Source organism: Centroberyx affinis, unplaced genomic scaffold (assembly GCF_046629955.1).
Source record: "Centroberyx affinis isolate AG114_WGS23_722 - 3 ecotype Tasmania unplaced genomic scaffold, CSIRO-AGI_Caff_v1 ptg001949l_1, whole genome shotgun sequence".
In the NCBI taxonomy this organism is placed as follows: Eukaryota; Metazoa; Chordata; class Actinopteri; order Beryciformes; family Berycidae; genus Centroberyx; species Centroberyx affinis.
The window spans coordinates 1-71,142 of record NW_027280306.1 but is presented as its reverse complement, the minus strand read 5'-3'; the positions used below and the strand labels follow the sequence as shown (position 1 = coordinate 71,142).

The following is a 71,142-nucleotide window of genomic DNA, read 5'->3' as shown; positions in this document are numbered from 1 at the left end:
TAGAAGAGGAGTAGCAATAATAGTAGAGGTGGTAGTAGTAAGAGTAGCTTTTTCCATTCTCACCCATTTCAGGTCCTCATATTTGATCATATGGAACTGGATATGATTGAATTTGTTCCTTTCAGGTGTTGGGGATCCTTCAGTTTCTACAGAACTGCTGTTGCGTATAATGATCAGATTTGTGACCTCTGCAGGAACAGGAGGGAGCATGTTCATTGTGAGGAATCATGTAAGACAAAAAGAGGTAGGCAGGCTACAAATAAGAAGACAAATATCTCAACTCATTGTTCAAATGAGAAAAGTGTGAATAGCGTTGAGTTGATATGATTATTATGGGTGCGTGGTAATATTGCCTGAATATGGGTAGGTTTGGACTTTGTGATTATTTCTGTAAATGAGAATGTGCTTTTAGTCAACTTGCCTGTTTAAATATAACAAATACCCAAGTGAGTGTGCTTTACTGTGACTATGGGTTATGACAAGAAAAGGCATACTATTACTATATTTACTATCAATAAAGCGCTTTGAGTACCTAGAAAAGCGCTATATAAAAGTAATCAATTATTATTATTATTATTAAAGCATGGCTAGCCAAGGTTTGATCAGCATTGTTTGAGCATTTCTTTGACTAATCAGATTGCTTGGATAAAACTACCCATTCTATAATAAGGGTTCAATCACACATATACTGTATGTCTTGTAAGATAAATTACAAAGTTACTGCTGTATATTTCTATGGGTTTCATATGACCGTACTATACCTTTGGGTCGTGGTGGACAGCAACGGCCCAACTTGACAGGTATCTCAGCAAGGAGCAGCTTGTTGTGTTGGTAAAATTTTGTGAGCTCTCTCAAGCTGAGAAACGATTTGTGGACACCAGGGAGACTGTAGTGCTCATTCTTAATAATGAGACAGTCCTTATAATCAAGTCCGAGTGTGGTCTGCAGAAATGAAATTGTTACATGTAATTTTCACAGTATTGAAGTGGCTGTTGTTGTAATATTATTGTTCAGAGAGATGAGTACATCATCTGCATAGTGATAAATCTTTTTATGAAAATACTCTATTAGTGGAATGGCCCAAGTGCATAAAAATATCTGCCACCTGACATGACTTCACACAGTCTTCTAGTTAGGAATGTCCAAGTCGCTATGTGTAACTAAAGGTCACAATTTTAGTTTCCACAATCAATTGCTGTGAAATGTTGGCCTATACGCAATATTTAAACATTTCCTTTCATTTAGAATGTTCACTGATGAAAAATGTCAGATATTGATAAGATGCAAAAATCTTCCTCAAATCAAAACTAATAACCGTGATTAATAATTGTGATAAATATCTAGCAAAATAATTGGGATTAGCCATAATGGCACCACTGACATGCCCTTGAGCAAGGCACTTGACCCCCCAGTTGCTCCAGTGGAGCTGCTTAGTGGCCAACAACAGAAGCCTGTGGTTGTACGCGGCAGCTCCCAGGGGTGAATGTGTCCAGCTGTATCAGTGTGAACCTGGGCAGTGATGAAAAAGAGCATCCTACCCTTCCCTTGATAATGGTTAAAAATATTGCAACAATGGGGGAGATATGATATAAGATAAAAGATTAAGCTGTAAAGCTAGGCTGCCATGCAGATGTTTAGCTTCACTTCTAGTTCAAAGGGAGTTCATCAATGTCAAGAATCTTGAAAGTTTCCGATGCCATTGTTTTAAAGATAGATGTTCATTATATCAATTGGATTTGTGGCACATATTGTTATTGAATGCAGCATTTTCAATGTTAGCGAAAACAGGGCGTCACAGACTAAGGATGTCAAATCGGGCAGGAAATATCTTTTTTCCATCAGGTCCATAATACACAAAAATATATATAAGTACATAATAAGTACATAAAAATGCTGTCCAGCCATCAGACATTCTTTACCTGAACACAAACGGTGAGGAAGAAGTTGTCATAGTTCTTCGGACTCTGTCGGAGCAGGAATGTGCCACCTTTAAATCCTGACTTTCTCAGCTTGTTGACTGCAAACTCTGATCTGATCAAACAAGATTTAAAAGAACTTAAGATCTAAAACAGATACATTTGAATGGTTGCAATTGGTTTCAATAGATTTGAAAATGGCTCACGTGATTGGGCCATGACAGTGGTTTTGGATGCCCTCCAGAAGACTTGGTGGGGCAATGTCCTGGCAGAAGTAGTGGCTGGAGTCTGTGGTCAGTCTGAAGTAACCATCAACAAGTGACACAAATGAAAGTGCCTCCTTCAGACTCTGGAACCTGGCTTCCTGTTGTGCAGATAAAGGACAATTAAATGTGTTTTCTTCTGCACCAAAGCAAAACCATAAAATATTCAAAGCTACACCTAAGAGAAAATTCTGATTGGGAATGCTTTGAATGCTAAATATGTCCTTATGTCCTTCACCAAGCATCTGTCGTCTTTGCGGGTCACTGTCACCATCCTGCTGTCCTGGGGAACCTGCTCATGGCACACCCTCTTTATACTGATGTCAATGATTTCTTGGAAATCGCAGAAGGTCTGCCACTCCTAAAAAATAATATTTGTGAAGAGGCTGATTATTCCCTTTATGGCTGAAGATCTTTGACTGGAACATGCATGTCCAACAAAAACTAAAAGACAAAATCCACTGGACTTAAAATGAAGAGTTGAAGGTAGATGAATCCAGGAAAGACGTTTCGCCAGCCTCAGATGAGTGGTAAAACATCTTACTAGCTGGATGACTGAAATTAATCTACACAGACTTAACAACATGCACTTTGAACTATTTGTTCTTACCAGGGCACTATCAGGATGACCATTTCCACTGGTTTGAATTCCAGCTTCCCCAGAGATTCGGATGACGGTGAAAGCCGGCTCCTTGGTTGATTGGGAGGCTGAATGTTTCACTTGAAAGGTCTCGCTTCCAAGAGAAGGCTCGACGCCGGCCAGTTCAATCAGGTACTTGAGTTTCAGGTTGCACTCATCCACCGAGCAGCAGCCAAGCTTCTTTAGGAAACACTTGAGGGTGTTTCGGATTCGATAACGATCCAGGCGGTTTCGCTTTTGGATGTCATGGCGATGTATCTTAGGAAGGCATGATTTGTAGCTGGGAAGAAGGGCATATGATTTGGTGTAATGACTACAAACTGGAATTAATGAAGAATTTTGTTACAAAATTAGATGTCCAATCACTGATAGCACAAAATTTAATCAAATCATGCTACTTCTGAAAGGAAAAGTCAATTTTAAGAAGTTCTTCTTTGTCAAAATGATCACACTTTATAGACTTTCTATATTTTAGTGATACTGAATGATGAACTTAGGGTGTTTGATTTTCTTCTTTTTGACGAAAATGGCTACATGGCAATTTAGTGTACAACTTTTGAAATATTGATATCCTGTGTAAGGAATCCAAACTGTTGTTTACACCCTGAAGCAAAACAGTATTTTATAAACTCATACTATTTTTCCCCTCCAGCAAAAACACATATTATGTTATCCAAATCTATATACCTGACTGTCTTGCAGAGCTCTCTTACACTCTGGTGGCGTTCTTTAGCCATTCTCCATAAGTCCAGCACTGCAAGGCCAAGGCAATCCTCTTGGGCACTCAACGGCGGAGATACACCTGCCTCACCAGCCACAAAGTCATTACGTGACTATGTGCCGAAAGAAATCAAAGTCAAATAACATGGTCATTAATATATGGACAACGCATGCAACTGCATTGTCATATTGCATGACATTGTACAATATTAAAGGTGCTATGTGAGGCATTTTAACATCAATAAATCACATACATTTTTAGACAGATATATACAGATTTTTAGTGTAATCACTATAAACAAAGGAGACCATGGTCGAGACAATTGGTAGCCTCTTTCTCATGCTAATGGGATTATTACTGCTATAGTGCTTCTTAAAATGAAAACTACGTTTCCCATAAACATTGTTGATTCCATGTGATTTTGTGGATGACTTTTATCCAAACAGCCTCTCAGTGCTATGAGACATATTCTCCCCACTGAGCCATGCAGGACCAGAATCACTTCAGGGTTATATTTAACAATACACAGAATTTGATGTAACCATCTCTTGTGTTATTAAACTAGCATACAATTATGTAGCAGAATGAGTCTTTGCATAGTAATGTTTTTTTTTTTTTTATATATATATTTTGCACTTTACCTGAGCAAAGACATAATCAATGACACAGTAGTCAAGCACTGGACTGATTCTGTCTCTCGTCAGACTGTAACGGTAGGATGTTCTTGGCCCTTGCCCGAACCAGTTTCCAAAGAAAAACCTTCACACCGATAAGAAATCCATTAATCATCATGACATGAGATCATTACAAACCACTGATGTCAATGTTGTGAAAAAGCAAATTCACTTCTTGACTCATAAAGGGCATTATGTAATTGTACTTCTGTGGTACTGAACATAATGCCATATAATATAATGCCATAATGTCAGTATGCTAGACTGGGTTTGACTTTTCTCTGCTGAATCTTATCTAATTTTTTTATCTTGCTATAATGTCACTCCATGTTGTAAATCTGTCATACTATTTTTGAGTTCCTCATTGAAATCGGATGGAAGACTCACTATTGATCAGTCTCCATCTGTTGGTTAGTTCTGTCATCCGTCTGTCACACACAATATCTCGCTGATCAAATGTTGATAAAACTTGGGGAAATGATGCATCTCACCACTGCGTTCCAGCAATTTCAAAATGACACTGATCGGCCCAGCGGTGCGCTACAACATTTGTTTCTTCATCTACATATTGCGCAGAATATCGCAGATGTCACTGATAGGATTTTGATGAAATATGGCAAAATGATACATTTCACAACTGTGTCAGCATGCTACATCGTTTGTGTCTTCATCTAGTATCACGTGATATCCCAGGCACAGCTATCTACAGTATATAGTTGTTATTTTTATTATTTTTAATCGATCTGACTGGATCCATATAGAATAAAACAATATTATATATAACACAGTCTGACACTGCAGGTTCTGCAGATTGAACTTGTGACAGCTTCTCCCATCTTCAGTTACCTTCACTAGATACATTTTACAACAATGCCTATCATTTCCACTATATTTTGCACCAGAAATCTTGCCTTTCACACAATAGCAACTTTCTGATATTATGATTAAATTAATCTGATTATTTCTACTGTTAGAAATATAGAAATAATTCTATACCTTCTCTTCCTGTCTAGCAGTCATCCCTATTAATGGTGCAGCCTACATCTGACAAAATCAGAATTAATCCTAAATATCCCTTCTTTAAAGCATGTTGATACAGTGTAATGTACTGTTTTTTCTGTAGAAAATGAAATGTGTGATTCCTCAATTATTTTTCACCCACCTGACTCTGAAGTGGACTTGAATGTTTTCATCGGTGTTGAAGACGTGTGTCGGGGCGTACCAGAACGACAGGTCGCCAGATGCCAAAGCAAACAGACTTTGGTACACTGGTAGGATTCCTGAGAAAAGATCAACATCCCAACATGACTGACCTGGTAGGGCAACCAGCTCCTGTCTTTGAAAAAAAAAAATGAAATCTTTGCCTTGCACTTCCAGGGACATGGAAATGTCCTAACTATTAATGTCCTTCCTATTGTCTGTTTGTAATTTTGGTGATCTAGGAATTTCATTTCATTTCATTGTTGCACTCACTGTTAGTTGCTCTGGATAATCAACTAAATGCCCCAAAATGTAAATGTAATATTAGAAAAGTTTTAGTATTCTAGTATTAAAAAAGATTAAAGTAGATCATAAATTCCAATGAACCAACTTTACTTTACTTTTTCTTTGTGAAATTCTCTAGATGAGTGCAGCTAGGGTTAGATATGATATTGGTCTTTTATTAAATATCAGATATCAGCCAGTCAGTGTCTCCACCTCCGATATGACGGAGCTTCCTCCTGACCACAGCTACAGAAAAACAGACTGGAAACCCTGACATGAATGTTTTTTCTTTGCATATTTTAGTTTTTCATTTAACTGATCAGTAATGGTTTTGGAAAATTCATTATTTTTTTAAAGGCAGTAATGTCTCCCAGAGTTTCTCTACCATTGAATAGGTGTGGTGGGTCACTCTGCCTTAAAGAGCTGCTGACACCAAAAGAATTTCATCAGTCTGGGTTTCATTGGAGAGTTTTAGTGTCCCATGATGGTCTAAAGGCTTTTTCACCCTGACAAGAAGAAAACTCTGGGGGAAACACTGAATAATTGAAATTTCTGGGGGCATAAATATATTGAATATCAGCAGCTTCTACAAAACAAATTGGTATATCAGTATTACCGCATTTTTGGGCTGCTTGGATGCAGACATTCTCAGCAGAGATTTGGCCGGAGGATATGTGTATAGTCGTGTCATCCTTCGTCACAGGGAAGAAGTAGAGGTGGACTTGTAAACCGGGACCAGAACTGGAGCTGGACCGCAGGCTGCCCCCCCGGTCCCTGTTCACCAGAGGGGCCGACTCTTCCTCACTGAGATCCATTGGCACTTCTGAGGACAAAAACAACAGACTTACATCTTAAATTAATCTTGTATAGAGACTTCATATCCTATCTTTCATGAAACAACTGTACAAAATATTATCAAAACAAGTGACACTGCATTGGAAATTTGCTCACTCCATTGCCATATTTTTTTCATTAATTTCAAGAAAAATAAGATAAAATAAGATGCAGTTATGGGATGGATTATACCACTGTTATGTTGCATTATACCACTGTTATGTTGCATTATGTCACTTGGAGTATACCACTGTTATGTTGCATTATGTCACTGTCACATGGAGGGAGAATTCCCATCATGACTCAGAATGACGATTTGAAATGTCAGACATAAACCAATGGGAGTTTCCCGTCAGCAAGGTTTCCAAAAATGTGAGACAAGGCTGTTCAAACTCTACTGTGACTGAATCAGGAGCAGAGGATATTATATAATATATAATATTATCTTACATTAACATAATAGGTTTTCAGATAGCTTACAAGTACATTTTCACTTACTCAAGCTGTAGTAGTAGTAGCTGTAGTAGTAGTAGCAGCTGTAGTAGTAGAAGTAGCTGTACTAGTAGCAGTAGCTGTAGTAGTAGCAGTAGTAGCAGTAGAAGTATTAGTATAAAGTCTCCCAACAACATGAGAGAGAAAGAAAGAGAGACACAGAGACAGAGAGAGAGAGGTAGTGGAGCCAGTGTAAGCAGCTGATCAGCAGGAAGAAAATATTTAGGAAGGCTTATGTGTAAAAGCATGAAGGTATAGGGAGTACAAATGTTGAGTATAAGGTATATTTTGAGTAGAATAAAACTGAAAGTAAGGAAGTGACAAGTATGAAAATATGTAAAGGACATGTTAAAATGGAGAAGAGTGAAAAAAGGAGAAGTGGAGAAGAGCTGCCTGTGTGACTTCAGCAGTGGAACAGAAAGTAGTGTGACAGAGTGGAGCCCTAGTGTCGAATAAACGTTAATAACTCAAAAACTATACATCATATTGCTTATATATTTACAATGTGAGTGAGAGCAGTAGCTGAAGAGTTTAATATATAACATATGTATGTAATGTTAAAGTTGTGGAAGTGATTGAAGTTTAAAAGCAAAAACCTGTTCAAAATAGACACGGTATAGCACTGGTGTCGAACAAACATTCATATCTCAAAAAGTACAAATCCCATCACTTAGCTATTTTCACTGTGAGAGACAGAATACGTATGTGAAGAGTTTGATATATATGTATGTAGTGTGAAAATTGTGGGAAGTACTACAGTTTAAATACTGCAAGTGTAAAAAGAAAAAGCCGTTTAAAGTAGGGAAAATTACTGTAAAGCAGTAGTGTTGAACAACTCAACAACTCAAAAACTACAAGTGCTATTACTTAGATATTTACACTGTGAGTGACAGAAGAAATAGCCAAAGAGTTTGATGTAAAATATATGTATGTAGTGTGAAAATTGTGGGAATAGTGACAGTTTAAAAATATGTCAAAGACAAGGCTGTTCAAAGGAGAGAAAATTACTGTAAAACACAGTTTGTTGAACAAACGTCCCTAACTCAAAAGGTATAAAAGCTATGACTTAGAGTTGTGGGAGGCATGACAGTTTAAGAAAATGTAATATTTAGTGAAAATTACAGCCTCTACAGTCTGTAGAGTCTGCGAGAGTGAGTAATGACATCACATGCTCTAGCGTAGCTCCATAGAGTCTCATTATAAATGTTGAAAAAAGTATAAAACATAAACTGTGACTACTCAAAAACTACAGAAGATATCAAAAAGCTGAATTAAAGTGATAAACTACTAAAAGTGGTGACCCGTTTAAAGTTTGAATGGAGTTTCTTGCTTAAAGTATGAAGGAGTAGAGTTCAAAGAGGGCATGGTTTGAACATTCCGCCCATAGACTTCCATTATAAAAAAAAGTTTTATAATGAAAAAAGTAGAATATCTTAAAAAGTAAATCAGATCACTGAGAAAATTAATAGCAATCGATTCCTAATGAAGCTGAACAGTTGAAAGTTTGAACGGAGTCTCTAAGTGAGTAAGTATGGGGGAGTTGAAAAGTGCCAAAAAACGTACTGAATAAGAATATTATACCTGTGATTGCTGTTGACTCAGCAATCACACAATAAAAACATATGAAATAATTTTGTTTACTGTGATAGCATAAATCTATCATAAATACAATATGACGAAGCTTGTTAACATTCTTTGAAAGCATCCAGTCTTGTCATTATTTGACATATCAAATTTAAACACAGATGAATAGTAGTTATAGACAGAATTAAACCATAAACCATGCCTATATATCATCTATTGTGACTCTTTTTGACAGAATTTGGTAAATAAAGTATAAACACAACTGAATAATGGGAATACATATAGCTATAAATGATATATCTAATCTAATGTGACAATTTCTTACATTCTTTAAGATGTAACAAATGTGTTATCTATTGCACTGGACGTACCTTTACTTTTGTGTGGCAGAAGTCCTCATCTTGATCATTTATTCCTATAAACCAGGTCTTTGTTCTGTAACTTTTGCGTTCATGCTTTGTGTGAGCAGGAAGTGAGGGCGCTGATTTCCTGGTGATCGCATCACCACTAACTCACTTCCTTTAGTGAGTATAGTTAGTATCACTCTGTGAAACTCACTCTGTGAAACTCACTCAACTCACTCACACTTATATCAACACTGAGAAAAAATAACTACTAAATACACTACCAGTCAAAAGTTTGGACACATGCATTCTTCTTCTTTATTGTTACTATTTTACACAGTTTAGAATAATAGTAAAGACATCAAAACTATGAAATAACACAAATGGAATTATGCAGTGACCAAAAAAGTGTTAAACAAATCAAAACTCTCATATTTTAGATTATTTAAAGTAGCCTTCCTTTGCCTTGATGGAAAGGCAAAGGCTTTGGAAAGAAATTCATACATAGGATCAAGTTCACTCTTTATATTTCTCTAAGAAACAAATTTCAAGCATTTTAGCATAAGGCTTTAGATCAAAATGGCTTTAAGAGAATGAAAAACATAGAAGAACATAGTAGTGTATGTCACCCTAAAGATGATACAAATCCATCATGAGAAAAATGATGTCACCTGAAATTTACAATTCTTAAAAGGCCTCTTGAGGGGGAATTGGGGGAAAGGGGACAAAAAAAACCAACAGAAAACAGGGAGAAAAGGCAAGTAGTCTAGCAGTTCACAGAAGGCAACAGAAAACACATTAAAGACAGTAATGTTCAGTAATATTGAAGAAGAGACAGTAGGACAGGCTCAAGCTGGACGAACACACATAAGGACTTGGAGACAGAAATCCGCATAACAAATAACAAGGACACCAATAAAAGCAATTGATGGGGACTCGAGTTTGCGACTTGGACTCGAGTCCAAGTCTTAAGTCGCACACACAGTGACTTGAGACTCGTCCTCAAAAGACTTCAGACTCGACTCGGACTCGAGATTTGGGACTCATGAACAATCTTTATTTTTTTATTATCATTATTTATTTATTTATTTTTTTGGTGCATTAACATTAAGGAAATGTCTGACGATCTGAATGTCAATCTGGTGCGCGTGGCCACAGATGACTGCAAAGGCTCAATTATGCTCAACGTTAAAAACGGATACGGATGCGGACGGAGCCTTCTGTCCGTACTCTGCATTCATTTCGTCCGTATTTGTGCACGTTTTCTGAAAGCTTACGGATACGGATGAAACTGAGCAGTACCGCCGCAGTACCACCGGAAATCGTGGGGGGGGCAGTGTAGTCAATAGTTCAAGCGAGACCAGCGAGACGCGACGAAGACATGAACAACAAACATGGCGACGGTGGACAGAAACTTTTGACTCTCTACTGCCCTCTAGTGGATGTATTGCTTATCATCCATGCCAACGTAAAGGATTTATTTTTGGACGTAAAGGGAGCATAAATGAGCCTTAAGCTGCAGCAACTACACCATGGCGAGCACACCTGCAGCTGCTGTGCCATTTGTCATAACCTTTGGCTAAAATAACTTCACACAAGGCCCAAACAAAAGAATCGCTAAATGCAGCGTCTGCGGTATCAAAATAAAGGACAGAACTTTATCAGGCACCTGAAAACGCACCCGGATAGGTCAGTCACTTGGTAATGTGAAACTTAACGTTAGCGCCTATGGACGGTTAGCAAACATGTTTAGCTCAGCATCTGCTATCTAACATTAGCTTGCTACGAGCTTTGTAGCTAAGGGAGGTTAAATTGATTAGATTAGCGTTCGCTTAATATTTTGAGAGTGCTGGCTTTGCTATGACTATAAAAACGGTCGGGTAACTTAATCATCCAGGTTCCTCTGCCTCCATCTGCTGGCTAACGTTAAACCGAGAGAAAGACCACGTTAATTATTAACGTCGGCTACAGGCAGGTTACAGGTTTATTGTTGACCACGTAACGTTACAGGCTTATTAGGTTATCATTACACTGGGTTTGAGAGGCTTATAAGATGTCATTAGTTGGAGACCCAGTGTAATTATACAATACTGTTGTACTGTTATTGAAAAATAGGTTACAGTTATTATTGCATGCCTAATAATGTTAGCAATATTTTCCTGTTACCCTGAGTAACATTAGTCTATATCCATTTTTTAGCCACCCTCTCTATATTCAGAAAAAAAGATTGATATAGCCTGCAATAGCTTAGAACCAGTTCTTCTTTCAGAACGCTGTGGTTCCAGATGGGTTTTCCGACACATAAAAAATGTTAGCTATATCATCCAGACCTTAGTGCTATAATTAGCAACCTAATTAATTTCCCATGTTGTTCATCTACAGGTTTACTGAATTAAAAAATAAAAATACAGTTATTAACTTTAAAGGAAAGCTTTCATGTGTTTTTTTCATATTGTATTGCAATAGCCTGTTTAAAGTGATCATATACCAAACAACTAAGCAATGCTGATACTGAATGCTAATAGATAAAGGAGTGATGATAATACAGTACCTGCTTTGACTTCCCTAGATATAGCTATGCAGTGTTCTAAGCAGACCGGATGGCATGCAGCACATGATAGAACGCTCATTACAACCATAAGAGACTTGAGACTTGACCTGGACTTGCCCCTCAAAGACTTGAGACTTGACTTGGACTTGCAAAAAATGACTTGTGAGCATCTCATGTGACAAAACAAAATCTCTCCTCAAAAAGTAATGCTACAAATTCATTTTGAGAAAAAACATGTCACCTTAAATTAAAGACACATTCCCTTAAGTGTAATGCTGATCTCTCATCAGAAATGTGTATCTATATTGATCATTTTGTAAAAGTAGGTTTAACATTATTTGGATATCTCACTCTCTCTTTGGAATGAAACTCTTCCGTTGTTGAAACTATTTCAAAGCAGATGAAACGCTGTACAGAGATCAAGTCACTGACATTGCGGGGAAACAGACGGCTGAGACTGTGGTTTCCCTGTTTCCTGTTTTAGCTGTTAGAAAGTTACCTGCTCTTTACGTCACTGCCATGGCAACAGTTTAGCTTGCTTTTGGCCTTTACTGTTTGCTTATTTTTGTTTGTTTGTTTTGTTTGTTGGTTTGTTTTAAGGTGAGATATTTTAGTTCCTTGTTCTCACCTGCATAAATTAGTAAATTGTTTCTGTCATTTCTGTCTTTTTATTATTGCATTATAACTATGTGTTTCCTTTCAGTGGATACAGTTTGGCCCGTTACAGACTGTAAGCAACGCATGCAACAACGCAAAGAGCAACGCAAGCGGTATTTCTCGCCATCTTGCGTAGTATCGTATGTATCGGCCAAAATTTGTAACTCAGCGCTAACGTCCGCTGCAACGCCATGTGTTTCAGGTAGAGACGCTAAATAAATATTACTGCTAAACGAGCAGCTACCACTGAAGAAATAACTTCCTAAACAAATGAAAATGGCGGTGGATCAGTCAGTAGAGACACTGGCTGATCTGGCAGCACCATCTTCTTTTCAACTTTTTCTTTTGGCGGGGCTCATTCCCTCCATCCATCTGCTCCTCACCTCGCTGAGCAAGGAACCTTTATGCCATCCAGCGATTATAAAAATGTAACGAGATTTAAATCACGAACTCTCCAGAAACAAAAAGATGAACAACAGGCAGATAACAAAAAAGTCACAATCTAAACCTTTTAAAGGTGTATATCTTTTTTTTTTTTTTTTTTTTTTTATTAGCACGAAAGAGTAATTCAAACAAAATATCCATAATGTATACCAACATCATAAAGAGCATGTGCAAGGAAGACCAAACAAACCCCGCGGGTTTTTTTTGGAGTGTCTCCCTTAATAACAATCATACATAATTACAATATAGTGTAATGAAACCCCCAAAAGAGTTTAGAAAGAACAAAATAATATACACAAATCAATAGATAAAGTAATACTGTTAAATAAATAGGGGGAAAACTAGAAAATAAGTAAAAGAATATTAAAAGAAACTGAAAAGAAAAGGAAAAGCAGAGTAAAGGAATACAGAGAGAAAACATCAACAAAAAAAGGAAAAGATTAGTTAACATGAAGTAATTAATTATACCAAAAAAGAGACAGCAGTATGATCACCTCAATAAACATGATGATTGTGAAATAAATACTGTTTGACAGCTTTTTTTAAACAGATTGGGTGTGAGATCAAAGAAATGAGGGGGGAGTTGATTGAAAACTTTGGCTCCTCTAAAATGAAGACTAAACTGAGACATGGATGTTCGAGTAAGAGGCAACAAAAGTTGTCTCTTACATCTTATATGATTTTCCTCACTTCTTCTGAAGAAGCTATTGAACGTAGAGGGAAGCTGATGATAAATTGCTTTGAAGACAAACTGTGCTGTGAGGAGGAAGTTTACTTGAAAGATGCTGAGTATAGATAATTTCTTAAAGAGAGGTTGCGAGTGAGCAGTAAGTTGCATGTGAAATGATTCGAACGCAACGTTTTTGAAGGAGATAGATACGATTCAGCTTGGTAGGATGGGTGCTAGCCCAAATGACGTTGCAATAATTAATGTAAGTGGCAACTGAGGTGGGCAGGTTCAATTCTATTGTTGAGGAGGAGAGACTTTGTACTGCATGTGAACTGGGTGTTGTTGAAGATGAGTTTCATTTTTTGTTTCATTGTACGTTATATGAGGAACCAAGACTGCTTATTTGAGAAAATGCAAAACAAGAAGCCTGAGTTGTTCTGGTCAGGAGATGATGTTAAGTTGGAATGGTTATTCAGAGAGGAAGTTTTCAGTGTGGCCAGTTTTATTGGGAGAGCATGGAAACTGAGAATGGAGAAGCTGTTTATTTGAATGTATGACTTTGATTTGTTTGGCGGAACTCAATGTATCTGTGTCTTGTAAGCCCATAGGGGCTGGGCACCATGTGGTGCACAACACATTAATAAACACATTAATAATATCTATCTATCTATCTATCTATCTATCTATCTATCTATCTATCTATCTATCTATCTGTAAGGATAAATCATAGAGTAGTACAACATCTGAGTAGTTTTTTTGTCCAAACAGTAACAAATTTTACTTAAAATACCAGTATTTTTGGCAATTTTGGATGAGATTTCTTTAATATGGGGTTTCCAGCACAGTTTGTCATCAATTAATATGCCTAAAAATCTAGAAGATGATGTTAAGGAAATCCATTAACCTCATCTCTAAAAGCCACTGCCCCCCCACTGTCCTGACCACAAAGAATTAGCTCACATACCATGGTCTAAGCGTCAATTACACTGCATCCAAAAAGACTGGGCTGGGTGCAGGAATGGGAAACTGTGTGTTCTGTGTATAATCCTAATCTGCATGACTTGGATCAGTTGATGAACCTGATCCTGCCTTCAGACATCAGAGGTCAAATTACAGATGACTCTGAATGGCCTAAACATTCTGACGATTCTGATAATACTAATCTTAGTGATTTTGTCCATAAAGGGAAAAAAGGCAGCTGAGGTCATGGTTCTCAAAAGAATCCAAGCCGAGGTGAGCAGGTCAGCCTTTCATGCCACAAAACAAGAATCTCCAGAACAATAAATCCGCCTCGTTACAGCCATGACAGCGCTGGAGCATGACTGCAGCAGAAATAAGAAATCTGCCTCCCACCTTCCTTGTACACACATTTATAGGAGGCCTAGAGTTTCACCTCAAGACAAAGTCATGCTAACTATCTGCCGGCAAAACCAGACTAAAGTGTTGATCCTCCCACACTGTCAGCTGCAGCTCCACCTTTCTCTGTAAGGAAGCCATTTGGCTGCACTTCCTCACCATCCACCTCCCACACAGCAACAGGGAAGTCAGGACACAGATCACAGATCACACTCACATCCAAGCACCATTAATCAAGATGGCAGGCAAATATGAGGAACTTAAATTAAAAGTAAATATAAATAGAGTGTTTGGTCCTTTCCTGGTTGATACCGGTTCTCTTTCTGCCGTTAATCCTTGCAAAACTAAAGATGACTTGCTGGAATCTGAAAGCATAGTCAAAACTGTCAGAGTAACTGCTTTAGTCAAAACTAATCCCGTGTCTGTCTGGTCTGTCCCAGTCAGCTTCTCCTTTTTCGTATCACTTTATCATCCCTTTCTGCTTTCTCCTTCCACTCCTATAAATCTGTTGGGGAGAGACAAGAGAACCAAATTCAGATGTTAAACAGAGAATTTTGGATGAAGTCTATATAAGGCTATAAAATCTTAAAGGCTATTACAAACAAGTGTGTTATCAAGAGAGATTTACAAGATAATGCAACACAGATAAGATAATCAAAGAAATAAAACAATAACAACATGGAATAAAAAATAAAAGCTGCACAATTTGAAAGAACAGAAGGCTGATGAAGGAGAGGCTAATCAGTCTAAAAGGCTATTATGTTATCAAGAGAGATTTAAAAGATAACGCAACACAGGTAAGGTGATCAAAGAAATGGCCACAAGATTAAAGAAAGGCTTTTCTAAACAAGTATGTTTTTAAAAGCAATTTAAAAGATGACACAGAACCGGCTCGTCGGACAGCCTCAGGAAGGCCGTTCCAGAGTTTTGGAGCCTGGACAGTGAAGATTTCATAAAGAGACAGAAGCTCCATAATATATTGAGGCGCAAGCTGTAAAAGTTAACACTTAAAGTCGATTCTAAAAACAACAGGCAACCAATGAAAAGAGGCCAAAGCAGGGGTAATATGGGAATGTCTCTTTTGCACTAGTTGCAAGCAGGAAAGGGATTTCTGACTTAAACAGGTGTAAAGATCCAGATGAGATGAGATGGATGCATGGATAACCTGCTCCAAATTGGCAAAGGGTAGAAAAGACCTAATTTTTTTTTAAATGTTTCTCAGTTGTAGGAAACAAGACTGAACAACCTGCTTAACTTGTTCGTTAAAACTAAGATCTGAACACTCACACCCAAAGTTTTGGAAACTATTTTTTTTTTCTGTATTAACTGTATTGAATTACAGCTACTTATTATATATAATCAGATTATTTTTTATCCTGTTACACATAATCCATTATTCCCAAACCCCCATTTATAATAGACCAGATCATTAATACACCATCAACCCAGCAGCAGTATTACTGCAATGTTGCCTCCAAATGATGTAACTGTGAGTGTCTGCAGCAGGATGACCCAACGTTTAGAGAGACCTTCCTGTAATCAAAAGGTCAACAGTTCATTCCTAAAACATTAACAGTAACAGTCTAGCCACTCTAATAAATTGCCTTGTAGATATAAAGTGCTGAATGTGCCAGAATTTTCTACAACTTAATGAAACCAAATCAGAAAATGTACCGACTCCATTAAACATATTCACCAGGAATCAGGTACTCTGTCTGTCACTGTAAAGAATTTAAGGAAACTTGGGTGTCATTTTTTTATGCAAATTTGAGCTGCATGCATTGAGAGCAGTCTGCAATCCTGTTTCTTTCACCTGAGAAACTTTGCATGTTGTTGTCCCCAAATGGCAATGAGAGATAAAATAATTTGAAATATTTGAACTAGAAATCATGTAGGATGACGTCAGTAAATGTCACACAGCTCGCTCATGTTCACCAACCAGACCGGTCTGTGAAGCTTTATACCAAAGAGACGAGTAAAGATTTAACATTGGTGAGTCCAGCTTTCTCTGCTGCTGTTTATGACAGCGATTCTCAACCTTTTTCACATCAAGGACCCTAATTTAGTCCACATTAGGGTCACGAACCCGCATGAGATGAGAATTTGTCTCTCAGACCCAAATCTGAGAATATTTTTATTGTTAGATAAGATTTTGTCTAGAATTCCACTTCTGTCTGTATCGTAGGCAGAGAGATAACAGCGAAACTATGATCAAAATAATAGTCATTCTTCTTCATTCTCTAACTTCTTGTAAATTAAATTCTGGTGAAGTTTAACAATTGATCAATTTGCTGGGTTCAACCAAACATTACAGCAGCTGATTTCACTGATGAGCACGACTTCAACCAGAGAGGAAGAGCTTATCAGTGAACTTATCAGAGTCAACCTGCTCCACCCGTTGGTTGGAATGAAAACCTGTATACTTTTGGCACATGGGCACATATTTGCAAATCCCCGATGTAGGCTGGTAAGACAGGTGTAATGTTACAGAAACATCTTCCCTAGTGCTAAACAGTTTCCCTGGTGATTTGGAAAAAAAAGTCACCCATGCTTTTTATTGCTTCTCACTCCTGACTCCTGCCTGTCAAAAGTCTCTCTGGTCTCCAGCAGCTTGGATTCTCACTGGAACAAACAGACGAGATCACATCATCCTGATTTTTTCTTCTTTATATTGGCAACCTGGTAGTTTTAGAACCGATGTTAAGATTTTACAAATCACTTTTCAGGCAGGGCTGGGTCTGGCACCAAGCCAGAACACAGACCTTTAACCCAATATGAGCCTGAGGCAGCTCCCTATTGGTTGTTCCAAAGTCTACATTAAAAAACAATAAAAACAATAGATTCAAAACAAGAGGTTTTTAAATAGATTTTGGAATTACCAAAGTCTATTTAATCAGATAATTTGTTTATAGATCTGTATCATCTTTCATAGTTTTTTTTTTACTTTGTAAGTATCACTTTTATAGACTTGTTTTTATCAAAAGATCTTTTATGAATTTTATTTTACCTTTGTTTTATGGATTACTTTAATATTTGTATTGCTTATGCTGCCAATTTTATGTTTTGTTTTTTAATGCTTTGTAAAGCGCTTTGTAACTGAAAGTGCTATATAAAACATTCTTATTATTCTTATTATTCTTATAATAAATTATTATGATTATTATAATGATTATTATGATTATGATTATTATTATTATTATTATCATTATTATTATTATATATACTAAACCCCTACCTGCTCACCAGTGTAAGCCACTTTGGATAAGAGCCTCAGATCTTACCTAAAATGCATGAAATGTAAATTATTAACATTCCACCAATTGTTGCAGCAGTGTAAATAAAATCCAGTTATTCTGTTTCCTTGAAACCCCTTTTACTCCAGTGTTGATTTGGCTGTTCTCCTCTTGCTCCTCCCTCCATCCCCTCCTGCTCCTATAAGTAGTGAAACTGCCATCAACAGGAGTGACAAGGGCCGGAGCTGAAGAGTGACAGACAGACAGACAGACAGACAGACAGACAGACAGACAGACAGACAGACAGACAGACAGACAGACAGACAACAGACAGACAGAGAGACAGACAGACAGACAGACAGACAGACAACAGACAGACAGACAGACAGACAGACAGACAGACTGGTTTTACTGGCTGGGAGCTGGACTGAATGGCGCGCCGGTGGTGAGTGTTACGCCTCCACTTTGGGAAATTAACTTTTAAATGTGGACAATGTGAATTGCGATTTATTATTTATTTATTTTTCATGTATTTTCTTCACTTTTCTTTAGGAAAATAGTAGATCCTGTGTAACAATACTCAATGGTTGATAATCATCTGTGTTGAAGATGGTAATATTGCTCACCCCTGTAGTGAGGTTGTCTCTGGAAGTGATGCCTGTATTTAAGCAGTTGGTCTTACATAAGTCTCTGTAAGGTTATACAGTGCAGATGCCAGTGCACATGCTGTTGTTTTGATTTTCTTTATTGACATGAGTTGTGTTGCACTTGTCCTAGTTGTGCTGTAAATGTTCACCTGTGGGACCTTCAACCTGCCTTCTGAGTCAGCCGTCTACTTATCTACTTATCTCTATAGACCCTCAGGCTACAGCTATCTTACAGTAACAAAAAGTAGATGTTCAGCAAAGTGTCACTTGCCTATTTGTTGTCTCTCTACAGGCTATGTAAACTTAACCCTAACCTTATAGACCTAACCCTATCCTGACCCTATTTTTAACCCCAATCCTAGGATTAACCCTAAACCAGACACTGAAAAGGTGAAGAAACTCAGTAGACTTTCTAGTGACACATTACAGACACTTGATAAGAAGTTCAGTATCAGCATTGGAGCATCCACATATAATGTGTGACGGGCAACTTGTTAGACAGTCCTTACAATGGTTTTGCATAGGTTAAAGGTGGCACATGTAGCATTTTAACACTAATAAATCTTTAACACATTCATTTTGAAACATTGGTAAAATCACAGTAAACAAATGAGACCGCATCGCTGAGTAGATTAGCAGCCTCTAACGGAAGGAGTGGAAGGCCGATGGAAAAATCACTTCCAACATGTTTAACCACATGTTTAAGTTTATGGGAAATGCGGTCTTAACCTGGAGAAACACTAACGGTAACAATGGTATTGAAATGCGATGCTACCGATCGTCTCAACCATGATCTCACTTGTCTCAATTATTTGACAATGTTATATTGATGTTTAACAATGCTACACATAGCACCTTTAGTACACTGGAATAAGCCGATTGCAAAATGTCTCTATCACTTTTTCATTTTGGTTACTAATTGAGATTGGCCTTCACTCTGACAGAAGACCTGGATCCACTGAGTTTGTCAAGCTTCAAGGCGGAGGGCATCAAAATAAAACAATGGAAGAGCTTTCTGCCAGTGAAGCACCCAAACCAGGCTTCGTCCCGGCCGACTACGCCGTCTTTGCCGCCATGTTGTTGGTCTCCATGGCCATAGGGCTCTTCCAGGCCCTGAGGAAGAAGCAGAGGGAAGCCAGCGCTGATGACTTCTTCACCGGCGGCCGGAGCATGCCGGCGGTGCCAGTGGGGCTGTCACTCTGTGCCAGTTTCATGTCTGCGGTTCAGGTTTTGGGTGTTCCCGCCGAAGCTTATCGTTACGGCTTCAAATTCCTCTACATGTGCCTGGGGCAAAGCATCAACTCCCTGCTGACAGCCTTCCTGTTCCTGCCGGTTTTCTATCGACTTGGCATCACCAGCACCAATCAGGTGGCACTGAGCTTTCACAACCCGTTTATTATGAGTAGAACAGGAATATGACCAGTAGGGTTAGGTGATCAATTAGTCCTGGTGACGCATATCGCCGATCCCCAATGGAATCGTCCAATCACTCACAAGTGTACATGAACCAAGTGAACTGGAGCAACATGGGAAAGATGATAAGAATGAGAAATATAAGTGAAGTATAAGTTAATGAACCCACTGCAGTTAATTTGTTTGTTGTATGTACTGTTTCAGAACAATATTTCCAAAGAGATTATCATGTATCATTTCCCAATCTATGGCACATTAGAGAGAAGGGCTAGGGTGTTTGATGTGAGGTTCAAACAAGTTGAAGATACCAAAAATAATTAAGCAATTGAAATAAGTAAAGGAAGAGGATGTCTTTCTATAGTAGGACCAGAAATGATTCCGATAGAAAGCTAAAACGCACCTGCGGAACATCAAACATGGTGAATAAAGGAGGTGAAGAAGGACGAGGGCTTGATGTGTGGAGGGATGCTCTGTCCTGTTCTAACTCGAGCCGTCTGCCTGTCACAGTATCTGAGGATGAGATTTGGCAGAGGGATGCAGCTGTTGGGGAGCCTCCAGTTTCTTGTGGCGACGGTAAGGCAAACACAGACATCATTGTATTCTCCATTACTGACCACAGCTGAAGACGGAAAGTTATTCAGCAGCTCTTAAAAGCCGGTGTGACATTTTCACCACGCTCACCGGTCTACTTAGTGAATTATTAACAATTCAAAATTATTGTCATACAGTTTTTCACACAGTGCAAGTTGAAGTACTTGCTTTGCTTAATATTTGTTTGCCCAGTACAACAACTTTCAGGGAATTTGTCTTGGGGAAACTGGTGCAAGCAACTAAGACAGTAAGACTGCATACTATCACGAATTAGTTTTGGTTATACAAACATTTATCAGAGGGAGTTTTGGCAGTTCTCTCAAAAAGTCAATAGAGGTCACACCCAATCTCATAGAGAGCCGAAGTCCCTCACCTTCTGCTGTCCCACATGAGACTTTATTTCGGAAAAAATATGTACGGTAGTCAACGGCGAGAGACAAATAATTGTTTGATCCCGTTTGAATTGTGCCATGAATTACACATATGATGTTTTGTCAATTTTAAAGATAATTTTGCAAGTCAAGAAAGTCGCAGCTTAACATGTTCTTTGATTCTCACCAGTGCATTTCCCACACTCTCATTTTCTCCTCATCTGTTGTGTGTGGCTAAAGTATATTATTATCCTCTCATCTGGTTTGAGAAATGTTTTGTTAATGAAAAGTTATGAATGATTATGGAGTATTGTATACATTTAGAGGATATTGTGTTGTTGGAAATGATTTATTGCTTTCTTATTTGTACTTAGTAGTTATTGAGAGGATGTATACTTATCTTGCTCTTGTGCCTTTGTTTCTCATTGTCAGGTAAAACCATACATACATACATACATACATACATACATACCTATGACAAAGGTACATATGTACATACAAATGCACCAGTACAAGGCTGCCTACATTTACCCACTGAGGTTATTTTTGCCTCCAGAGCAGCTCTGCCTTTAAGAATTTTTTGTATAATTAAAACTCCAATCTGCACATGGCACAGGGACAACAGGACCTCACAAACAGTGCAAAGGGGACAGTGCAAGGCAGTCTGACCATGTTACTCTACAAATGCATTCAGCATTCAAAAACTAGGTGCATTCAGGCAGCATGGCAGACATTATTATTGTTAGTTCCTGCAGGCTGTGGTTTGAGGTGAGCTAGCTGCGTCCTGTGAATCATCATAGACACAGTATGTCACTGTGTTTGGATTCATTTGTCTGCTTTCTTTTCTCAGCTGCTCTACACAGGGATCGTCATCTACGCACCAGCCTTGATCCTCAACCAAGGTATGAGCGATCATCTGCTGCCCCTCTAAACTCACAGGGATTAAAGAGCAAATAAACCCCAAACCCAAATTTGTGTAAAGCCTGACATCTAATGGTAAAAAGCATGCTATCAATCAGAAGGCCCTTCAATCGCCTTGAGTCCAGACTGAGGGAGGGTCAGAACGGCCCCAGGATCTCAATACAGATCTAACTGGTAACCAGTGGAGAGAAGCTAAAAACGTGGCTGTATGGTCTGTTGGTTTTTCTGCTTCAGTCTGAACAAGCCGGAGAGTTTAGAGTCGCTTTCCACTGAGGCAGGAACAGGGGGAGGGGCAGTAGTTGAAACGAAGCATTGTGGAATATTGGTAATATCATGTGTCTTCATGTGGCTTGCATGCAAAATCAATAACAGTTAAGAAGAGCCAGTTCTAACAAGGAATGTTTTTAACAAACATGTTCCTCAGAAAGGGTTTTACAGAGCGCAAAGGACAATAAATGGATGATAAATACAGAGAAACACCTAAAGAAATGTACTATTATTTTCAATCTCCCTGACAGTTACTGAGAAATGTCCAAAAAAAACAACAAGCTGTTTTGCATATTATGTTAGTAGAATGTGTTTCAGAATCAGATTCACCTGTGCATCATTTTACCGAGTACAGTAAAGGTGCAGGTGTTTCATGGTGAATCCCGTTTGCTTCGTTTCTTTCAGCAACTGGACTCAACATGTGGGCATCTCTGTTTTCTACTGGGATCATATGCACTGTGTACACCACACTGGTAAGACCACATGTCTCTGTCTCACCAGCATCCTGAAGTAACTGTGGTTCAATAAAAACTGTTTTCTTTGATGCAACACTTAATGGACTTCATGCAGTCAGATTTAGAATCAGTTAGATCTAATGACGGTTGAGTGCGTCGCCTCATCGCTCTACAGGTGTTGTGAGGCTTACACAAACATGCACACACACACACACACACACACACACACACATAGAAGCACACACAAAAATAAGGGCACAATCACACCTAAAGTTTGCTTTCTTTGGTCTGAAACATGGTGGAACAGGTTACTTTGTTTTATTTTTGTATTTGATTTATTTAGATTCACACTGACAAATTGCAAGTGAACCAGAGCTTGTAAACCAAAGTCACATGACTCACAAACGGCTTGTTTATTGGACAGAGTTTTAACCTGTCATCTGTCTCTCTGTCTGCCTGCCTGCCTCCCTGTCTGTCTCTCTCCCTGTCTCTCCCTGTCTCTCTCCCTGTCTGCCTGCCTGTCTCTCCCTGTCTGCCTGCCCGTCTCTCTCCCTGTCTGCCTGCCTGTCTCTCTCTGTCTGCCTGCCTGTCTGCCTGCCTGTCTCTCTCTCTCTCCCTGTCTCTCTCTGTCTGTCTGCCTCCCTGTCTCTCTCCCTGTCTCTCTCTGTCTGTCTGCCTCCCTGTTTCTCTCTGTCTGCCTGCCTGTCTCTCTCCCTGTCTGTCTCTCTCCCTGTCTGCCTGTCTGTCTGTCTCTCTCCTTGTCTGTCTCTCTCCCTGTCTCTCTCCCTGTCTGTCTCCCTGTCTGTCTCTCTCCCTGTCTGCCTGCCTGTCTGTCTCTCTCTGTGTCTGTCTCTCTCCCTGTCTGTCTCCCTGTCTGTCTCTCTCCCTGTCTGCCTGCCTGTCTGTCTCTCTCCGTGTCTGTCTCTCTCCCTGTCTGCCTGCCTGTCTGTCTCTCTCCCTGTCTGTCTCTCTCCCTGTCTCTCTCCCTGTCTCTCTCCCTGTCTGTCTCTCTCCCTGTCTGCCTGCCTGTCTGTCTCTCCAACAGGGCGGTATGAAGGCAGTGATCTGGACCGATGTGTTCCAGATCATCGTCATGCTCTCGGGCTTCGTGGCGATCTTCATCCACGGCACGGTCCTGGTCGGCGGCCCTGGGCGGGTCCTGGAGATCGCCCACAATGGATCCCGCGTTAATTTTAATGAGTAACAACATCATTTCATTTTGACGCACAAATCACTGTCACATTACAAGTGCAAAATACTGTTGGCACAACCAGATGCCCACTGTCTACAATTCTATCACAGTTCTACTACATTTCCTACCTACACAGCATTATCAAGTACTTACATTGCTTTACCACAGGTTATTAATAGGGTTAGACCGATGTCTCAATTTGCCAATATTTCAGGCTTTCAGGCTTTTTATGAAAAATCAGCTACAGGCCACTCAGTGTCGTCCACTTACGTTATAATGTAGGGGTTTTTTTTGTTGTTATTATTATTATTGTTAGTAGTAGTAGTAGTAGTAGTAGCATTTTCCTGAGGGTTTTTCCACCCTGGTGAGACTAAAATTCTGAAAAAAAACCCTGAATATTTGGAATATTTTGGCATGAACATAGTCACATTTATATACACATTTATATACACATATACTGTAAATATATATATATATTGAACATCAAAACAAAATATCAGCTACCAGCAGCTTGAATCCAAAAATACTGGTACTGGTATCGACCTTCAAAACCCATATTGGTCAAACCTTAGTTCTTGAGGCCGCTGTAAAGTAATGCGTTACTGATTTGTTTCCTGATGTTCCACCAGTTTCGACTTGGACCCACGGAAGCGCTACACCTTCTGGAGCCTGTCGGTCGGCGGGACGCTGGTCTGGCTGTCCATGTACGGAGTGAACCAAGCCCAAGTCCAGCGCTACATCTCCTGCAGGACAGAGAGAGAGGCCCAGTGGTGAGTTCAGACCTGCTTTCAGTTCATCCAGAGCTGGGACCCACCAGACAGCAGCTGTTCAGAACAGACAGTGGAAAAGCTTTCATGAGCTGGATAAAGGTTGAATCACTGTTCAGTTACAGCAGTCAGTGATAAAGAGCAAAACAGACATTTGTTCATATGAAGATGTCACAGATTATTACTTTAAAGTTTGCCTATTCAAACAAACAGGTCAACAATATATAATATAATGTAAACTTTATTTATATAGCACTTTTTAGAACAACTGTTACAAAGTGCTTTCCAAAACAGTTAAGATAAATAAATACACTGAGTAGGCCTACATATGACAGAAGACAAGAGTAGATTAAAAATTATTTTTTTTTAAATGAAAAAATGATAAATAATAATAATAATGATAATAACTTTATTTATATAGCACCTTTAAAAACAGAGTTTACAAAGTGTTTTGACAGACAAAATAAAAGCAGAATACTCAAAATATGAATTTAAAAGGCAATAAAACAATAATAAACAGGGATTAAATTCATAGGAGGACTTAAAGATAAAATTTAAGATCGAGTTAAGATAAAAAACGTAAAAACACAATAGAAAGACGATAAAAAGATGATAAAAAAGATGATAAAGAGACAATAAAAAGCCGATAAAAGATAAAAAAGATAAAAAGACGACATCACATAAAAGCAAGTCTATAAAAATGGGTTTTAAGAAGTTATTTAGAAGAAGTCACTGGCTCTGCTAGCCTTATCTCCTCAGGCAGGTCGTTCCAGAGCCGAGGGGAAAACCCTGATGGAAAAAGCCTGGTCACCTTTAGTTTTAAGCCTCGACTTTGGAACGGCCAGAAGGGCCCGCCTGAGGATCTAAGGCTGCGCACTGGTTTATATGGGGTCAACATATCTGTTATGTAGCTTGGAGCCAGACCCAAACGTGCTTTAAAAGTGATCAGTAAAATCTTAAAATCAATTCTAAACCGAACAGAGAGCAAATGGAGAGAAGCCAGGATTGGGGTGATGTGATGTCGTCTGTTAGAACCAGTAAGAAGCCGAGCTGCTGCGTTCTGAACTAGTTGGAGGCGAGAGAGTGACTTTTTGGTTGATACCAGAATGGAGTAGTCGAGTTGTGAGAAGATTAGGGCGTGGATTACTTTTTCCAGGTCGCTGTGTGATAGTATTGGTTTAGGGTAAAGATAAAGGTAAAGATGAAATAAAATAAAATCAGTCTGTTTTCTATTCTACACAGCAATTTGACTGATAAAATGATGAAAGAGACAGTGGAATTTTGGAACAATTGTAATTCATTCATTCCTTCATTCATTCATAATACTAATGTGCTAGCTACTATATGTATGATGTGAAGGATGCTGTGTATGGAACTGATGTTTTTACACAGCAACAGAGTCCAACACATATTCCCCCGCAGTGACAATAAAAGTCTATCTTATATATTATCTACGGAGAGAGTGGCCTTCGGGAGAAAAATAATTTATGTCATGGCCACGATTTACTGTAACGTACATACAATTTGTTCCCTGGATCTGGTTAAAATGAGCCTCGTTTTGGTTTATTCGTGCGCACGACATACAATTCGTTCCCTCGATTTCCTCTTTACACAAATGTGCCAAAACGTGCCCTCGAAACAGTGACATCATGCTCTCGATATATAATACATGCGCTCTTCACAGCTTATAAAGAGTCAGTGCACATATTGGTGATTATGTTTAAATGTGGCCTGTCCTGGGTGTGTTGCAGCACCTGATTGTGTTTACATGGCCTGAAGGTTAAGTGGCTAAATATGTTGCAATATTTGGAGGATATGGCTATTCAGTGTAAACAGACAATGGATATTAGCATACCAAATCCTTACTAGGCTTGTCTGCAATACCTAAAAGGTTCCTTTTAAGGTGCATTTTTTCCTAAACTGCACAGTTTAACAAAATCGAGGGAACGAATTGTATCTCGTGCGTATGAATGAACTAAAACCTGCGCACCTTACAGTAAATCGTGGACTCGATATAACTTTTTTTCTCTCCCAATGGCCACTCCCGGGCTCCGTAATTATCTTATCTTATCTCTGCGATAACAGTGAAGCTGGTTATCACCCCAGGATTTTCCAATCCAGCTGTGTCTGCATGAAAGGGGCTGGGTTCGTAACAAATAGCCAATCACACGCAACATGGACAGATCCAGAGCAGCCAAATTAAGATAAAATGAAACTTTATTGATCCCCGTTAGGTTGTGGCAGCAGCAACAGTAAAATGATTAAGCAGAAAAAGAATGTAAGCACACATATAGAATATAAAAATCTGTGATAAAAAGGGTAGAAAAACAATAAAACAATAAAAGCAATAAACTGGACTATGAACAGTTGTGGACAGTATGTGAACAGTATACAGTACTGCGTCACACTGAGGCTGTGAAAAGGTTTTACAGAGTCGGCTCATGTTCCCCAGAGCTGCGGGGTCAGGAATGTGGGTGTGATCTGTTGCATCAGTCAGTCTGGGAATCCTATGGAAGAATTTCAATGCACATAATATGCGACAGTGAATTCCCTTTACTATTGATAACTATAGTCAATTAATGTACCTACCTGCTATTTGATAGAAGCCCTCTTTTAGAGCAAATGGCTTGGAAATGCTACAAACATATATGATATCTTTGATCTAAAAAATCATCAGGGAAAGGAAAAAAAGGCCACCGTATCCTCTTGGAGTGATGATGCCATTTTCCCAGAGAGTTGGTGGAGGTGTTTGGATCCATTACCATGGTGATGTACCTCCCTTATAAGTGAGCCACTTTTCTGAGACTGAAAAACCCGGGTTAAGGCCAAAGTTAATCTGAGAAACTCTCGCAACACAAAGCGAGAGCGTTGCAGCTTCTGGGTGCAACGGATAGAAATCCTGTACAGGAAATAGAACAAGGCTGAGGCGATCGTCTTAGTGAGTTACACTAGAAACCGAGCAGGTCTGTTAGCTGTACCAACACGTGTGTCGTCCGGTTTAAAGTTCTCGTTCTTTCCTAACAGTAAACTGTGTCTCTGCCTCAGGGAATTAAAACTAAAACAAGACATGCGACACACAGATATTGTCTTTGATGGTGTTTGTGTAGACTTTGTTTTTGTTGGAGACAAATGAGACAAGTTCTGCGAGGCATATTTCCTACGTTTCTATTTACAAGCTGCAGGCTGTACACACTGAGATGACTCTGCATGCTCTATGCTCTCTATAGCACATGGTTGGAGTCCACTGGCCTACACACTCTGCTGCCCTGCTGCCCGAAAACTAGAGCAAGTTTTGTGATACTCTATTGACCCCTTTCACAGAGGGGTCCTAGGTCAGGGGTCAGCTATAGAACAGCACCCCTGAAGCAGGTGAGGGACTCAGGCTGCGTTCACACTGCAGGCCTTCATGCTCAATTCCGAATCGCTGCTCATATCTGATTTTTTTTTTCCCAATGTTGAAAAAACACGTGTACGCAGAATAACGATATCAAAAGACGTCACATCAGTCTTTTGAATCATAATGGGACTCTTTTAGCTGCAGTGTGTGAGCGTGGCTTTAGTTTCCTACTCCAGTGTGACAGGTAGTCTTAAGTTCTTTCTCAGTATGCCTTCTAGTGTCCTGGATTCCAAAACAAAAGAACGAAAAGACGGAGGACGGATAAAGATCCCGGAAGATTCCTTGCCAGCCGAGGGAAGCATCGGATGGAGACTTGACCGACGAGAGCGAATTGAAAGACTCAAGATTCATCGCGACATAAGAACGAAGAACTCGGTGTTCTTGGATTTGATGATCAGCTTTGGTCTCACTGGATTGACACCAGAGGATAAATAGAGACACGCTTCTGGCGGATACCAGTATTCTTCCCCATAACCTGAGAGTCCCATTGTGCCTCCTCAGGGTGTTTGGACAGGAGGCGGGATGTTTGTTCAGCCCTCAAGACAATGTTCTAGAACAATATACAATAGCCATTTTATTTATACAGCAGGGTGTTTCTTTTAGGTAAATACTCCCTGAAGGTGAAATGAATAAACAGTTCAAGTGCAGATTGTCTGTGCAGGGTTAGTTAGTGTCACACACAAGATTTTTTGTTTACTGCCCCTCGGCCTGAACAATTAATCAAAATTTTAGCGAAACCGCAATATTTGTTAAAGGCGAAATGTGTGTCAAAATACCATTTTAAATTAAATATTGTGGTGCTGCAGAGATGTCCTGGCCTACACATCATATTCTACAGACTTAAGAAAACATTTTTGTTTGGTACAGATCCCCGCAAAAATCACACCATAATCATTTTAATACGTTTTTCAATGAAAATGAGAATAATGATGTAAACATTATCATTCCCACTAATATCGTAAATCATATCGCAATTGCAATATCAGTCAAAATAATCGCAATTAGACATTTTTTCAAAATCGTTCAGCCCTAACTGCCCCCCATTTCACGGCATCAAATGTATTAATTTTTTTTTTTTTGAGTTCTGAGATTAATCTCAGAATTCCGAGTAAAGTCAGGATTCTGAGATTCTGACTTTATTCTTACAATTCTGACTTTAATTATTATTCTCAAAATTCTGACTTTTAAATTCAGAATTCTGAGATTCTGACTTTATTGTTATTCCAATTCATATCAGAACTCAAATACATTTTTCACATGTGGCCCTGATCCTCTTCCGTACAAAATGCATCCTCCTTCCAAGTTTCATCAAAACTGGACATGTTGTCAGAGATATTACATTTGGGCCTTTCAGAGTTTGATATTTGGACTTTTAATTACAGCGCCCCATCAGGCCAAAATGCATCATCCCAAGTATCATCAGAATCAGCCCAGTGGTGTCTGAGGTATCACCTGAGAAATCATGTTGGACAGACGGATGGACACCACCTGATCCTTGGCCCCCCCACACATCCAACTTCACTGCTTGGGAGATTTAAAAAAAAAAGTGTGTTAGTCACCAAATAAACAGTTTGTGGGAAATACCTCTAGTAACTGGTTATATGGAGTTCTAGTAACCCAGTAAACAGTGCAGTGGTGACATGGAAGAAGTGATCACTGTAATAATGTTTGGTGTTGCCTGCAGGGCTTTGTTTGTGAACCAAGTGGGTCTGTGCCTCATTGTGAGCAGTGCAGGAACCTGTGGCATCGTCATGTTTGCCTACTACATCAACTGTGATCCGCTGCAGTCTGGGAGGATTTCTGCTCCTGATCAGGTACTCAGACAGTCCGGACAAGACTAACGCTCCTATACTGTATATCGCTCACGCATTGGTGCTGTGTAGGGTTCGACCGACGTGGGTTTTTGAAAGCCGATGCCAGTGCCGATATCTTTGTAAGGGAGCTGCTGATAGCTGATATTTTGTGCTGCTATTCAGTATCTTTAAATTTGATATTTTCATGTCAAAAAAATAATGGATTCAGTGTTTTCCCCCTGAATTTTATCCTTGTCAGGGTGGAAAAGCCTCTAAAAACACACTGTCATGGCTTCCTCCTCTGTCTCACTTTACTGACAGAAGGCATTAGTAAATACAAAGTCCTAGTAACCAGAAGTCAATATTCAGTAGTTATTGAAGACTAACTTAACATCAAACCCAAACACACAATTTGAGTTTGGTGTTTAATTACTCTTTAATATTGATTTGAATGCTAATGCTTAAGGTTTTAGTAAATACTGGATTTGGTGATATCCACCACCATTTGAAAAAAGTGACTGCTTTGCTTACAAAATAATTAATAGCACAAAATGAAAGCAATTTAAGGCACCTTTTATTAGCAGATGACCTATGTCCTTGGTTGAGAAAAGAATTATTTTACAAACTAGATTTTATTTTAGATGTACTGAATGATGAACATCGGGTAATAAACATTGATAGCACATTGATAGGAAACACCACACAAAGCTAATACAGATAAAGCACTAACTGCTCTCATCTCATGCTGTTCACCTGTTCCTCCTCTCTCATCTGATGAAGTATATGCCGTACTTTGTGCTGGACATTTTCAAAGACCACCCAGGCTTTCCAGGTCTTTTCCTTGCCTGTGCATACAGCGGGACACTAAGGTATTTAAATCTTGTTTTTCAACACTGGGCTTGGTTTCCCCAAAACATGCGACAGTTAACTTTACAGTGGCCTAATTCCAGTCTATTAACCTGTGCAATAACCCTCAGAAAAGCAACACACAGTAATACAAACACAATATAAACACCTTAACCTGAATAAGACCTCAACTGGAGTAAGGCCAATTGCAGGGGCGTAAGAGGTTCACAAGGAGCCCGGGTGCAGGAACTGCTATGGAGCCCCCCCTACCCCAGCACACCCCAACCTACGTAATTCAAATTTGTGAAAAATTTGTCCTACTTTTACACAATTCTGCATTTATTCAGTGAAGTACAGCTTGATGATTGAAACTGTATGTTGATACAATAACAAAACAACATGCCCATAATACATAGCGAGATTGCAAGATAGTAGACGCTTTACAAACTACACTCGTCAGTATTTCACATCTGAATGCCAGGGGGCCCATTTTGTATTCAGAGGGCCACACCCCCTGCCACCTGGTATTTACTCCCCTGGCCAATAGCCATGTTACTCCGTGTAAATAAACGTAGCCAGTTACTGACATGAGCTGCTGAGGCGGTATTACTGGTGACCAAGTGTCTTTTCACAGCACGGCCTCCACCAGTATCAACGCCATGGCGGCGGTGACGATGGAGGACCTGCTGAAGCCCCGCCTGCTCCACATGTCCCAGAAGAAACTCGTTCACATTTCCAAAGGGCTGTGTAGGTTCAACGCAGGTTCACTCACTGAAATATACACTTTAACATGTTATTTGAGCTTGTGTGGACTCTCAAAATCGTATTTTTCTTAAAGACAAAAGTGGAAAAATCTTTTCTCAGTTTTCCAACCAAATGACAATATCTTGAAATAAGCAGATTACTCCCAGAGTATCACTAATGTCACATGATTCAAGACAATTCTTTAAATAAGTTGATTTACAGTGGGAGAATGACTCATGTTTGGGTCCATGACCTGACCTCATGAACTGTCTGTCAGCTATGCAGCAGAGAACTGTTTCACTTTTTCTATGTATTGGCCCCAATTGAGTTTTTCACACGTTTCATTATTGCTATCTTCTCTTGTTTTCTCCTCAGCACTCCTCTATGGGATCTGCTGTATCACGGTGGCTGCTCTCTCCTCCCTGCTGGACTGGGGAGTCCTCCAGGTACAGTAGACATTACAGTATGTGATCTGTTCTTTACTGAAACCTCTCACAACAAAACAGAGGAAAAGTGACCTAAAAAACCCACCAAATGCCACACCTACCCAGACCCTCCCAACAACAGAACTGCACATCTCAAAATCTTTTTTGAGATATGCAGGGGAGTGAGCTTTGGAAATGATATAAGAAATATGATATCAGATTTCACAAAACAATGCAAGTAGCAGCTATGGACGACTACACATGTTGTCTTAACTGTCATTTTGGTGCTGTATTTACACAGGTTTTCAACAGTGGTGCAGGCCGTCACATCAACATCTTTTCAATATCACAAAATTTGGTGGGATCTTGTGAAATACCCTCTGGCTGTTTCAGGGAAAATACTGCTGGTTGATGTTAATATAGCCTAATACAGAGGCATCCCACATAAATCTGTCCCTGTTTGTACATCTGTTTCTGCAGGTCAGTTTTTCCATTAACAAAAAAGCTGTTTTATATGCTGCTGTAAATTGAGGGAGAGGTATGTGTAAGATACACTGACTCTATGAAGCAGAATCCAGACAGGTAACATACTTCTACCAAGGTGGGAAAAACCACGCAAATTTTGGCTGTGGCTGGCTGATAAATTAGTTTATTCTATCAACCAACCATCATCCAGAAGTCCTATTCAGCTTTAAAAATCTAGTTGCTTGGTGCAGGAAAATAGTGAAAGCTGGCCGGTGAGCATTGGGTAGATTAGAGTTCTACTTCTGCAAACATTTCTTGGGAGGCAGAGCTGCTCTGAAGGTAGAAATAATCTGCTTGGTCGTGTTAAATCTCAGTGGGCGGAGCCAAAGAACCACAGTTTTTCAGAGTGCAAGTTAGCTAACTGGCAACTTCAATGGCATAGAAGAACCCTGGTCAAAATGTCAATAAAAAATATAAATGGCAATTATGTATTTTTTTCATTCATTTATGACCATGGTACCATGGTGTTGAAGTTCAGCAGCTAGCTAACTAGCTTGCCTAGATAGTTGTAGGCTAGTATGGCGCCATACTAGCCTACAGCTATCTAGGTTAGCTGGTTAGCCTAGCTAGGCTAACTAGCTAACCTGGATAACTGCCCTCAGAATCATTCCACAATGTCATTTTACGATATGAACACTAAAAAAAATGTCTGATGTACACATTAGTGCCCTGAAACACAGATCCATTCTGGTCACAGCCTAAGTTATGGTTTAACTCAGTTAGTAGCACTAGGCTTCATAATATTAGCTAGCTTCTTACCTGTCTTTTTCCTTGGGCTTCAATCCAACATTACTTGGATTGATTACTAACCCTACTAACCGTAACCCTAGCCACAAAAACTGTGGTTCTTTGGCCCCGCCCACTGAGGTTTGACTCAACCAATCAGATTATTTCCACCTACAGAGCAGCTTTGCCTCCGAGAAATGTTTTTAACTAAAACTTCAATCAGTGTTTTGGGAGGCACCAGCCACTTTAGTTAGTCAGTTTCCTGTCCTGACCTCTGGGATGATGAGTTGTGGTTCAGACTGGACTATGACATTTTCCTTGACGTAGCTCAGTGATGCATTTGGCTGCTTTTTCACAGTTGTCCTCCTCCTCCTCCTCCTCCTCCTCCTCCTCTCTCTCTCTCTCTCTCTCTCTCTCTCTCCTCAGGGATCGTTCACGGTCATGGGTGTGGTCAGCGGTCCGTTACTGGGAGCTTTCATTTTGGGGATGTTTGTCCCAGCGACCAACAGGCCGGTGAGGAGTGGCTTGGTTCTATAGTTTACATTTTAGGAAGTTTGTTGACGCACTTATCCAGAGCAACTTATAAGAAATGCCTATAATGCACAAACACACATGCACATGCACACACATATACACACACACTCACTCACACAGAACACATTTGAAAATTCTTAGTAATTACCTATTGAGTTACAGCTGTAGTTACATGGTAAATTACTAAAATAAAATAAATAAATAATACTAAAATATATCAATAAAAATATAATAAATATCAATATCAATGGTCAGTTGCCCACTTTCTGTTTTAAGACTTTTTATGGTCAGTTAGCTGGCCAATTAGCTGGTAAAACCACTTTCTCTTTTTATGCTCGTTGGGCATGGAATGAGTTGCAAAACACCATTACCTTAGAAGCACTCCCTTCTTTGAATACTTTTAAAGGTCTTTTACAAACTGCCCTGAAGGAAAAATGTTGCTGTTTTATATAACCTTGACTTGAGATGGACTGTGTTACGGATATCGATAGTATGGCCTGTATGCTTCTCTTCTCTTACTTTTTCCCTTGTGTAGCTTTTATGTATTATATGTGTTCTACCATGTGAGATCGTTTTTTTTTTTTATGTGAAACTGTTTAAGCTGCCATCTTGACCAGGACTCCCTGGAAGAAGAGATCCTGTATCTCAATGGGACCTTCCTGGCTAAATAAAGGATAAATAAAAATAATAATAATGATAATGATAATGATAATGATAATGATGATAACTATTAATATAGCACTTTTCTAAAAACAATGTTTACAAACTGCTTTACATACAATAAAACCCAGAGATAGTGATGTAAAAGTACCACAATTAAGTAAAATACATTTTACTAAAACAGAGTAAATAAATAAAAAAATAGGAATAATAGTAATAGAAGAGATACACAGATACAACTAAAAAACAAACAGAGATAGAACTAAAAACAGAATTTTAAATAAAAGTGTGTTCCTAACCACATGAACAAGACTCTCCCTCCTCCCTCCCTGTCCTCCAGGGGGTTTTCTCTGGAGTGATAGTGGGTTTCTGCGTCTCCCTGTGGCTGGCCATCGGTTCGACTCTCCACCCGCCCAGTGAGGAGACGATGGGCGTCCTGCCCAGCGGGGCGGGGGGGTGTGAGCCCAGCAACGCCACCCTGAACAGCAGCCTGGACCTGGGACAACCCTCCATCTCCATCTCCACACTGCTTCACCCAGACAGCCACGGGTCAGTGAGGTCAACACAGCTGGGACTGACTGACTTGGATTGACTCGCTTTCTTCCTGTGGTTTAGGAGATCTTTATATGTAATAAAAAGAATAGAAACTAACATGTGAAAAGATAAATTAATACCGCAATCCAATTAGTGTAATAGTGTAATGTGTAGTTTAGTCTAGTTCCGTTTACTTTAGCCAATTAGCTTATTTTATTTTAATTTAGTTTAGTGTTGTGTAGTGCAGTTTAGCTTAGTTTTGTTCAGATTAGTATAGTTAATCTAATTTATTTTATCTTTATATAGTTTAGTTTAGTGTAGTTGAATCAATTGACTCAAGTTAGTGTAGTTTAGTTTATCGTAGCTTAGCTTATTAGTTTAGTTTAGTCGCACAGTGATAAAGGGAAGTGATAAAACAGTGATGAAGTACAGAAAAAAGGAAGAAAAATACACAAAGCGAATTTGACTGAGTGTGATGCTAAACTAAGATTAAATATCTAGATCGCCAACATTACAAGGAGCCAATAGTAACTTTAGTAGAATGATCCTGTAAGATAAAGTAAAGAAATAAAATCCAGGCACAGAACTAGAAAGACTTAAAAGCAATTAACTCTAGGGCTGGGCGATAATTCAATATTATCGTTTATCGTCTTTCAGTGGAATCATATCGTGATGATATGAAGATATTTTAATATCGTGACACACATTTCTGCTGTCTGAATTGATGATGACAAGCAAATTTTACTTAAAAACTCTCATAAAATGAGGTATGGTAGGAATATTATTTGAATATTTATGTTTTGTTTGACATCACACCTAACATCACCATTCAGTTCAATGAGATGAACATTAATTTGATTATTTAACGTGATTTTGCATATATGCACCATATCATGATATATATTGATATCAAGAAAAATCCTTATGATTATCATGATATTGATTTCAACCATATTGCCCAGCCCTAATTAACTCTCATTTTTAAAGAGAGATATATAAAGTTGTAAACCTTTATCATGTATCTCGCCTCTTCCAAAACTAGGGGCCTGCACAACTTCTACTCCATGTCCTACCTCTACTTCGGTGCGGTGGCGACCAGTTCGGTCGTGCTGGTCGGGCTGATAGTGAGCTATGCAACAGGTAAGAACATGAAGAGACTGAAGTGAAATTTACATTATGTGAACAGTACAACATTCAACTGTTGTTTTAACCAGTTTTAACCACTAACCTGTTTTAACCACCTCAACTATGGAGGCCCAACAGTCTGCAGGTTTTACAGCAGGCGATTTCACTGATTTACACACTTTCAGCCAGAGAGGAGGAACTAATCAGTGAAGTGAGCTGCTGTTGTGTTTGGTTGGAATGAAAACCTGCAGACTGTTGGTGCAGAACCACTGTTTTAATTCATGGCAACCTACTATGTGTGAGTAGGTAGGAGTTTCTTACTCTTTCACTGTAAATTCTCCAGTCGATTGAATGAGTGGAACCACATAGAACCCAGCTATTGTGAAATCTGGGTGCTACAAATGAAAGGCCAAACCACTTAGAAAAACCTGATGTGGGTATTACTACATGACTTGGCAGTTCTCCTGCAAACACATGCAACCATGTCAACAGGTTGTTAGAGGCGGCGTTTGTGAAATAAGACAAAATACATATTTGTGAGTATTACTCTGACACCAGAGATTGGCTCATAATTTTCAATTGGTAACTCATACAGAATGCCTTCAATAATTAACTATAAAACGCTTTATACAATCAAGTTGAGTAACTTGATTGGACAGGAGGCATTCCAGTGCTGATATCAGTATAACAGCACTGGGACGTTTCACTGTGTATCACTACGATTGGTTATGAAATCCTGAGGGAACTGTTTTTGTTGGCGGGGACGAATAACAGATAAAAATCATAATCTGTTGTCTTAAATTACCATTACTTGATAAATAGCTTTGTTTAGAGAACTCTTGTATAAAAGCAATATCACACTAGAGATATACAGTGTAATAGCACTCCCTCTCGTGAAATATTGCTTAATTGTCGACCAGAAACAAATCATCAACCAGTCAACCAAGAGGCAGCAGCTCTGCTGTGATGGCTTATCAAACCTCTGAGTTCATAATCATCAAGATGAATTTCTGTCTTTTCTCTCCAAACACAGGACCAACAAAGAGGGATCATATTGAAGCCGGTTTGTTATGGTGGGACCTGCATAAAAAGAAAGCAGACAAACCATCAGAGCACAGAGTGAGTATAGGATCGGTGCAGAGTCAAAACCAAACTCGCCAACACACTGGATCTGATGTAACTGTCCCTGGTGCTTTATGTATGGTGATGCACTTACAGTATGTAGAAATCCGGCTGGCTCCAATCACAGATGATTGGTCATCTCACCAACTCTGATTTTAACTACATAGTGTAAAAGCTGCCATATGTTTATCTTAATTAGGAAAAAGTTACACATGTATCATTGATAATCAGTATTTTTGACATTGCGGAATGCGAAATGTGTAGAAATATTAACACACAAAACTGAAAATCATGTTAATTTGTTACACAGTTATAAAGGTTCTGATTGGTGTAACAATGTAACAAATTTGTTACAAATGTTCAAGGACTGTTTCCCTGGATATAATACAATATATCTGTCCAAGTAGCTCAAGTACTTTGGCATCCAACTTTTCCATTTATTATCTTAACCAAAATCTTGGTGTTTTTTGCAGGGGGAGAAGATGACAGATAATTCACATTTTGAGCCTTTGAATGACTTGCACAACGCCAATGCAAATGAAAAAGAAGAGCCTACTGACTTTGGGAACACATTTACCACTCAGAGTATAGGAATCTGAAGATTGTTTTTTTTTTAAAGATTCTTTTTTTGCCATTTTTGCCTTTATTAGACAGTTTACAGTGAAGAGAGACAGGAAAGACCAGGGAGAAAGGGGGGGGGGGGGGTGACATGTGACAAAGGACTTGAACCTGGGACATCACAGTCACATGGCACGTGCCCAAATGAAGGATTTTATTCCAAACAGCAATTTATCCCTTTTGGAAAAATGTTGCCACCTGAAACTCATCATCCATATTTTAATTACAAACTGCTCTGAAAGAAAACTAGTTAAATAGCTCATAACTGAAATAGAAACCCATAACGTGCTTTAACACAAAAGACCAATAAGAGAAGGCCAGCAAGCCTGAAGGGGGGCAAATATAATTCTATTATTTCCTTGCATAATTATGAATTAAAAATGTAACAACACTGATTTGTGCAGAAAGAGGGTGTTGTGAAGTCATGAAGGGACATTTTTAAGGCTGAGACATTTCAATGTTGAAAATCAAACCAGCTGCTGATAATTTCATGGCAGCATCATTTTGTTAGAGTAGTTGTCAGTTTTGCAAATGGGGGATATCTCATTTTGGAAAGAAACTCTTCAAATATTGATATCACATAAGGATAATAACACCATTCCTAAAGTTGATTGAAGCTATTTTTTGTGTTTCTGTACCATTTCATACGTTCTTTCTGCCCCACATTTAGAGTCAATATTGCTGAGTTTGTTACATTTGAGCCAAACAACACACTCTTCTAAAAGTGATATTCCTTACAAGATGACTGAATTTTGAAGGCCTTTAGTCTTGTGCCAAGAAACGTATAGCTTGTAATAAAATAAGGCCAGGTGTAATTTGAATTCCCTCAGTGATCAAAGGCTCTTTGAAAAGGGAATTAAATCTGGTATGTTCCCATATCGGCTCTGTTGCACTCCTGTACTTCAAGCAGTGTTGATGGGTGTGACAGGAAATGTTGGCTGAACTGATCTGAGTCAGAGCTGCATGTACAAAAACTGTGAATGCAGTTGTTTTTTTTTCCTTATTCTGCACGAACGACACTCTGTGGGACTGAGCTGCCAGGCTGCTGATGCTTTTCCACTGCATTCAATGTTGAAAGCAAACTGAATGTTTCGTCTTTAAACTTAAAGTCCGGCCTCTGGACAGTTAAAATGTTTCATTTCCAAAATGAGATATCCACCATTTGCAAAAAAGTGATACCTACTCTAAAAAACAGATTGTAATTCTAGTACTTTAAAGTTGTTTTTATGGTATTTTTTAAGATGTAATATGCAACTTTTTGCATATTACATTCACGTTTGTGATCGTGTGTTCATGCCTAAATCCTCCTGTTTCCCTGAAAAGCCAATGTTGGGATGATGTTGGGATGTTTTGGGCATATACCACTTCCTGTGGGCGGGGCCTGTGGTGAGCCGGGTGTGTCTGTCAAAGTGAGGCTAGCAGCCGCAGAACAGGAAGTCACAGCAACAACAACAATGGAGGAAAGCAGGAAGAAAAGATAGAAGAGCGAAGCTAAACATTCAGAAACACGGTGAGCATCAGCGTCAGATCGGCTGTGGAGGCTTTACGCTGCCGGAGACCTCGGCCTCAGGAGAGATGACCTCATCAAGATGACTGACAGGTGTCGGGGCGGGAACCTGACCAACCGAAGAGGAGGAGGGCGGGGCTAACAAAACATTTCTGTCTCGAGAAAAGTTGCAGATTGCAGCTTTAAAGGAGAGATGACTTGAGTCCTCAGTTGAGGAAAATGTACTTTTATAGACTGGATCCTATATTTTTGTGAAACATGAACTTTAGTTAATGCTTTTTATGGATTTATAACATTTTGGAATTGTTCAGCTAATTTACCTGTAAATGATGATGGCTTTTTGGATTCATCTATAGTGAATGACAAACTATTGGACTTTTAGCTAAATGGTAACCCCAGTAATATAAGCATAGTACATAATGGGTACAGAGTTGGAACGCCCATACAATCTCTCTTAGCTCAGTGCACATTTATAGCCCTTACACATCATGAAACATCCATTTTACTGTGATTTAAGCTTGTATTGCATCAAACCTATTTTTTTTTTGTATTAAAGTGAACCTATGTGCCTATGGGGTGACATCATGTCTATTTCAATGTCTCTCTTGTCTTAAGAAATTTCATTAAATAAATAAGTTGAAATAAGGTAGATCACTGTAACTCTTGGAATTCTTGAAACAAGTTTATGTGCATTAGAGACAAGTGCAATTCTCCCACTCTACTAGATCTTTTCCCACTTATTTTACATAACAACACCTTAATACACAGATTTGGATGAAATGACTTGTTAGGCCATACGTTATACAGTGTACCGCTGGTGACGCCTGCTGATGGTTGAATGTCACTTCAAAACACACACATGGCCACCATACACGCGTAATGGCAACCAGGCTAGACAAGGCCTCGCCTGCTACACGCAACCAATAAGTTACAAGTACAAGAGTAGTTCATGTTATGGTCATTTATTGCGTTTTCTTACTCTGTCACCCACTCTCACTATATAAAATTTTACATTTCAAGACACTCAATCTTGCAGAATGTGAGGACCAACAAGGTAAAACAGGTAAAAGCGGGTCTATCTTTGCTGTTGTGGGATTGTGCTTCCGTGCACACCGGTCCTGAAACCCTCCACCACCTCCATGTTGCTGCTGCTGCTGCTGCTGGTTTTCTTCTTCTGGTATTGTCTCCGGTTTCCATCACCATTCATCCGCGGCCCTGTTGGAGTCCTCATCGGCCACGGCGCAGTCCAGCCGCTGCACACCCGGAAGGGCCAAGTCCCTTTCGTTCAGCTTCTCCAGAAACGAGGAGAGCAGCCGTTTGTTTAAATGGTCCGTCAGGGTCCTCTCCTCTTCCACCCGCTCCTTGGCGACATTTCCATCCGCCTCCCCGCCCTCCCTCGCGGGCTCCGGGCTGTGCTGCGGAGGGGCCGGCCGGTGGTTGAAGGACACGCCGTTCGAGTGTTCGCCCTCCCCGGACTGCTGCTCCGTCCAGCTCCCGGCGTCCGCCTCGGGTTCCGTCTCCATCCGCGATATTAAAGTGGTTTGCAGCGCGGCATTCTCCAGCTCTTTCAGTCGTTTGCTGTGGGAGCCTGCGGCCGAGTTCAGGCTGCAGGGAGGAGGCTCATTTCCAGCCTGGTTCTGGTTGTTGTTACTGTGCGGAGGCTCACTTGCTTGCTCCATAATGCTCTGCGTCAGGAGTGCAGACTGAGAGATGGCGCCCCATGTGGCCGCCTCTAATACTGCAGCATTAACACACACCGGCCATTGGCGTCAACTGGTTATGGCAAGGTGTGGGCGCTCACTTCACTGCAGGGTTGGATCCATGCATGAACTGAATTGAGAATGCATGGTAAATTCCAACTCAATTCAATGGAGCTGGAATTGGAATTGAATTGAATTGAAATGACAGTAAAAAAAATAAAAAATAAAATAGAATTCCATGAAATTCCACTTCTAAGAGAGTTTGTCTTGACTCACTAAACATTATAAATCACACATTAAGAATCAAATAAAAAGACAGTTCAACAAATCAAATACATTCAATCATAATGTATGTAATGACATGTTCAGTATCAAATCCCACCTGAATGGCACTTTTAACGTGTTCAGTATTGATAATATATAACACTACGTGTAATCTCAGATATGTGTTTAGAAAAAACAAAAAAACATGGAATTTCACAGAATTTAACTGAATTAAATTCCAATTCCAATTCCTCAGCTGAATTGCCCCCAACCCTGATTCACTGAGTCCAAATATGTTATTGTAGTTTTTATCATGATGATGAAACTTTAACCCTGTAAGGTTTTCTATATGTAAAGTGTTGCACGTGTTATTTTGTCAGCACACTCAACCGAATTACCCGGGCCATACCATTAAAGTCCATATTCTAAGAAATAAACAGATAAAATGAAGATAATTCACAGAACCATATAACAGTATGAAAGAAAGAAAAACTTTAATGAACTTATAGCGTGTTTACGTGATGTGCAAACAGTGCTTGTATTGACATTTACAGCTCTACAGAGGGGCTTTCAGATGTGCAGAAAGTGTGTAAGAAGGTAGATGTACATAGTCTAAACACCTTCCAGTAGGCATGTGTTGAACATGCAGGTTTGGATGTGTGCATTCTTGACTTTCTACCATATCAACATTATTCTACAATGTATAAATAAGTGAGTAAACCATGTAAGGTGGGTTATACTCCATTACATTTGTGGGTGCACCTTTAGGCCTAGGTGCATGGCAGAGGTGGTAGAATTCCCTACTCAAGTAAAGGTGCAAATACTCATTTAAAAATATACTCTGGTAGAAGTTGAAGTACAGTTTCAAATCCTTTACTCAAATCAAAGTATAAAAGTACATGGACTTAAATTTACTTAAAGTATATAAGTAAAAGTCGTTCTCTAAAAAAGTCATCTCTGAATCCCAGATGAGAAAGAGTCTGCAGCTCAAATCACAAACTTTAATTCTAGCAGCTGAATTCACTACGTAAATTCTCTCTCTTGTTGCTTCTCTCTCTCTCTCCCTTGCCCTAATTTTGGTGTCGCTTTGCTGAACAAGCAGCCAATCACATTTGGCTCTTGATCAGCTGCTTCCAGGATGGAAGCCGGCTGATACTGAATTAAATTTTTATTTTCTTTAGAAAATCAGTTGATGATTTCCCGAGAGTAACAAGTTTGTTTTGAAAATGTAGTGAGTAGAAAGTACAGACTTTTCTTTTGAACTGTAGTGAGTAAAAGTAAAAAGTCTTCAGTGAAGAAAAACTTGTACAGATAATTGAAAGGTTACTTAAGTACAGTAATGACATATTTTTAGTTGGTAACATCACAGCTGTCGCATGGCCATTGACTTTTTCTTTCCATTCTGTTTGTCTCCGTCAAGCTTCCGTAGTACTGGTGTCCGTTTCCATAGAGACGGCCTGACGGACGTTAGCGTAGACAGAGCTACTGAAGGTAATAAAACAGTCTCAGTTCCCTTTAGAAATATTCGGTTTCCTAACATGTAACTAGATATTTCGGTGGTTATTTTCTCGTTTTGTAGGCTGTGATGGTTCTTATAACAGTAGCTAACCGTTAGCGAGAGCAAGCGTTTGCTTTCTGGCTTCGGTTTGCTAACCACAAACTAGTAACGCTAACTAGCTAGCTTACTAACGTTAGGCTAGTTATGTGAGTATGACAACTTTGCAACCCTAACGCTGCCATATTTAATTTGCCTGTGTGTCAAGCATACAATAAATCACAGTTATTTATCTAACACAGAATGATAGCCCGGATGTCTCCTCACCCCCATCCCCTTCAACAACACAGTATCTTGCTTTCCTCTGTTAGTGATTTATTGTTGATTGTAGAGTGTGTTTTTTCATATCTGAAATGTGTTTATGGTATGTCATCCAATGGGCTGATTGTATGGTGTGTTTTTTAAACCCATGATAATGGGTGTATGATATTTCTATCCCATGCTGCTGTTTGTTGAGCTTTCTTCTATACTTTTATGTTCTTGATGCTGCGGCTTCAATGTAGAAGACAGATTTCTCTGCAGAGGCGATACAGTTCGCATCTTATTTTATATCTTAACACACACACACGCACACACACTTTCTGGTATCTGTGAATGTGACTGTACTCTCTCTGTTTTGCTACCAGAGGAAGACTCACTGCATGTTGAAGTCCAGAGCCAGCGGTCAAAATGTCCTTCAGAGACTTGCGAAGTAAGTGGCTCTCACTATCTGCCCCATTTCATGTAATAAGTGTTTTATTACTGTACTGAAGAGGATGTGGAGCTTTGTTTCCCTTAAAAATGTTCTCTATATTGGTCATCAGTGCAACAGTTAACCAGTGCTTCTTTTCACTTGTCAGATTTCACTGAAATGATGCGGGCGCTGGGCTATCCTCGCCTGATATCCATGGAGAACTTCAGGACACCAAACTTCACTCTGGTGGCAGAGATCCTCATATGGCTCGTAAAGAGGTAAGCCCATGCTGTGCTTTGAACAAACGTACACTCTAAGCTTCTACCAAGGTGTATAAATTTCACCTATAAATGTGGAAAGTGTTAAAGTCACAAGGAACCAGGATTTTGATGGGAAAAATTCACAGTTGCAGTTATTTCTTTTGCATTTATCATTAAGTAAGTACACATTATAATATGGAGAAATAGCTAAGTAATTTTTCATTTCATTATGCTCTTAATGAATTCATACACCTTGGGAGCAGCTTTCAGTATGCTTTTGTGCTTTTCTACTTTATGGTTTAGATTGGATATGTGTGTTTTTGATCTCTGTTGCTCTCTATCTTTCCCTCTCATTCTCTGTCCATGCAGATATGAGCCTCAGATGGATATTCCCACTGATGTGGATACGGAGTCAGACAGAATATTCTTCATCAAGGCCGTGGCCCAATTCATGGTGATGTCATTTATGTCTCAATTCTATACAGACTGTACCATTTAAAGGAAAAATCCACCTGCAGATATTCTTACACAAGTAGATATCATCAGTCTGTGATGTTCAATACATTCCAGCAGTTATCTTATGATGAAGTTTTGTAATTTATATTTTTGGTGAACCCACTTCCCTCAACCTGCCTCATCTACTTCTGCTTGGGTTAGTGATTTACTCCGTTTCCCAGAATGCCTTTCAACAACCCTCAGAGAAGGGGCGTGAAGTTGTTGCTTTCAATCAAAGATGGGTGTGGACATATAAAAAGAAAATTATAAATTGACCAGTTATCCACGGGAATAAGAGAAATACACCAAACAACTAAATGGACCCAGAAATGCAAAGTACATCACCAATAGCTATTTTACGGTGGAATTTTCCTTTAATCTCGGTGGATATCTAGACGTCAAGCCTGCTTTTAGTCAGCTAATCTCATTTAACCCTCATCTCACCCGTTTGCAGGCAACTAAGGCTCACATCAAGCTGAACACCAAGCGGCTCTACCAGGCCGACGGCTACGCGGTGAAAGAGATGCTGAAGATCACCTCAGTGCTGTACAGCGCCATGAAGACCAAGGAGATGGCTCTGGGAGACCGGGTGGAGGAGGACAACAGCAAGTTCAAGTTCGACCTCGGCTCACGGGTGAGGTGGAGTTCAGCACCGCTCTCTGCTGTGGCTTCATCCATTCAGTTTTCTTGCAGATGACGTCATTCTTTTCATATTATTGGAGTAAAAATGGTTTGAACAGCTCCAAATTTCATCAATGATCTCTCGTAGGAATCTGGTTAATGAAATGGCCTGGTCATTTTTCCAGTGGAAAGACAGACTTTCACAGTATTTGTCTTTTTTATATTCAGGGATAGTTTGTTTAGTTGGAACAGTTAGATTTTTTCTAAAGCAGTTTGCTTCAGCTATGTGTGAAGCAGAAATTTGTCTTCGTCTTCACCACAGGTTTCAGACCTTAAAGCCGCTCGGCAGCTGGCATCAGAGATCACGTCTAAAGGAGCGTCTCTGTACGACTTACTGGGGAAGGAGGTGGACCTGAGGGTGAGGGAAGACACACACACACACACACACACACACACACACACACACTGTACTCTGTTTTCCTTGATCTAGAGAAATCAAAAGTTATAATGCAACGTAGGAAAAATTGTAAGACAGTTTAGGAAAATGTGTACTTTTGCAGAATGACAACCTAAAAGTCAGTTTTGGTGCAATTTCTCTTCAAAAAAACACAGACTGGAGAGTCAAGTCAAATTTATTCATCAAGCATCATACAATTCAACTCAAAGTCCTTTACAAACATGATTTAAAAAACATTAAAAATTAGACAGAAAAACAGTTGAAAGTACATCAGAACAGCAGAATAATAATGAAAATGTCAATGTAGCATGATATCTGGGTCTGAAAAGCATGATATGATTATTTCAGAAGTGTTGAATGAATATTGCAGGGAATTGTCTTAGCCCTCTGACTTTTTTGTAGTTTCTTTACACAGCCAATCTGACTAACATGCATCATCGGCTGTTGAGTAACTTCTTTACATTGGCCTTACGCTTAGCTGTTCCACTTTCAATACATGAAGCTCTTTCGCTCTGATGATACCTTCTGTGCAGTTGCAACCCAGTATAATAGAAAGACAGCAGTGACAACTCTTACGCTTACTCTTCTGTCTTTGTCTTCTGTCTCCCTCAGGAAATGAGAACTGCGGCCATTGCTAGACCGCTGGAGATCAATGAGACTGAAAAGGCCCTGAGAGCAGCCATCAAGGAGGTTTTGGTATGTGGTTTTGATTTGATTCCCTCATCCTGCAGTCTGTTTTCTGTGGTGTCATTCAGGGTCTGAAATACAATCTGGTGCCACACAATGTAAAATTCAGTGTAGATGCCGGTAGAGGCTGACAGTTCTCTGAGTGATGGTCTTGTTTGTTTACAGTAATTATACTAATGTATCAAAATTAATGTGGTTTATTGATGTTAAAATACTGCACATAACACCTTTAATAAAGTAGAAAATGTCCCCATGTCTTTGTGTTGACTGTGTAGGAAAATGTGGAGAAGACCAAGGACATGCTGAATAACGTTGTGTCTGATGAGACCAGTCTGGAGGCCAAGATAGAAAAGAAGAAGCAGGAGCTGGAGAGGAATCAGAAGAGGCTGCAGACCCTGCAGAGTGTCAGGTCAGTTCACAGTCTGGTTCAGGACTGACAGCTGGTGGAAAGAGAGAAGAGGCATTTGAACATCAGTGAACGAGCTCTCTGTCCTGAGAAACCTGGACTCAACTACAATGGTTGAATCTGCTGCCAAAAGTTGAGTTGAGTTATCCACCCTCACTAAGAAAAATAAATTACATGATTCATGGGTAATAAAGTCCTTCAAACCTTCCAAAATTCAAACAGTTATCTCCTGCTGCCACTTGGGGTCGCCAAAATGCGAAGTTGCCTAGTGCAGCTTTAACTGTAAACTAAACTGAAGTGATTTTCATTTTGAGATGGACATTGTTATCAAAACATGTCATAGGAATAGTCAGCAAATCTTTTAAAATACCCAAAAATTTGCCATTCAAGCTGCTTCAGCCATATTGAAGATTTCTTTCTTCCACTGCTGCAAGTATTTGAGCAAAAGCTGTAATGCGTAATGATGTTGCTGGAATTTCTCTTGAAAGATAGGAAATTCTGCTCTAAGACTCCTACTTTGTCTTTCTTTATCTCCTCAGAAATGACTATGAATAAAACCACAAACAAAGGGAAGTTATAGTTGCAGAAATTGGGAGAACTAGATTGTACTTTGCCTCTCTTCCTCTCTCAATCTCTCAGGCCGGCGTTCATGGACGAATATGAGAAGATCGAGGAGGAGCTTCAGAAGCAGTATGAGACCTTCGTGGAGAAGTTCAGGAACCTCAGCTTCCTGGAGTCCCAGTTGGAGGAATACCATCGACTAGAGCAGGAGAGGTTTGAGGTGCGTGTGTGTATGTAGCATAGATTAGCAATTAGCAACAGGACTTTTTGTATACTGCTAATAACTGTTATACCAAAAAAAGACTAGTAGTAGAATTTTTCTTCAATTTATCTCCAGCACTGGTCTACAGACCTGGGCTTGAGAAACACTGCTGTAGATGTCTTACAGACTTGTAAGTTTACAGACTTACAAGGAGTGCAAAAGTAGAATAAGCTTCAATTTCCTAGATTACTCAAAATTCCTAGCAACCAAAAATAAGGAGGGCAAAGTTCAGGGCCTTAGTGAGCTTACAATATTCATTTTCTTTTAAAACAATTTATTTATTGACTTTTCTCAGACACAGAGCAGTTTACAGGAGAAAACACAGAATTGAAGTATCAAGGATATAAAAAACAAATAAGATCAAGTAATAATCCCACAAGACCAGTCCCCCCACTCCTACCTCCAGACAAGGGCCATAATAAAACAATGGTGTCAGAAAGGAAAAAAAAGGGGTACATTGGTGAGATAAACACAAAGTTTACACCCATTAGTACATAGAAATTCAGCTATACATGACTACGCAGATGCACGGTGCATGTGTCAAACATATCTCGTCATCAACCCACAACAGGCTGTGGAAAGTTTCCTATGTGCTTACAAGATTCATGCGACCATAGAATGATAGCATAATAGCGAAGTACTTAAAAATAGAATAAGAGCTAAGGAGAGAGATTAAAGGGATTTAGAGTGAGTAGAGAGGAAATCTTATTTAGTGGGGAGGAGGTGTTGTGAGGTGCTTACTGAAAAAGAAGAGTTTTCACCCTGTGGTGGAAAATGGGGGCTCTTTACTTTGAGACAGTTGTTGACTTGGCTTGTGCATTTGACTGACCTTTGAAGGCTCATGTGTGATGACAGACGTTTGATGGCTCCTGTGTTGCATTTCTCTTTTTGTCTGTCGGTCTCCACCACAGGAGGCTGAAAACACGCTGAGGATGATGCAGCACAAACTCAGGGAGGAGGAGAGGAACCAGATGAGGAGTTCCTGTGAGACAAACACTCATGATGACACTCACACTTGAAACCAAAGCAGTAATGACATCATCTCAACCCTTTTCTGTGCTTCCACACCCTCCATCTAACACAGCGTGTAAATATATTTTCTGTAGTGAAAGATGAAGACTCGGACATGGACGTTCCGGAGGACGAAGGTTCGGACAGCGACATGGACGAGTTCCGGCCTCCTAAACCACGACCCACCAGAAACACCATGGCAGGTACGCAGACCAGGGATTTATCCAAATGAATATTCAGTGTGTGCAAAATTTACAAACAAGATTATGGACAAACAACAATCACCTCCATCACTCTCTGCTCTCTACAGCAGTGGTTCTCAAACTTTTTCATGTCAAGGACCCCTAAACTGACACAAATTAGACCACAGACCCCCATTTGATAAGATATTGTCCCAGGGTCCCCCATCTGATAAGATTTTTGCTTTGTGATTTGTTTTATTACAGAAAGTGTATGAAACCCATGACCAAAATTGTCATACATTCTGTCATTGTGTTACTTATGGATGGAATTATAGTGAAAATAAATGATTCCCCTTTTTGCTGGGGACCCCCTGGAACCCCCTCAAGGACCCCTGGGGGTCCCCGGACCCCACTTTGAGAACCACTGCTCTACAGTACTGATTGGTTGCTTATCTCATCTTGGCTTTTGTCACACTGCCAAGGAGTTCACACAAAGCTGGTCAGCCAGTTTGGCTTGGTCCATGTTCCTTGCTTGTAGGAAGCTGCATGATTTTTTAAATGATTCAGAATTGTTATGGCAGAGTCATGGTACATTACACTGAACAAGCTTGTCCTTTACTTTTCTATGGCTTTGATAATGTAATTGCTACTGAAAGCCAAAGATTCAATACAAAACAAAGCCAGACACCAGACGCCCTCTAGTGGATGTTCTACGCCATAGTTCATTCTCAACTGTTTTAGCTCTACATACTGTACATACAGTAGTTCCACTCTGTTAAAATTATTTTAATGACGCATCTCAGCAAAAGTGTTATCGGCCAATTTACAAAAGTCAATGTTGATCCCCAGCAATGGATATTTGGGCAATGTCCAAACCAAATAAAACCGTATTTTCACAGGAGAAACTGTCCACAGTTTCAACTGTCTCTATTACCACACCACATCAGATTAAAATATTTCCCATATTGTATAAATGTTGAAAAACTTATTTCATCCATCAGTCCACTTTATTTGCCCTGCTCAGTTCCATGTATGTCAAAGTAATGAGACTTGTAAATACCAGGAGTAACACAGAGTTAATCTGTGCTCTACTGTAGTCTGTGAAACGTATTGCCACAGGTACATGGGTTCCAAAACCTCAAGGAGAAACCTGCACACTGATAAAAATGAGGGAATTTCCACACAAAAGGCTAACCAATGCAAAAAAATATATATACATATTCAATCCATAACCACAATCATTCTAATCAAACCTATTTCTATTACCCATCTACCTCATATTTTACCCAATTTTCATTTTTTCCCTAGGAAGAGGAGCAGCTCGATTCATCGGGAACATGCAGGGTGGAGACAGCGATGAGGTAAGTACTGTCGTAACCATGGCAACAGCTGCCTTTAATACCAAGATTACTTCCTGTTATGCCTTAAGTTAACCCTGATATGTAACCTTTGTTCTCGTAATGTGACTTGTTTCACTGGCAAACATTACACACCTCTTACAGCATCACTCAAAACCCTTTCTGAATCGTTAGGATCCACTGTTACATTTGGAATAGAAGCGATCCACCAGGTAGTTTGTGTTTTAATAAAGTCTCAAGAAAATGTGCTCACTGCCGCCCCACACAGTCACCAGTAAACTCCTTACATTAACAAAGAATCTGAATTTTCTGAGCAAAAAATATCCATAAGTGCACACTTTGTTTAAGAAGCGACCTGTAGTTCTGCCTTTCATGCAGGAGACACTTTCCCCTGATAACCTTGTTGATCCTGCCTTATTATAAGGAGTTTATTGGTGACCATGTAGGGTGATAGCGAGCACCTTTTCATTTTGTGTGTTAGAAGCTGGAAAATTAGTAGAAGATGAAGGAATAATAAGCAAAACAGTTACAAAAGTTGAGATTTTCCTGCTGGATCATCTGAACGCAGAATTTACCGGTGGATTGAAAAAGTTTCTTTCATTGATTTGATTCAGAAAATATATTGAGTGATGTTCTATGAATTGTTCAACGTTTGCCAGTTAAAGAAGTCACATTGCAAGAATAGAGTCTTGGATGGAGTTTGGAGTGATGTTCTCTCAGTATAAGAGAGAATTCCAGGTACCACGGCTAACTGAAGTTGGACTCGTCTATCTAAATGACATAATGCTCTGATCTACAGAAATAAAGAAAGTGCCAATCAGCTTCCCCCCAGTTACTGACAGTTTTCTCAGTGAGAAGAGAGTTAAACAGGCTAATTAGACTCAAGTGATTTAGGCTGGATTGCACCAACAAAGATTAACTTTTGAACTGGATTAAATCATCATTTATCAATAAAATCTGTTGCGCCAAACTTTACACCTGGTTTAAGAATAAGCAGTGTTAAATTTAAGCTTCTTTTACATCTCAGTTTAGTTTTTACTTTAAACCTAGATTAACTTAAATCCTGTTGCTTCATTCAAACTGATGTGGTTTGACTCTCATAATTGCAGTTTTTTGCATAACCTTGGTTTAAAGCTACCTAAATTTACATTTAGGTTTAAATAATTAATCGTAAATTCACTAAACTAGGGTTAAATTAAAATTGTGCAGCACTAGCTCTAGTTAGTTTGAAATCTAGGTTTTCCTAGTAAACCTAGATTTACTGAACTCTGATTATCATTAATCTTCACATTAAATTAAACTGTGTTGGTGCAATCCAATCCACCTTTAGTGTCTCAGTGGAAACTTCTATTGGGGTTTATTACACTGAAACTGGTAGACAAATTAGAAACAGTCTTCAGGGCTTTCCTCTCTTCCTCTCTCTTTCTTCACCATCACACCGTCTCTCTCTTCATCAGCCTTTCTGCTCCCAGTGGACCAAGAAGGCACTCTCTCCTCTGCCTCTCTCTCTTCTTCTTCTATAGAATGTCTTGCACCTTTTTTGTCATTTTCACCCAAGTGCCCTCTGCGCTCTCTCTCTCTCTCTCTCTCTCATCAGTTTCTCGTTACTTAGGGTTTCCATCTCTCACATTCTGCTTTGTATCATTTCAACAGTTTTACCTTTCTCTCTCATTCATATGCATTTCAAAAGCCCAGTGTAGACGCTTCCAGAAGCTCGCTCCCTCAAACCAAGAGGCGACGGAAGAGACAGGTTTGTGTGGGAACAGGATCTAGTTCACTCCTCATTCCCTCGTATGTATTTAAAGGAAAAATCCTCCCTCAGATACTTTAACACCGTTAGATATCATCAATCTGTGATATTCAGTTCATTCCAGGAGTTATTTTGTGTTGTAATTTACTTTTTTGGTGAACCCACTTTCCCTCAGCCTGCCTCATGTACTTCTTCAGTTGCCTACGTTTCCCATAATGCCTTTCAACAACCCCCAGAGGAGAAGTGTGAACTTCTTGTTTGCAATCGAATGTGGGCATGTGGGCAAATAAATAATTCAAAGTGTGATCATTCAGCTGTGGGAAAAACGTATCTATGATCACGGCCTCCCCCCCCCTTACTCAAAATGTCATCATGCTGCATTGCATTCTGGTCTATCTCCTGCTCCTGGGGGTGGAGAAATTGGTCTCTCTCCTCTTCTACGATGGATTTCTCCCTGTATGATTGTTGAACGTCTCTTGGTGTAAAATGGCGGCTCTAGAAAGAAGCCCTGCTCTTTGATTCTGAGTCTGACACCAAAGGGCCCAGAAATGCAAAGTACTTTGTTGTTTGCTGTTTGTTTTTTTTAACAGTGTTAAAGTGTTTCAGGATGTGGATTTTTCCTTTTAAATTTAGCAAAAGCTTTAGCGGATCCCTATAGCTGTCTCACTGGATGCCTGGTTCCAGATGGTCATGGTAGTTCAACTCTCCCACAGTGTGTAGAAGCAGAACCCAGAGAAGCCGTGTTGGCCTTTAGTTATGGGCATCTTGGATTAAAAACCTTTTTGTAACTGTGATGCTCATCAGCGCTGTCTGCTCTCCTGCAGACGGAGGACAGCGAGATCGACGTGGACGAGGATGACGAGGAGGACGAGGAAGGGGAGGAGGAGGAGAACAAGGATCTGGACGATGACAGTCTGGAGGGTCCGATGTCCAAGACGAGCCGCCCCGCCAGAGGGGGCATGAGACGCCCGCTGCTGGAGGAGAGCGACAATGACTTCTGAATACACACACACACACCACACACACACACACACACACACACACACACACACACACACACACTGGTGTACGTTATCACTTTATTCCAGCTCATAACAGACCGTCTACACAGTCTTATCATGACATTCCTTCCTTCTCAGAAATATGCAGTAACTATACCATGATACACTATGTTGATATTGCCACACAGTGTATCAATATTGTCATTATTTTTGCATATTTGTATAAACTGTTTGTATACTCAAATAAAATAGTAATTATTTAATGCCTCCTTTGTGTTGCTTGACATCAGTATGACAGAAGCATGATTAAACATGACATGAATTATGATTTAGAAAGAATTAATTTTTTTTTTACCTTTTTTTATCGAAAGAAACTTCATAAAATACACCAGTGCAGTACAAAAAATAAAGATAATGACAGACATTCAATAAAAAAAAAATAAAAAAACTAAGTTGATGTTAAGAAAAGCAAAACGGGATATACAGCATTTACCTAAATTACACAAAAACCTTATATGAATGACAAATATTAAAAGTTCTGATGGCCTTTTTGTTATGGGAGAGAAAGATTTTATCAATGTAAAGAGGCTTATGCCAGAATTTGGTTCTCATGCAGCCTTGACTGCTGATTGGTCCGGGGAATGTTACGTCATCAGAGTGCGCCGCAGTCTCAAAGAGGAGGTGGCGGATGCCTCTTCGAAACAACAAGAATTTGTGGTCGTTTAGGTAGGACTGGTTTTCCCCCTCACACTGGTATGAATGATGATATTTATACATGAACATGGACGTATTGTGGTAATCATTCGCTTAAGTAAGATTCAGTAAAGTTTAAATAGAATATGGCGGGCTGGTAGTGAAGCAAGCCAACCTTGTTTATCTAACGTTAGCTAACGGAAGCTAGCTATAGCGAGCTAGCTATGGCGAGCTAGCTTCATTTCAAGTCTAAAAGGAGGCGTTAAAATACTTCTATGGGCGTTAGTGTTGTTTTAGAAAATTAATGCCCGGCCTCCGTGGTGTAATGAAAATCTCATGTTAAAAGTTTTTGTTTAATTGGCAGGCTTGTGAACCAGCATTTTCAACTGATGCAACGCTTGTTATGTAGCGAGAATAAGCTTTTTTGCATGATGATTCATTTCCACCTGCCATGAGACTCATTTAGTTAGTACAGCATCTACTGCGGTTGTTTCCGTCCTGAGTGGCTGTAGGTAACCATAGATGGCCTTAAAAAAAAAGATGCTGCACGTTATAATCATGGTGAAATTACCTAAAATAAATGTTTGTTTCATCATAGCTCATTTAGCCCAATATAGAAGTGTTATAACAAGGAAACAAGAGAAAAGACAGAGAGGCTTTTCCACCCTGACATTATACAATTCTGGGTGGAAACACTGAATTATTGTAATTTGTTCAAATTTAAAGAAATTGAATATCGGCACAAAAATGTCAGCTAAAATATCGGTGTTGGTATCAGCCTTCAAAATCCCATGTCGGTCAAACCCTGCTGACTCCTGTCCTGTCTCTCGCTGCCCCTCCCAGCTGAAGAGCAGCCTTAGGGATGCCGAAGAAGTTCCAGGGCGAGAACTCGAAGGCGGCCACAGCCAAAGCCCGCAAGGCCGAGGCCAAGGCGGTGGCAGACGCCCGCAAGAAGCAGGAGGAGGAAGACGCTCTGTGGCAGGAGAATGACAAACACGTGCTGAAGAAAGAGCAGAGGAAGGTGAGCCGGCAAGTTCAAATTTGTGACGGTAGGAGGAGTTGTGCTGAAAGGGAACATCACAAAAGGAAATAAATCAGGTGGACAAAAGTCTGTTTGTGATGTTGGCAGGAAACCTGTCTGTCTCCTTTTGTTTTCTGTCACACAAACTGAAGTGTAGGTGAGATAAGCCAAGATGAAACTTTATAACTTTTTCCTTTGGGGGAATTGGGTCGTTCCATCAGTAAAGAGTAGAAAAAAATGTGATATTAAAAACAGCAGAGCATATGAGGGATATTACATACACATTATATAACACAATCGACTGTTACACATCAGCATATTAAGTACAATGAAAAGTATGAAATATATGAACAATAGCATGCATACAGAAAGTGCAAAATAACAGCAGTAGAGCATCCTGACATAAGAAATAATTGAAAAATGTGTACGACGGGTACAAGTCATGAAATCTCTTCAACAAAAGAGATCTGATGAAACCCTGCTTTCTGTCTCTGCAGGATGACAAGGAGAAGAAGAGGATGGAGGCTCTGGAGAGGAAGAAGGAAAACCAGCGGCTCCTGGACGAGGAGAACGCCCGGCTGAAGGGCCGAGCCAACAAGGAGGCCGCGGCTGGAGGAAAAGTGACCCGCGCCCAGATCGAGGAGACGCTTCGCACCGAGCAGCAGCAGCAGGACCAGGAGCCGCTCAAAGAGAAAGGTAAAGTTCAGGGTGAAGATGATGAACAAAGTGGTGCTCTTCCCAAAGCCAGTTTATACGTTGGCGCCAAAGTGTCGCTGTAGCTCCGCCGTAGGTCTTTGCCGTTCTGCCGTAGCTTACGTGCTCCTTTCCAAAAATCTAACTGCGCGTAGGGAACTGTGATTGGCCCACTTTGTATTTCCTCCTGCCTGTATCCGGTGGATCTGGGCCGATAGACAGATGGAAGAGAGATGAGCCGAGGAGGTTCAGATACGCTCATCTGTACGACAGCTAATCTCTGAATTATAAAGACTAGTGCAGTGCCCGTTCACAAAAAAAAAAACACACAATAGGCGTAGGCTATCAGTCGCTTGTGTTGAGCCCCGCTGCTGCACAGAGCGCTGTTCGCTTGTTTATTCAAAGTTATTAATATTGAACGTGTCGCGTGTCCAATCCGACACGTCCTGCACGTCCTCGGGTCCCCAGCAATACACCCGCCAAGTGTGAAGTCGATCGGACGAACGGTTCTCGAGATATGCGACGGACACACATACAGACAGAGATTCCTTGCTTTATAGTATGATTACCAGATGTCACTGAATTTGTGGTAAGAAATATCCAGAAGATGAGTTTCAGAGAATGTCAACACTACTACTTCTGTTGTTATTACTTCTGTGTTAACAAAGCACGACACTGCTGTCTAGCGTTTCTCTGGCCTATGCACAGAACCATAAATGCTTGCACAGCTGTAGACCAAGTACGGTATAACTTGGCCTTCAGGTGCTGGTGCTCGGCTGTTGATGGACACATTGGCAGGTGTGAGGATCGAACCTGTGACCTCACAGTTATGGACGATCTCTTTAACCATGATACCATGTTTCTATCGCATTTTCTCCCCACAGAAAAGAGCCACCTGGAGACTCCGCTGGAGGAGAACGTGAACAGGATTATCCCCGATGAAGGAACTGAGGAGGCCAGAACAATAGAAGATGCCATCGCTGTGCTGAGGTACTGATCATTTATCTCACATCGTTTGTCTGTCGGTCCTGTTGTTTCTGTGCCGTCCGTGTCAAGATGAAACTCTGGATGTTGTTAATACAGTATTTCACTTCATACAAATGTCAGCAGAGAAAAATGATGAAAGTGATTCTGATTGTGGAGTGGAGGGTCTACTATAGTTTATTGGACAATTTTAAAAACACAAGTTGAAAACCTGAGTGCATGCACAATCATGAAAATGATCAAGGATAACATAAAATGTCCAAGGACCTATTTCTATTGTGGTCCTTGGTCTAAAACTCCAAGTTAATAATATTTCCTCATCGTGTTTTCACAATACCAGAATTTTGACTTTTATACCAACACTAAGTTTAACATCTAAAATGTTGATAATACTATGATAACATGACAAACAACAAAAAACATCAAGCAGTATCACAGCACAACCACTGCGCTTTATTTTAACCAAAAACACCATGGAAAGCATCATACATTCAACATCAATAACAATAACTTCAAACTAAAACTTTGTGATGATGTTTTATTAAAATAGATTTCTAATAAATGTGTGGCATAAATTTTGACTTGAAACCAGAAGAGCATAAAGCAAACAACTTAACAGAACGTAGCATTAGTGTTTGGCCATCTTTGGCTTTGTAACAGTATGAGTATGCCTGCTAACAACAATGATCCTGGGAGTTTGGACCTGTGCTCACGTGATGGGTGTCTGTAGACTTAACCGTTGTTATTAATTTCAACTGCGTAAAACAAACCTAACTTGGAGCGTTAGCAGCACCAGATTGTCAGCCAGTTTATGTGAACTGGGATCCAGTTCAAGACGTGGCAGACTGTTTTGACAGTGCTGAATGTTTTCAGTTGTTTGACTCCGACTGCTGCACATCACTGTCGAGAGCCAGACTGACGCTCTGTCTGTTCCAGTCCTTCTTTTAATTATTCCAGTCGGCATGTATACTCCCTCTGGAGGCAATTTCAGTTTGCAGAGCACATGGTGAAAGTATCGAACATTTATGAAATTAAATATTGAACTCAATCTTTTTCGATGGTGTCAAAGTAGTATAAAATCTCAGTCATCATGACAATACTCACCGCCTACCTAGCCAGATGTAGCCAATCCACAGATTTAATCAGATCAACCAAAATGAACACTTAGTTGGTGTGGAAATTGTACAAGTGTCAGGAGGTCGGCTTTGCTTACTTCTCCCCAAGGTTGGAAATTAACACCAGCCACCAGTCACATTCCTAAATTCCTGAATTTCCCCAATAAAGTGCTATCTTATCTTATCTTACATGCTGGTAGATTTTTGTATGTGGCTTGTACCTTCGCAGTCACGTGAACAGCCATCATCTGGAAGTTCTGTTCGATTCTAGAAATCATATTTAGCTGCTAAAATAGTGAACATGTCTCGTGAATAGGGATGGGACAATATGCTTATCTCACGATACAATTCTATACGTGATATGTGGTTCATGATTCAATACAACTACGATAAGATGTTATAAATAAAAGTTCAATGACGACAAAGTCTGACTGCAGAATTATGTTTATTTCTGAGAAACACATCTTTCTAGCGATGGCATTGGCTGCTAGAATGTAAACAACAATTTAAAAAATGTCATTACAAAGTGCAAATAATATAATTTTGATGGAGAGCTTGTGAAACTGTGATGGTCAAGTGTCTCATTTGTGATTACTGCAGCAGAATAAAATGGAGCTAATATTGCGATACATTTTTCTCACCCACGGTATGTATTACCACCTTTTGACACATGAATTTCAATATATTGTCCCGTCCCTACTCGTGAATTTTGACAGTTCATCAGCTGCTATGACCATTGGAAAAAAAAAAAAGCAAGTTTCCGGTTCTGATTCTCACCGCTCCCCCTGCCTCCCTGTCTCGTAGCACGGGACCCGAGGACCTGGACCGCCACCCGGAGCGCAGGATGAAAGCGGCGTTCGCTGCCTACGAGGAGACCAACATGGCTCGCATCAAAATGGAGAACCCCAACATGAGGTTGTCGCAGCTGAAGCAGCTGCTGAAGAAAGAGTGGATGAAGTCACCGGAGAACCCCCTGAACCAGCGCTTTGCCAACTACAACACAAAGTGAACGCACTCCCTCCTCCCCCCATAACTCCATCTAAAAAACAGTCTACCTATGCACATTGGGAACTTTTATGGAAAATGCTATTATTTCACCCAAAAATTAGAGTGTTGCTGACCAAAGCTTCACCGCCGCCCGCCCAGAAACAATCTCTCCAATGCCAGAAGACTCAGCTTTGTTGTTCCATTCAGGTTTAGCGAGGAGAAGTTCATTTTTCCCGATCAAAGTCACAGCTGCTGGGTCATGAGTGTGTGTGTGTGGCCTCTGATGAGGCATTTAGGCATCCGATGAATTTTATTTACATGGTTTTTTTGAGCACTTCTTCAGGGGAGATGGGAAGCCAGATGTTTTGAAATTAAAGTAACTTATTGAAGTTCACAACCCCATCATCGGCATCTCTTTTTGCTTTCGAATGCGAGACTTTGCGCTCTGCCCTCTTTCTGCATATCTGGGGTTAAAAGAAGTCAATGGCTGAAGTTGGAGCCGTGCTTGTTGCAGATATTGTTAGCCTGCTGTTGTGAGATGCTAATTCAGAGGAGAAGTTGACCATAGTTTTGCTTCCAGAGTAGAAAATGAGCACCAACCAAATCCTGGTAAATTTTAGCTATAGCTGGAAATGATGTCTACCCTACTAGCTGCTTTGGCAGGTGACTAACCAGGTTTGTTTCTGTTCTAAAGGTCAGTTTGTCTGCTAAAATAACAAGAGTTGGTCTTGAATTTTCAAGCCACTGTAGCCGGTGGATGGAAAGTCTTGCCCGGACTGAACGCAGTGCATTTTATATCACAATTTCCTCATCATGTTATAGACAGACAGGTTTTGGTTTCCTGTGACTCCTCATGTAATCAGAAGTATGGCAGGATGGCCCAGTGGTTAGAGAGATTATCCTCTAACCAAGATGTTGCAGGTTCAATCCCCACATTAGCCATTTTTTTCTGTCATAGTGTCGTTGAGCCAGACACTGAACCCCCACCTGCTCACTAAATCGCTCTGGATAAGAGCGTCCGTTAAATACAGGAAATGTAAAATGTGGATTTACTGTAACTCTTGACTCTGGAGTTGGTGCTGCTGCTCCAGTCCCTGCAGTGTTACCAGTGAACCCTGCAGCTCAGTAAGTGTTCACACAACAAGTACTGACATCTTCACTAGCTGTTCAGCCATGTGCATGCCTTACCATAGTTAGCTGATGGCTCTCCTCCAGTAATTCAAGGCGGCGTCCTCAGCGTGGTTTGGTTGATGACTGCTAAGTGTAAGATAGTTTCCAGTAAAGACTGAATTTGAAACTTCATACTCTACTGACAGGTGTCCAATGAATATTCTTTGCCATCGGTCTGCGAAGGCCAGAGTGGGAAGTTAACACCAGCCAGCAGCCAAATGCTGTTAAATTCTGTCTTTGGCTGGTTTATCTACTTTAACCAAGAAAAACAAAACTGTCGCCACGTCACCTGATAACCGAGGTGCATGAGCTAGAAAAAGGTAGAAAGGAAGAACAAATTAAGTTGCTCTTGGAGGTCGATGGACGCTTTAAAAAATGTCTTTATTGCTAAAGAAAAAAACAACGCAGAAAGCCCGCATCGGGGTAACATAACCAAAACGTGTCTGTCTGCTGCTACTGTGTTTCATTCATCGGTTTCGCAAGAGTAGCTGAATTTTTTCTTCCTTATCTGCTCTGCCAGACTCTTTGGCCTGTAGCCAGCCATGACTTTGAGGTCCTATTCTGTTTCAAAAACCTACTGGGTCGGTAAAAGAGTGAAAGTGGTTGGTGAACTTTGAGATCACCGGCCGCTGTGGCCTGTGAACAAAAAAACAAAAAAAGTTAGTTTCCTGTCCCGGTCAGCGGTGATGTCCTGATCCTTCACTCACAGTTTTTGCTGGTTCTGTGGTAAACCTGAGGGCTCATGATGCGGTGTGTGAGTGTGCATGGGTGCAACCTTGCTTTTACACTCTGCCATTTTTACTACCAGTCACTAATCGCAAACCTATTAATTAAATGAGTTACGTCAGAGCAGAACTGGGGCGTAACTCTGCTGTTTGGAGAAATTGCATAGGAAGTTTACCATTTCAGCTCCAAGGCCACCAATAAAATTGCGTCTACAAAATTCACTGCTTAAAGAAATGCTTCCTGTTTGTTTGTCGCACCCCAACAACATCACAGCAGGCTTTTGGTCCAACACAGCCATGGTCACAGTTGTCGCTTTTGAATGAGGGTGGTAATTATTTATATGGCGGACGACGGTGTCCGGTGCCACCGTCGGTCACAAAGCTTTTCTCCAGCGCAGCAACATTCACACACTGAGCTGCTGAGCCAGCAAGCTGCAGGCTTTGTAGGTTTGTCTGATGCCAGGTGGAGAGAGAGCAAGCAGGGACACAACTGGGATAAAGCTGCCGAAACTCAGCCTGCCCACCTTTAAGATCAGATTAACTTTACTGATCACAGAGGGGAAATAAGGTTGTTGCAGAAGCATAGAATAGGATATAGATAAAACACATGAAACTATAATTATTTGGATTACTGAAATGCGGTTTGTCTGCATAACTGGGTTCCTACACGGGTCTGAATAGTCTGGAAATGTATGGAAAGTGAATTTGATCATTTCCAGGTCTTGAAAAGGTTGGTGATTGCACAATATCATACTAATAATAATAATGATAAGCTTTATTTATATAGCACTTTTCAAAACACAGTTACAAAGTGCTATACAGTCAAAATAAAAGAAACTCCAACGACAACAATAACTGCTAAAAAAGAAAAAGTAAAATAACAGGATGGAACGAACAAAAACAGAATAAAAGCAAAATAAAAGAGTAAGCAAGGATCCTAAGCAGACTTAAGAACAGGAGAGGAGTTGACATGAAAGCAGAAGAGAAGGCCTTCTTAAACAAGTGGGTTTTGAGAAGAGGTTTAAAAGATGATACTGAGTTTGCAAGCCACCTTCTTCAGGTAATATACAGTAGATCTTTATGATATAAACACAGGATGCTGTACAATAAATAGCATCAGACTGACGCATGTTGCATAAGAATTGGTCTGTTTAACAAAATTAAGCAATTAGTACTATTCAGATTTGTTTTATATGCATCTTGGTTGTTTGTCTTGTGATGATCGCCGACATAATTCACCCCCCTCTTTACTGACCGCTACACCTGAGTGCAACTTTAATCTAATGAATACTAACAACGCCACAGGCGGCTCATTTACATTTCAAACCCTTGAAATTTACTTTTAACGGCTATTGAGTGTCTATTTTAAGAAGCTTTGATCTATTTAAATGTTAAAACTGGACATACAAATTGCTGGTCCAGGTTGTTGTATGTATCTCTTATACGTATCTCTATAACTCAGAGATGTAAGATGAAGCAGATCACTTGAGTAATTGTTGAAAACCGTTCTTGGCCGCAAAACATCTTCTGTTTACCTCACTGTGTTGCAGTGAGCTGAATCAAGTTGTTGAACGGATTATATTTTTATTCACAGCAACGTGCCAGATGTAAAAATGTATTTCGGTTTGATTTATACTATATTTTGTTTTTATAAAACACAGATACAGTACTGTGCAAACGTCTTAGGCACATGTAGATTTCTGTAAAGCGAAGATGCTTTCAAAATAATGAAATGAAAAGTTTCTAAATATCAAAAAAATTACTATAAAGAGCAGTCTACTGACACACTAATGCAGAAGACAAATAGACAAAAATTATATAAAAAAATCTAGGGTGCCTAAGACATTTTTGTTACCAAACTGGACCTGAACCAGTTGGAAAAAAGCAACACCTACTCTTACAAATTGATCGATAACACAAGATGAAAACAAATTCTGATGCTTTGGTTGACAAAATGACAACACTTCTACAGTCTGGATCATCTACATGTTGAAGATATGGAAGGATAAACTTCAGGTAATGATTTTTGTTTTGTTTTGGAATAGATCTCCTCATACGTTTCTGACTAAATGGTTCCTGCGGTGACTGCGGTTAGATCTCCTGTGACATAATTGATGAGACGGTTCGTCGAGGCCTTGAATTCACCGGACTCATTCAGGTCCAGATGTAGAAACAGGGCCACTTTTGTCCGGCGCGGCCCTTGTGGCGGAGGAGATAAGAGACTCTGTGAAGGCCTTTGAACCGCAGAGCATCAATGACAAGTTCGCCTGACCTCTTATTTTCCTCTTCACACTGAAAGCGACCAGTTCCCCTCCTCTCCCCCAGCAACCAATCAATCCACTTCCCTGTTTACACTGATCTCTCTTTGAGCTGATATGTCTGATGTTGCTCCTTAACACTCTGATCTGATGTTTCACGCTCTTTTTCTTCTGCATCCCAACCTGTTGCTTTACCCCCCCACCACCCCCACCCCACCATCCCTTTGCTATTTGCATGACAGCCTTTTACCAGGCCAGCTGCTGCCCTTTTCTTTCTTCACATTGAATTCTAATCATTACTTTCAAAGGAAAGCGTCTCCACTGCTCCTCTGTCAAGTGTAGGACTGGGAGGAGGCAGGCTGCCGTCCGGCGCCCACTCACTCGGCTCTTCTTAACACTTTCCCTCCACCGGCCGACAGCACTTCCCATTAACACCCTGCTTCTTCAAGTTTGGACGAAGAAGAAGAGGAAGGTAAGGATCGTCTGCGGTAGTTGGGGTTTGTTAGTGATTTTGTTTATTTGTTAAGTGGAAAAGAATGGAAATTAGCAAAAAGCCAGGTCCAGATGCTGAATTGTAATTGAAGATTTTTACTCCAAAATGAGATGTCCTTCGTTTGGATAAACTGATCCCTGCTCTTAGAAAGTGATTGTTGGCTTCAATGGCAAATGATTGCTGGATTTTAAAGCACATTATGGGTTAACATGACAGTCACACAGTTACCTTTAAACGTTTGCTTATACTCAGGTTTATATTGGAGGGTGAACCCATAGACTCAGTTTGAGGCAATACAGTTTACCTACCTTTTTTAGGCCAATCTTCAGGAGGTAAATTCATATTAAGTAGTATCAAACCTATGTAAGTTACATGAGGATCGGGTCTGTCAAAGAAATGAAAAGATAAGTTACTGCTTTACTGAAAATATCATTGTTTGTTTTGGTGGTTGCTTGATGTAGTGCTAGTGGTCGTAATTTACCCACCTTTTTATTTACCTCCACCTCACTGAATATACGGAATAGTGTTTAGGATCATATAATCATCTCTGGTATATCTGTGGATATGTACAATTTGTAATGAAACTTTTAAATTCTTTAGACTGGATTTAAATTTTACTCTTTTAAATGTATAATTTAGGTATAACCTCAAATCTAAAATTGTAATGTAGGATAAATGGCAATATAACAGCACCACTCAGCAGACAGCCGTTAATGGAATATCTCTAATTCATAGAGAAATGTGTTAGTGGCTCTATGGGATACAGAGTAACTGAACTTTAGCTTTTTTTTTCTAAAATGAGATATCGAAATGCCTACACTTACAGAATGATAGATAACACAAAATTACATATGTATATATAACATGTAATGGCAACTTTTTAAAACCCTAGTAGGTAACGTAAGTCCCTCGTTAATACAATAACAATTTAACAACACTTATACTGGCTATTCAATATTTTTGTGCTTTTGATTAGTGAATTTCTGCTAGTTATATTTTTTCAAAATGGATAGAAAGCATCGTGGAATAGATCTGTGTAATTCTCTCGGCTTTTCTGATTTCCATGTTGAGTAGAATAACATCAGCGGGGTTCACATCTGTTTTTGACATGTTTCCCATTCACAACCAGCTGAACACAGAACCCACGATAAACAAGTAGGATCCTACTTGTGTTTGGCCATTAATTACCTCTGTGTGGCCACTGGACTGTGGATTATTAGGGTTCAGAGTCAGGTCAGATTTATGTATAAAGTGCTTTTAATGAACAGTTTTGTCTGTGTATTTTAGAGAGAGCAAAAACCATAAATACAGATAAAAATAAGAGATAAAGAAGAACAAGTGTGTGTGTGCTCTCGCCCACACCTGTGAGTTTTAAAGGAGAGTTTATTTCCAATGACAAATTAAAATTGAGTATGCTAGGGGTTTTTCAGTTTTGAGTTATGAGCTCTCAAGATCGAGGAACATGCAATTTTTTGACATCTTCAAACTGCATTGCCCAAGGTAGTTGAAAGGAAATTTGGGGAAACTTGGCCAGGACTCATCAGACTTTGCTACCCTGCCAGGAAGCATGAAAATAAAGTAGATCATTCATGGGGTGTCCTGTTGGTGCACAACATGTAACCGAGACATCCTGGGTTCGAATCTGGTCTGGGACCCTTGTTGCATGTCATCCCCCTCTCTCCCATCCTTCCTGTCTCTCTTCACTGTGACTATCAAGTAAAGGTCAAATGTAATAAAAGTAATCAATCACTCATTTTATGTTTACACTGTACGGAACAGTCAAAACTCTGTGTTCTAGTTGCAGCTCTGCAGTGAAGCTATGAGGCTGATTCTGGTCAAACCCACCAACGCCACGCGACGTCTCGACTCCACGGGCGAAGTCTTCCGCGACGGGGACCATGAGCGCTGCAACTCAGGAGGTCCGTCGCCTCCCGCGGAATCCCCCGAGGTCATGCGGTATCGATACTCGGGAGCCTCCCTGGAGCCTTTGTCGTCCCAGCAGGAGACGAGTCTGTGCTGCGTTTCGTCTGCACCTCAGGGAACATCTAATGGCATTGCTCCGGCGAGAATTTCCTCACAGTCTTCGCCGTTGAAAACCTGCGGCACGACCTTATCACAGTTCAGCGATCAAGACTTGCTCCTGTTTTGTGGCCAGGTTGGCACCGGGCGAGATATTTCACCATCAGCAGAGAGACATCGGACCAGCATGGGACATCCAAACCACGCTGACAGATGTGGTTGTCCCGCTCTTGATGCGCACCAAAATTCAGAGGCTTCTAGTTTTCAGCCGCGATCAAAACAGGGAACGGTCCAAGACTTCCTCTCCAGTGTTTCCAACAAGAGAAACCTTTCATCCTCACCACACACCCAGACTTTCTCTCAGACCTCACAAGTTACAAGTGCATGCCAGGTTTTACCACAGCAGACAAACCAAGAGGATCATCTGAAATCTGCAACGTACCATCCACAGGACAGTCTCATGCCCCGGCACAGTGAAGAAGATGGTCGAAAAGAGCTTTTCCTGCAGCAGCCTTGCAACCATTTTAAACTCAAGGACAGCAACCAGCCAGCCTGTCCGGATTTGTTCAACATTCCTCTAAACTCTATTGAGTGTGCCGAGACAAATCAAAACTCGTCAAAACTTCAAGACCAACTGCAACCTCCTGTCAATGCAGATCATCAATGGGAAGCAATTTTTGGCAAAGAACCTCTGTTGGTCCAGCAGCAGAACTCTCACTGGTTGCTCAGTTGTGATCAGACCTGCAAGTCATTTGGAGATCCATCGATTGTCCTCAAGTGCCGTCATTGCGCTTACAACCCGTTAACCAGCACGCCACGAGTGAAGAGGTCGTCCACGCCAGCCAGTAACAAAAGTGTCCAGTCCTTCTCCGCCAGCTGTTACAGTTCACTGGAGAACCATCATCTAGAGGAGCAGAGAGCCAGACAGGGAGAGAGTCAGGTACGTGGTTTTTCTTTTTATGCCTTTGAGGTGAAGAAGGCCATTTCTCGAAATTCAGTCCATTCAATTCGCTTTAAATCTCAAAGCTGCAGCAATCCCTGATGGAGCTATGGAAAAGAGAAAGGCTTACTTAGTGCATATCCTTTTATTGGTGGCAAAAAAAATGATAACTTTATCTTGGCTCAAACCACTGCCACCCACCTTACATCAGTGGCAAGATAGGTTAATGAAAGTGTACTCCAGCAAAAATGTTTTCAAACCGATTGGCTCCTGTAATTGCTTATTTTAGATGTGATAAGGAGCTCTACTGACTTAAAGGGTAACTTCGGTATTTTTCAACCTGGACCCTATTTTCCCAACTGCGGGTGTCTAAGAAACTAATGGGGACAACAATTTTTGAAATTGGTCCAGTATTGAGCGAGATCGCTTCAGCCGGCAGCCGCGAAACAGGCTGCAATGTAATCCGACGGGGCAAATGCGCACCGTCAATGTACGTCCACTAAAAGTGCTTGTTTTTGCCACTGACTGGCTCAGATTGTTATTATAAGTGTCTGACACAATATGGAAAGGACCCTATACAGAAATGAAACGTACTTCCTTACCTTTAGCTTGATCCCGTCTGTGTGTAACCAAGTCTCGCCCAAGTCCCGCGAGAGCTTAGTTGTTGCAGGAAGTCACCTGTGGAAACGTGAGTGAGAGTTGGAGAGAGGAGTGCTACCGGGAGGAGTTTGTTGTGTTGGAGTACAGAGATCGTAGCTCAGTGTTATCTAAAAGATTTTCTAAGTCATGGCTGAATATTTACCTGATTTCGACAACGTGGAAGAGGCCTTTGAATTCGATGGCGGCCCGTATTTATTTGAGCCAGAGTATACGGATGAAGAGCTCCTACTCATTGAAGAGCTACCATCATCATTCATTGCCAGTAAGTATCTCTATGATATCTGCTAATGTATAGGATATACAAATGTAGGCATAAAAGTGGGCTTATAGGTCGTATAATAGATAAGCATAAATATGACATTTTTACACCACGCACACACACTTTGGCAACAATATTACACAGATAATTTCAGCTTGTTGATATCACTTATTGTATTATTATGAATGTCAACTGCTGAAAAGGGGAAATGAATCTATATACATATTTTATAATCAATCATGACTCAGTTGATAGGCTATTTTACACATACTACTGGCTAGCTCCGCCAAGGAGGTTATGTTTTCGGTGCCGTTTGTTTGTTTGTCTGTCAGCAGGATTACGGAAAAAATACTGGCCCGATTTTCATGAAACTTGGTGGAAGGGTGTAGCATGGGCCAAGGAAGAACCCATTAAATTTTGGAGCGGATCTGGATCCGACTCACGAACAAACAATAATAGCATGAACCTTGGCGGAGGTCTGCGCTCTCCGAGTGCCTTTCTAGTTTAGTGATTGTTTTTGCCGTGTGTACTGATGCCAGGACAACGCAATAACTTTAGCTAATAACATTACCTCCACTCTGTCTGCAGCAGGTCTCTCCACTCTCGGGACAGCATTTTTCTTTAGGAAAAAGTGCTTTGGGATAGGATTTCGTCTCCTCTTTGGCTGGCTGTAGTCATCCCTGTCAAAATGGTCACTGCAGACCCGATGGTCTGCAAGGCGCAGCGTATGGACAGGAGTGTTGGCATCCATTTGTAGCACAACTAGCCACAACTTCAGCGGGTCACTATCCAACAAAGGCAGTCTGTGAAAGCTGCGCGAAGTGTTGCGCGACATTTTGTTGGCACAATTCGGAACTGCGCAAACACGAACCATTGTTTTGTTTTTGTTGTTTTTTTTAGATCTTTTAGATAACGCTAAGCTACGATCTCTGTACTCCAACACAACAAACTCCTCCCGGTAGCACTCCTCTCTCCAACTCTCACTCACGTTTCCACAGGTGACTTCCTGCAACAACTAAGCTCTCGCGGGACTTGGGCGAGACACACAGACGGGATCAAGCTAAAGGTAAGGAAGTACGTTTCATTTCTGTATAGGGTCCTTTCCATATTGTGTCAGACACTTATAATAACAATCTGAGCCAGTCAGTGGCAAAAACAAGCACTTTTAGTGGACGTACATTGACGGTGCGCATTTGCCCCGTCGGATTACATTGCAGCCTGTTTCGCGGCTGCCGGCTGAAGCGATCTCGCTCAATACTGGACCAATTTCAAAAATTGTTGTCCCCATTAGTTTCTTAGACACCCGCAGTTGGGAAAATAGGGTCCAGGTTGAAAAATACCGAAGTTACCCTTTAAATGTGAATTTGGCCAAGATTAATATCTGTTTCTTTTAAGGTACTTTCATTTATTTATATATTTATTTATTTTTTATTTTTATTTGGAGACTCCTCTCTATGTGGCTGCACATGATGCCCTGATTTATAATTTTTATGTATGTTTGCCGAACTGTGAATAGTTCCCCTTAAAATTTTATTTTTTTTTTGCATTTCATGTTGTTTTTGTTTTCATTTCCTGACAAAGCAGCTGTGTACAATTCAAATGTGCATAAGTAGAAATAAACACAAAAAAAATCTCAAAGCTGCATCAGGCAAGTTTGAAACATTTGAACTTCGATACCCAGAAACCCTGTAACATCCCCTAATGTTTACCAACCCTGCCCGGTCTGCAAACCAAAGGAGCGAGAGAGGCAAAAGATCTAAGGTTGGTGAGTCCAGCTTTCTCTGGATGGACTTGCTCACTGCTGTTCTGGTGTGCTGATTTGTCACTTTCCGTCAGTGGAGAAGATTTACCACCAATGTCCATATCCAACATCAATATTTTACACTGAAATGTTGCCTGGTGCAGCTTTAATTGTCCCATAAAGGACATTTGGTTTTCAGACATGGAAACCCACATTACAGATCACTTCATCATACTGTATCACACAACCAAAAGTTAAATCACCTTGTGCTCCAGAGCGCAAAGGCAAATGTTTTCTTATTCTGGCGGTCCTGTGTCTCTACATGTATGTAATGTGATGCATTACCTATGATGTTTTGACTTTCTCGCTGTCTCATGCAGACAAATGCTCAGCGCCACCTCAGCCAAAGTGGATCGAAGTTCTCCCTCTCCAAGTGCGCTCAGCCTTCTGACACCGTAGAGACCGGTGACATCCTCAACGGGGATGCAGTGAGACCGCTGACCAGCCACGGCGCCTTAAGATCCAGCCTGGCAGATCTGGACCCGGACCGGCAGCCTCTTCAGCTCCTCCACAGCGCCATCCTGGAGGACGCCTTCTCCAAAGCCATCAGAGAAGATTCCAGCAAGGCCAACAGCGAGAACCTGACCAGGGAGGAAGGCAGCGCACCGCAGAAGAAGAGCAAGGACATCAGCTACAGGCTGGGTCAGAGAAGAGCTCTCTTTGGGAAGCGCAAACAGTTGAGCGACTACGCCTTGGTCTGTGGGATGTTTGGCATTGTTGTCATGGTGATCGAGACGGAGCTGTCAAGGGGAAGTAAGGTAATCCTCTTCAGAATTACTTTAATTGTAACGTACAATAGATTTACAGAAATCTGATGACATTGGTGCAGAGACATACTGACATCTTACAGAGTTTCACAGTGTATTCTGACACTTGGTACAGGGACGACAGGACTTCACATAAAGTGCAAAGGGACAGTACATGACCGACTTGTTAATATGCTTCTTTTTAATATACTGGAACCTTTAAAGATTTTATGCCGTCTTTATTAGCACAGAACAGAATGCCATGCTCATGTTTTTGTTTCCATCTACAGGAATCCATATATTCATTTGTACTGAAAGGCCTGATCAGCGTCTCTACTGCTATTCTTCTCGGGCTCATAGTGATGTACCATGCAAGGGAAATCCAGGTATGTGAATGGATGGTGTCCCATCCATGCAGGTGAAGTACCTATGGCCTTTTTTTTTTTTTTTTTTTTAAACTAAATCTTATTATTGTCTATGGGAACTTTCTTTACCCTAATTGGAAAACTCAACCACACAGTTCATCTGATTACATTTTTTTTCCAGTTATGGTCCATCTTGAGGCAAAAAGAAAATTACAGTTTGCTTATCAAAGTGTATACAGGTATATAATATATTACTTAGGCAGTGGTCAATGCTAAACTTGTCTCCTCACTCTTTAAAGTTGACTTTGGCTGAGGTTTAATTACTTTCCAAATGTTCATAGAAGACTTCTCAGAGGTTTCAATGACAAAAACTGTAGTCCAAACAAATTCATTCTGTTGTATCTCTGTATATCAGAATCAGAATCAGAATCAGAAATACTTTATTGATCCCCGAGGGGAAATTGGGTTACGCTGCAGTTGCTCACATTCTAGAAGAGAAATATATATATAAGCATAGAGAAATTATAAGAAAAATAGAAAGATGAAAATAAGAAATATGTAAAATATGTGCATTATACTACAATATATAACAATAATCATATAGAAATAATAGATCTCATATGTAAGACTAATTTCTCTCTGGGCTATTAATTCTCTTCTCTCCTCTCCTCTCCTCTCCTCTCCTCTTCTTCTTCTCCTTCTTCTCTTCTTCTTCTCTTCTTCTCTTGTTCAGCTCTTCATGGTGGACAACGGGGCAGACGACTGGAGGATAGCCATGACCTACGAGCGGATCCTGTTTGTGGTGCTGGAGCTCCTGGTCTGTGCCATCCATCCGATCCCGGGCCAGTATGTGTTCACCTGGACCGCCCGGCTGGCCTTCAGCTACACGACGACGGTAGCGGACGCCGATGTCGACATCATCCTCTCCGTGCCGATGTTCCTGCGCCTCTACCTGATTGGCCGGGTCATGCTGCTGCACAGCAAGCTGTTCACGGACGCCTCCTCCCGCAGCATCGGGGCGCTCAACAAGATCAGCTTCGACACCCGCTTTGTCATGAAGACCCTGATGACCATCTGTCCCGGGACGGTGCTGCTGGTCTTCAGCGTGTCCTGCTGGATCATCGCGGCGTGGACCGTGCGTGTGTGTGAGAGGTATCCGCTTTCAGCTTCCTCACTTTAGAATGACAGCTCTCGGGCCTCGGCGGCACATGGTTGAGGATCACCGGTACACGAGACAGTTTTTCTTAAACGCTGTAATCATGGCCACATTTCAACAGTTCAACTCATCAGTTTCAACAGTTTTTTTCAACAGTTTTCATTCCAAAACTCTATATATCCATTTTGAAATAAATAAAAGTTACCTAAAATTCAACACAGATCATTTTATCCTCGGAAGTGTAGCTGTTTTGTAAGAAAAAGTCTTTTGATAGCTCAATTTTTGGTAGTAACCAATAGGTGCTTTACTTTCATATCAGCATTAAATTTGCTAGCTGAAATTGTCTATCCTCAAAAAGCATAGCTATTTTGTCAGAAAAGGTGTTGAGATGACTCCTACAGTAGCTTCTAATAGTAACCAGTTATGTGCTTTACTTTCAGACCAGCAATCATTTTGTATGAGCAGGTTTCAGTTTATTCAGATGGTGGATATCTCATTTTGAAATACAAGTGAAATACAAGTCCATGATAGCCTTCGTGCAAAACTTCTTCCTTGGTACTGTGCAGAAAGACAGCTTCTCTCCAGCTCTTTCATCACAGCTGCATCTCACACTGTGTTATCAGGTATCACGATGCTCAGGAGGTGACCAGCACCTTCCTCGGAGCGATGTGGCTCATCTCCATCACCTTCCTGTCCATCGGCTACGGCGACATGGTCCCTCACACCTACTGTGGGAAGGGGGTTTGTCTGTTGACGGGAATCATGGTAAC

General features: G+C 40.3%; 5 protein-coding genes across 8 annotated transcripts in view; 4 read left to right on the top strand and 1 right to left on the bottom strand.

Annotated features, from left to right (window-relative positions):
• The window catches only part of jak3 (Janus kinase 3 (a protein tyrosine kinase, leukocyte)), a 20,903-nt gene extending 11,816 nt beyond the window's left edge, over window positions 1-9,087 (bottom strand). Inside the window, exons 1-11 of the mRNA XM_071530629.1 lie at window positions 8,981-9,087; window positions 6,316-6,522; window positions 5,377-5,494; window positions 4,182-4,299; window positions 3,507-3,652; window positions 2,790-3,099; window positions 2,418-2,540; window positions 2,123-2,280; window positions 1,920-2,031; window positions 762-942; window positions 64-188 (exon numbers count right to left, since the gene is read on the bottom strand). Coding sequence (XP_071386730.1) covers window positions 64-188; window positions 762-942; window positions 1,920-2,031; window positions 2,123-2,280; window positions 2,418-2,540; window positions 2,790-3,099; window positions 3,507-3,652; window positions 4,182-4,299; window positions 5,377-5,494; window positions 6,316-6,514 — 1,590 coding nt within the window. The 5' untranslated portion in view covers window positions 6,515-6,522; window positions 8,981-9,087. The remainder of the gene's footprint in view (window positions 1-63; window positions 189-761; window positions 943-1,919; window positions 2,032-2,122; window positions 2,281-2,417; window positions 2,541-2,789; window positions 3,100-3,506; window positions 3,653-4,181; window positions 4,300-5,376; window positions 5,495-6,315; window positions 6,523-8,980) is intronic.
• Window positions 9,088-19,570: 10,483 nt separating this feature from the next.
• On the top strand, window positions 19,571-37,518 carry slc5a5 (solute carrier family 5 member 5). Its single transcript, XM_071530636.1, has 15 exons — window positions 19,571-19,879; window positions 20,432-20,497; window positions 21,737-21,788; window positions 22,480-22,547; window positions 23,575-23,729; window positions 24,351-24,491; window positions 29,570-29,699; window positions 30,459-30,547; window positions 31,159-31,271; window positions 31,644-31,714; window positions 33,371-33,457; window positions 34,479-34,687; window positions 35,715-35,812; window positions 36,831-36,916; window positions 37,393-37,518. Exons 1-15 carry the CDS (start codon window positions 19,586-19,588, stop codon window positions 37,516-37,518), a joined length of 1,785 nt encoding a protein of 594 aa, XP_071386737.1. The 5' UTR covers window positions 19,571-19,585.
• A 4,936-nt stretch (window positions 37,519-42,454) lies between these two features.
• cluap1 (clusterin associated protein 1) lies at window positions 42,455-52,465 on the top strand. Its single transcript, XM_071530637.1, has 13 exons — window positions 42,455-42,499; window positions 43,190-43,254; window positions 43,403-43,514; window positions 43,866-43,950; window positions 44,446-44,625; window positions 44,935-45,030; window positions 45,682-45,765; window positions 46,032-46,165; window positions 46,802-46,943; window positions 47,897-47,969; window positions 48,092-48,199; window positions 49,487-49,539; window positions 52,111-52,465. Exons 2-13 carry the CDS (start codon window positions 43,233-43,235, stop codon window positions 52,285-52,287), a joined length of 1,266 nt encoding a protein of 421 aa, XP_071386738.1. The 5' UTR covers window positions 42,455-42,499; window positions 43,190-43,232; the 3' UTR covers window positions 52,288-52,465.
• A 487-nt stretch (window positions 52,466-52,952) lies between these two features.
• ccdc124 (coiled-coil domain containing 124) lies at window positions 52,953-59,916 on the top strand. 4 transcript variants are annotated; one of them, XM_071530632.1, is made up of 5 exons: window positions 52,953-53,013; window positions 53,824-54,001; window positions 54,499-54,697; window positions 55,579-55,684; window positions 57,598-59,916. In XM_071530632.1, exons 2-5 carry the CDS (start codon window positions 53,843-53,845, stop codon window positions 57,800-57,802), a joined length of 669 nt encoding a protein of 222 aa, XP_071386733.1. In that variant the 5' UTR covers window positions 52,953-53,013; window positions 53,824-53,842; the 3' UTR covers window positions 57,803-59,916. The 4 variants fall into 4 exon arrangements, with proteins under 4 accessions (XP_071386733.1, XP_071386735.1, XP_071386734.1 ...); XM_071530634.1 differs by having other exon boundaries at window positions 52,969-53,040; XM_071530633.1 differs by having other exon boundaries at window positions 52,972-53,098.
• A 2,367-nt stretch (window positions 59,917-62,283) lies between these two features.
• Window positions 62,284-71,137, top strand: kcnn1b (potassium intermediate/small conductance calcium-activated channel, subfamily N, member 1b; the record flags this gene model as incomplete). Its single annotated transcript, XM_071530631.1, has 6 exons — window positions 62,284-62,405; window positions 64,225-65,385; window positions 68,426-68,863; window positions 69,142-69,237; window positions 69,950-70,368; window positions 70,996-71,137. Coding segments are annotated over exons 2-6 (2,235 nt in total), but the record flags the coding sequence as incomplete, so codon positions are not given.
• Window positions 71,138-71,142: the final 5 nt, after the last annotated feature.

Bases quoted from the DNA above. Each gene is read 5' to 3' on its own strand.
- slc5a5 (XM_071530636.1), top strand. From the start codon at position 19,586: ATGTTGTTGGTCTCCATGGCCATAGGGCTCTTCCAGGCCCTGAGGAAG. The intron at 22,548-23,574 runs GTAAGACCACAT...TCTCTCCAACAG, and splicing joins GCACTGTGTACACCACACTG to GGCGGTATGAAGGCAGTGAT. The intron at 31,715-33,370 runs GTACAGTAGACA...CTCTCTCCTCAG, and splicing joins TGGACTGGGGAGTCCTCCAG to GGATCGTTCACGGTCATGGG.
- cluap1 (XM_071530637.1), top strand. From the start codon at position 43,233: ATGTCCTTCAGAGACTTGCGAA. The intron at 43,515-43,865 runs GTAAGCCCATGC...CTGTCCATGCAG, and splicing joins CTCATATGGCTCGTAAAGAG to ATATGAGCCTCAGATGGATA. The intron at 44,626-44,934 runs GTGAGGTGGAGT...TCTTCACCACAG, and splicing joins AGTTCGACCTCGGCTCACGG to GTTTCAGACCTTAAAGCCGC.
- ccdc124 (XM_071530632.1), top strand. From the start codon at position 53,843: ATGCCGAAGAAGTTCCAGGGCGAGAACTCGAAGGCGGCCACAGCCAAA. The intron at 54,698-55,578 runs GTAAAGTTCAGG...TTCTCCCCACAG, and splicing joins GGAGCCGCTCAAAGAGAAAG to AAAAGAGCCACCTGGAGACT. The intron at 55,685-57,597 runs GTACTGATCATT...CCTGTCTCGTAG, and splicing joins GATGCCATCGCTGTGCTGAG to CACGGGACCCGAGGACCTGG.